This window comes from Solanum lycopersicum, chromosome 9 (genome assembly GCF_036512215.1).
Source record: "Solanum lycopersicum chromosome 9, SLM_r2.1".
In the NCBI taxonomy this organism is placed as follows: domain Eukaryota; kingdom Viridiplantae; phylum Streptophyta; class Magnoliopsida; order Solanales; family Solanaceae; genus Solanum; species Solanum lycopersicum.
The window spans coordinates 45,758,281-45,830,369 of record NC_090808.1 but is presented as its reverse complement, the minus strand read 5'-3'; the positions used below and the strand labels follow the sequence as shown (position 1 = coordinate 45,830,369).

The 72,089-nt window shown below is 33.6% G+C and overlaps 1 protein-coding gene across 1 annotated transcript in view; it reads left to right on the top strand.

Moving 5' to 3' along the window:
• LOC138338531 (intracellular protein transport protein USO1-like) overlaps positions 1-670 on the top strand; it is a 4,080-nt gene extending 3,410 nt beyond the window's left edge. The window contains exons 5-6 of the mRNA XM_069289502.1: positions 351-442; positions 485-670. Of these exons, the coding sequence (XP_069145603.1) occupies positions 351-442; positions 485-670 (278 nt within the window). The remainder of the gene's footprint in view (positions 1-350; positions 443-484) is intronic.
• The last annotated feature ends 71,419 nt before the right edge of the window (positions 671-72,089 follow it).

The window sequence follows — 72,089 nt, the reverse complement described above, 5'->3', positions numbered from 1 at the left end:
TCGTTTCTCATTGAAGATCTTAATTGTGTATGAGTGTAAGATGACTAATATCCTCAGATTAACTAACCATTTTGTTAGTAGAAGTGTACTTAAAAGTGTTGCCCAAGTGGCTATGAGTTAAAAATGATATTGCACACATTGAATGTTATTCGAGTTCTTTGGTTATTGATTTTCAATGATGCCAAAAGGGGGAAATTATATAATGTGGATAGACATATACATAGTTTGTCATCATCAAAAAGGGAGAAATTCTTGGGGAATGAGAAAACATGGAGTTTGTAGTTTTGATGGATGACAAAGAATTGATGTTTTTGGAAATCTGTTAACTAGAGTGTTTGATGCATTTGAAGTACCATTGGGAGAAGGCAGGATTTTAACTTGTGCAGATATGTTCACTCAAACCATTCTTGCTGATTGTGGCATTCCCATGGAGTCGGAGCAGGTTGCAACTGCGTCTCCACGTACATCTGGACATGTTGCTTAGTTACTCAAGGAACTTAAAGTAGCTGAAGAAAAGTATGCCACTCTTGAGTCAGAAAACCAGAAGTTACGTGCTGAACTTGACACTTCAAATACTGAAATTCACAGGTTGAAGGATCAGTTAGTGCAGCAGTTACGTGCTAAACTTGACACTTCAAATGCTGAAATTCACAGGTTGAAGGATCAGTAAGTGCAGCAACAACTTGCTAACAATGCAAGAGTTGACAGAGTTCTGGATATGCTGGCTTCTGGTTCAACTAAGCCTGGTCAACCTTCACATTGAAAAAGCATCTTATTTGAACCTGGTTCTCTTAGTTGTTTAAACTTATTATGCTCAACTGGCTGGGCTTATATTGTTGCTATGGATGTTGATTGGGTTTGTTTAGCCGCTGTTGGATTCTTTTTGATTTGTCAAAAGGGGAAAGAGTATTTGCGCATGCATCACACAGAAAGATTTGTTTGTCTTCATCAAAAAGGGGGAATAGGATAGAATATGATAGAATCGATAATTCATGTTTTGATGATAGACAAGAAGCACAAATAATCAGTAGCAAATGTACGCAGCAAAAGAAGCCAAGCTCGAGTTCAAGATCGAGTAAAATGGGTCAGCCAAGTAATCAACAAAATAGAGTTATTTGTCAAAGCCAAAAATAATATATTAAAGGTATAAATTGATACAAATAAGGAAAACCTTAAATATATTATTAAGGAAGGAAGTTGTATATAATAAGGATTGTACTTTAAAAGGGAATCCTTGTTTAACAATAACTTCCTTACCTTATCTTATAAGGACTGAAGGCAAAAGGAACTCTATAAGAAGAAGAAGACGCTGATGAAAAATTCCATGACTTCACGCAGAGAATAAGAGAAAATTATTCATCAAACTGAGGTCTTCAAGATTGATAGGATTGCTACGGTCAAAACATTCTTGAGTGAGAAGGTTTTTATCGTGTAGAACTATTTGTCTTGTTTTTGTTCTTAATTGTAGTTTACAGTTTATTGTACAAAGGGTGGGTTTGGCTCTTTGTAGGGTTGAGTGTTAGTAAGAGTTGTAACAAAAGGTGGGTTTGGCCTTTTGGAGAGATCAATTGGAGTCAATCGAGGGAGTAGTAGAGATAAGACTTTTGATTATTGAGTTGTAATCACAAAATCTTATAGTTGAATTAATAAAACGAGGTTTTTCCTTCCTTGAGTGAGGAAGGTTTTTAATTCAATAAGTGTTTGTGTCTTTACTCTGTCTTTACTTAAAAGCAACTTACACGAACCTGGTTCGTGTTCTGGGTAAGGTTTCTTCAGGGTCCAAATATGCCCTTATGGGCGTTAGTTGTCATGTTGGACATATCCAACTCATTTTTCATTTCTTTAAATGTCACATGGAATTTTCATGTCATTTTGACCTTACCACATGTCATTTATATGAAAATGGAAAGATATTCGGACTCATAAACACCTAATTCGACCCATAAATGAACCCCCTTTTAAATAAATTATCCGACCGATTTTCAACAATTTTGTTTAATTTTTATTTTTTTCGATAAATTCTGAAAATGTGTAATTGATTAATAAAAAAATAGAAAGAATATGAAAAAGATATAAAATTAACGCCAAAAATTCACAAAATTTTATTTTTTTTGATAAATTCCAAAATGAGTAATTCATTAATAAAAAATATAAAAAAATATAAAATTAACGTCGAAAATTAAAAAATAAATACAGTAACCTCAAATTCAACATTTTTTTTAATTTTTAATTTTTTCGGCATCCCAAAAATGAATTTATTAACAAAAAAATATGAAAAATATATAAAAATTACGCAAAAAAACATTTACAAATAAAAAAATAGGAAAATATGAAAAAAATAAAAAATAAAAAATAATTGAAATTATTTAATTTAAGGTTACTATATTCATTTGTGAATTTTGACGTAAATTTTTTTTTTTATTTTCATATTTCCCCTTTTTATAAAAAAAATTACTCATTTTTCCGGATTTGTCGAAAAAAATAAAAAAGTTTAATAAATTGTAGAATAAAATGTTCTATTTTTATTTTTGAACTTTTGGCTTTAAGTTATATTTTTTTCATATTTTCATATTTTTTATTAATCAATTACTCTTTTTTGAGATTCCGAAAAATAAATATTTTTTTAAAAATATTGAAATGTTAGATTTAAGGGTACTATAATTATTTGTGAACTTTTGGTATTAATTTTCTATTTTTTTCATATTCTTCTTATTTTTTATTATCGATTACTCATTTTCAGAATTTGTCGAAAAAATAAAAATTACACAAAATTGTTGAAAATCGGTTGGATCATTTATTTAAAAGGAGTTGATTTATGGGTCATATTAGGTGTTATGAGTATGAATATCTTTCCATTTTCATATAAATATCATGTGGTAAGGTCAAAATGACATGACAATTCCATGTGACATTTACAGAAATGAAAAATGAGTTAGATATGTCCAACATGACAACTAAAGCCCATAAGGGCATATTTGGATCAAAAGTTGGACGGCGAGGGCATGAGTGAACCAAAATTTAAATGGTGGGTATATCTAGACCTTTTCGAATAGTTTAGGAATATATTTGATCCTTTTCCCTTTATTTTACTGTGTATACATCGTTTTTAGTATTGAATTATGCATCTAACATATAAAAAATCTTTAATTTTTGATTCAGAAGATCCAAACTGCAAAGAATTGAGTTTTAAAAGGTTGCATGACCCGATAGTCATGAATAATCAAAGTACTAGCAAGAGAAAATCAGTACAGAAACTACATGGATCTTCTACTTCAAAGTTTCCAAAAACCCTAAAGAAAAGGGGTAGAAAGGTTCCCCCTCCCATTATCAACCAACACTACCCATGGTATGCAATTTTTATCATATATCTATCCCTTTTTAAAAAAAATTGATGATTCTTATTTTTGATTAAGTGTCCTCTTGAAATATCCAGTTGTTTCCAGGAAATATTTATTTTTGTGAATTTATTTATTAACTGTTATTGTATCAAAAGCGAAGAGAACTATATCTAAGTGAAGTACTCAAATCACATTTACGTTGTCATAAAATATTGATTCTTTAATAAATAATTAGATTTGTATTTTTTGTCACTATATATAAGGAATAATAAAATTGGTGTAACTTTTATGTTTTGTTGTTATTTAATATCAAATAACATAAACATTGTCACACCTCTTTTTTCGCGCGGAAGCGAAACGGTGCTGATTAAGGGATTATTTTAATTTTTCAGAATCACCACTTGGGATTGAGATGTGGTGTTCCTAGTCCCTAATCAAAAGGTAATGACTCGTTATTTGGTCTATAAACTAGAAATTCGGATAAAGAACTATGTTGATCGAGGGAAGATATTAGGAATCCCTCGAGTCTCGTCGTTCTAGCACAGTTGCTTTTAATGGCTTATATTTGACTTAAAATATTTTTTGGATATATTATTTTTAGGACATGACTTGTTCGCATTTATATTTTTCTTGTTGAACTTTTATTTGGTTTTGACCTAGATGTATAACCGCATTCTTGATTTTGACATTTAGAAACATAATTATCTTTTCTGCATCACACTTAATAACTGTATTTTTTAAGTCACTACTTTAAATTAATAAAAACTAATTATATTAGTGGACAAGGTGCGTCACCGCATCCTTGACTTAATTTTAATGTCAAGGTAAAGATGTGTAACCACATTCTCAATCGAACGTATAACTCATCTAGTCATTAAAAAAATTATTATTTTTTCTTTATACATAAAAATCAAATAAAGTAAATAAATCTAAATTTTGAGGATACAATATCTAATTCTTACATCATTTCTATATCCTTTTATTTTATATTAATAATATTAATTTTTTTAAGTCCAACTTTCTCTACTTTATCATTATTACCTAAATCAAGACAAAAACAATAGCTATAACCTTTTCTTTTTTAAGAGACCATAGCTGACAAATAAAAATAAATAAATAAATAATAATCGATCTAAGCTATCTTCATTCATGAAATGAAGATATAGTAACCAACAAATTAATCATTTTAATCAAATTAATGAATAAAATAAAATATAAGAAAACTTGTCACAAAATTACATCAAGTTCAATAACTAAATTAAAGAGATAAGAAAAATTGAATACCGCAAAATCTTGATCAAACCTCGATTAGAATACCTACCAAGTTTTTGTAGGTGGTTCGTGATGATGTACGTATTGTGTTTGAATAAAATAGTAATAAAAAAATATGTGAATGTATTGATGGATTTTTGAAAGAAAAACAAAGTAAAATAAAATGTGAATATGTTTTCTTTTTCTCGTGTGTTTGTGTGTTGTTGGATGCTGATTGTTTTTCCTTCTCCTTCTTTTTTGTCTTCTGTTTTTTTTGTTTCTTTTTTTTTGGTTTCTCCTTCTTCTTGTTTTTCCTGTTGCTGTGTGTTGTTGTATATGTAGTACTTAGTAGTATGTGTGTCGTGTTGTGGAGGTGGGGTTAGTAGAGGTTAAGGTGGGGTAGTGGGGTAAGTGGATAGAGATTAGGGGGTAATGGGTAGTGGGGTAAATTCTTTTTTATTTTTTTATAATATAATATAATATAATATTTAAATACTTATAAACTAATAAAATTAAGTAGATAATAATAAATTATAATTAAGAAATACAAGAAATATTTAAGGAATAAAAATAGTGTAAAATTTTATATTAGGTCAAAAATTACGTGTCTACAAACATTACTATATCCAAGATACTTGTTTAATTCTCATTTTGGCCTGTAGTTTGATTTTGGTACCTGTCATCGTAGTCAATGATAATTCTCTATATGATACTTAAAAGAATAAAAATGGTTATGAGAATTTATATTTGTAACACATTCTAATTGTCACTGTATATGTAGTATAATTGATTTTGTGTACCATTCTTATGTCTTCTTGTTATTTAATATCCATTAAGCAAAACATCATTATATTTTTTGTAATAGTGTAGCATTTGTTTCTGCATGTATGAATGTATCATGTACTTTTTAATGATTGATAAAAATCTTTATGTAATTGAAGAATATGATTTATGTAATTAAACATATTCCAAAGAACTCTTTAAAGTTTGGTCCTACCTACAGCTTCAACTTTGGTGAAGATTTAGTCTTGTAAATAAAGAATCAAGGTATGAAATTATTCAAGGAGACCATATTTACCCCATACCTGAATATTCTCAAATCAACTAAGTGTTTTATCTGCTAGAGATTGAGCATGAAAATCTAGATAAAGAAATTTACATTCGTCATGCCAAAGGGAATGTCTTGAAATTTAGTATCCTAGAGTTTGCAATTATTACTATTTGAGATTGTTATGCGGAATTTGAGATAATACGAGAAAATATAAACGCGAAAAATAAGACAACAAATTTACGTGGTTCACCAATAAATTGGCTACGTCCATGGGAAAAGGGGGAGCAGTTTTATTATGGAGAGGCAAAAACAGAATGACAGAATAGGGTTTGCCATAGCGTCTATATATAGTGCTAAGCTACGCCCTAACAGGCTTGGGCCCAAAATACATAATTGACAGATAATTAAGGGCCCAATTCAAGGCATTCAACAAATCTCCACCTTGACTTGAATTCTCCAAACAGATTCTTCAGACGCACTATAATAGTGCCAGGCCTCCCCCTCTTCCTCAGAATTGCCCCGCAAGGCAATTAACAGCTTCTGATTTTGAGCAAGTCCAAACAGTGTTGAAACTTGCTCTGTGGAACCGGCTTTGTGAACATATCAGCAGGATTATCAGCAGTTCCTACTTTCTTCACCTTGATTCTCTTCTCACTTCTCAGAAAATGATACCTCACGTCAATATGCTTGGTTCTCTCATGATGGACTTGATCCTTGGCTAAACAAATTGCGCTCAAACTGTCACAATACACCGTAGCCTGATCATGATGCAGACCAAGATCACTAACCAGCCCTTTCAGCCAAATCCTTTTTTTTGCAGCCTCTGTCAAGGCCATGTACTCCGCTTCCGTAGTAGACAAAGTCACTGTAGGTTGCAAAGTTGCCTTCCAACTGACGACAGATCCTCCAAGGGTAAACACATAGCCAGTCATCGATCTTCTTGTGTCAACATCTCCAGCATAGTCAGAATCAGAATAGCCAGTAACCAAGCACTGAGTATCACCTCCATAAATGAGACCAACGTCAGATGTACCTCTAAGGTACCAGAAAATTCTATTCACAGCCTGCCAATGTTCTTTCCCTGGTTGTCCCATGAATCTGCTCACTACACTGACTGCATGTGTTAAATCTGGCCTTGTACAGACCATAGCATACATCAAACTTCCTACGGCACTGGCATAAGGGACTCGTGACATATACTCCTTCTCTTCTTCTGACTGTGGAGCGAACATGGAAGTAAGATGGATATTGGCAGCACCGGGGGTATCAATAGGCTTAGATGAAGACATGCCAAACCTCGACAAGACCTTCTGAATGTAGCTTCTCTGTGACAAGAAAAGTTTCCTTCTCTCTCTGTCTCTAATGATCTCCATCCCTAGAATCTTCCGAGCGGCTCCCAGATCCTTCATCTCAAACTCAGCACTAAGTAAACCCTTCAGCTTCTGAATGTCATAATTCTTCTTTGCAGCTATCAACATATCATCTACATAAAGCAACAGATAGATGAATGAATCATCCTTGAGCCTATTGTAGTAGACACAACAATTATATGAGCTCCGAGTATAGCACAACTTCACCATATAGCTGTCAAACCTTTTGTACCACTGCCTTGGGGACTGCTTAAGTCCATATAAGGACTTCTTCAACTTGCAGACGTGATTTTCCTTCCCTGGAACTTGAAAACCATCCGGCTGAGTCATGTATATCTCTTCCTCCAACTCTCCATGTAGAAACGTTGTCTTCACATCAAGTTGTTCAAGCTCCAAATTCTGATGTGTAACTATCGCTAGTAACACTCGGATCGAAGTATGTCTGACCACTGGTGAGAAGATCTCATTGTAGTTCACTCCCTCTCTTTGGTTGAAACCTCTGGCAACAACCCTGGCTTTATACTTGACTCCTTCTGCTGGTGATATCCCTTCCTTCTTCTTGAAAACCCATTTGCAAGTAATAATCTTTCTCCCCGAAGGCTGTATGACCAGATCCCATGTCTGATTCTTGTGTAGGGACTCCATCTCATCTCCCATAGCAGCAAACCATTTTTCAGAATCAGGACTTAAAATGGCTTCTTTGTAAGTAGACGGCTCAGATGTATCTACCTCTTCAGCAACCTGCAGTTCATAACCCACCATGTCCTCAAAACCATACCTCGTAGGTGGCCGAACTCCAACCCTCCTTGGCCGATCTTGAGCTATACTCTGATGGATATCTGATGGCATAGATTCTGGAATATCAGTTTCTGTCTGTGACTCTTGATCCTTCTTTTCAGGTTCTTTCAAATCGCTCTCGCTCTGAATGACTTGAAACTCCACCTGTTTATCAAGACTCCCAGTTTCTGACGTAGTTGTAGGCTTCACAATGGTTCTAAGCAGAGAACTTTCATCAAAGACAACGTTCCTGCTCATAATAACCCTCTTTTCTGCTGGAGACCAGATTCTGAAACCTTTCACTCCATCTCCGTAGCCCACAAATACTCCCTTTTTAGCTCTTGGTTCTAACTTACCTTCACTGACGTGATAGAAAGCCGTACAACCAAAAGCTTTCAGATTTGAATAATCAGCAGCTTTTCCTGACCACATCTCCATAGTTGTCTTGCACTGTATGCCTGTATGTGGTCCGCGGTTAACCAAGTAGCAAGTTGTACTAACCGCTTCTGCCCAGAATCTTCTATCTAGCCCAGCATTAGAGAGCATGCACCTTGCTCTCTCTAGAAGTGTTTGATTCATCCGCTCAGCTACACCATTCTGCTGTGGTGTATTTCTGACTGTACAATGTCGAGCAATCCCTTCACCCTTACAGAATTGATCAAATTCAGACCAGCAGAATTCCAGCCCATTATCAATTCGCAACCTCTTGATCTTCTTCCCTGTTTGATTTTCCATCAAAATTTTCCACTCCTTGAACTTTTGGAAAGCTTCACTTTTATGCTTCATCATGTACACCCAAGTCATCCTTGAGTAGTCATCAATAATGGACACAAAAAATCTGCAGCCTCCCAAAGACTCAACACGGCATGGACCCCAGCAATCAGAATGGATATAATCACGTGTGCCTTTTGTTCTGTGAATGGACTTTGGAAACTTGTTGGGATGTAGTTTTCCAAAGACACAATGTTCACAAAACTCTATGCTCTTAACCTTATGACCAGCAAGAAGATCCTCCTTTGACAGAATTTGCATCCCTCTTTCACCCATATGGCCAAGTCTCATGTGTCATAACTTAGTCATATCCTTCTGGTGATCTTCTAACGATGCAACATGGGCTGAACCTGTAACCGTGGAACCTTGTAGAAAATACAAAGTACCACGCATGACACCTTTCAGAATCAGATTTGAACCCTTCCAGACCCGCAAGACTCCATCTTTTCTTGACCAGTTGAATCACTTGTTGTCCAATAGACTGAGAGATATCAGATTTTTCATCATCAATGGAACGTGCCTGACCTCGTTCAATGTGCAGAAGCTACCATCATGTGTCCTTATCTTGATCGAGTCTGTCCGAACCACCTTGCAGACAGAACTGTTGGCCATCGAGATGTTGTCTCCGTCTACCTGGTCATAAGTCGTGAACCACTCTCTCCTAGGACAGATGTGATAGGATGCCCCAGAATCGAGAACCCACACATCTGAATGATGAGTGTGCTCATCCGCAACTAGGGTAATGTCTTCTTTAGAATTGGTGTCTTCTTCAGCAACAGCAGCAGAAACTGATTGTTTTTCTGATTGCTTCTTCTTCTTCGGACAATCAAATTTCCAATGTCCCTTCTCCTTGCAGTAATTACAAACATCATCCGGCTTTGCACCCTTCGACATCGGCTTATTTTTCTTTCCGCAGTTTTTCCTTCCATTTCCGCTACTGGTGAACAGACCGGAAGGTTGTATGTCCGTACTTGTGCCGTTAGCCTTATGTCGTAATTCCCTGCTATGAAGAGCCGATCTGAAATGGAAGAGATACTAACAGAATCAGGGCAGCATCTTCATCCTCGATCTTCACATCGATATTACGCAATTCTAATAACAAAGTATTCAATTGCTCTAAATGTTCCCTGAGTTGTGTACCTTCAGCCATTCGTAAACCGAATAGACGTTGTTTCAGAAGCAGCTTGTTGGTTAGAGATTTTGTCATGTACAAACTCTCCAGCTTCAACCACAGAGCAGCAGCAGTCTCTTCATCCGAGACCTCCGTGATGATGTCATCCATGAGACACAGCATGATCGTCGAGTGCGCCTTTTCCTCCAAAATCGCCATCTTAGGAGTAACGACGGCGTTCTTGTCTTTTGACAACGGTGCCCAGAAGCCTTGCTGTTTCAACAAAACCCGCATCTTGATCTGCCATAAACTGAAACTGTTCCTCCCTGTGAATTTGTCAATTTTTACGTTCAAAGCAGACATCTCGAATTCTCCAATAACACCGATTAACCGAGAGGCTCTGATACCAATTTGTTGTGCGGAATTTGAGATAATACGAGAAAATATAAATGCGAAAAACAAGACAACAGATTTACGTGGTTCACCAATAAATTGGCTACGTCCACGGGAAGGGGGAGCAGTTTTATTATGGAGAGGCAAAAACAGAATGACAGAATAGGGTTTGCCATAGCGTCTATATATAGTGCTAAGCTACGCCCTAACAGGCTTGGGCCCAAAATACATAATTGACAGATAATTAAGGGCCCAATTCAAGGCATTCAACAGAGATGTAAGGGAAATGTCAAAAATTTAGCTAATCCAATTTCAAAAATCAGTAGGCTAATGCAAAGATATTTTCTTGGCCCAATTTATAATGTAAATAAAGGACGCATGGTAGATCGTTTTATGTAAGGTGGTTGGGACAACAATGATGAAACCCTTCAGACGTCTATCATCTTTTTCGTTCATACATTTGTATATTCCCAACTTGGTGATGTATCCAGTCCTAGTTAAAAAATTTCTTCATGGTAGAAGTTGGTTATTATAAGCAGTACCCGTGGGACAAGTTGCCTTTGCTAAGTTAACGAAATCTTTTAGAGAAGAGTACAAACTTAGTAAAAAATGTATCATTTGAATGGACTCCGTTCATACTTAATGTCTAGATTTATGAATGTGCATCTGTAATAAATAGTGAGATTGTCGTCAAAGAAGGAAACAATATACCAAGGATGTGCATTTGGAAAGTTGTGTCTCCAAAGCCCAAATTTGAGATGTTTATCGAATCAATCTTCACTGAGTAATTACTACAATACAACATTTTTATTTCATTTCTTTAAGTTTGTGCTACATTATTACTTTGATTATCATGATATTTACTATTTGTTTGTATAGATTGACTATTCTAACATTCAGCCAACTCCCGAGGAAATCACATCAATTGATTTACCAGATAAAATCATGTACCTCCAACTCAACCAGATTCATCAATTCCAGATAATGAGGATGTACAATCGTAGGAGGTTCTTGGTTTTGAATACTTCTCATCAAAACCTCCGGAGCAACTGTTAAGAAAATCAATACGAGTTCCTAGCACATGATCTACCCCACCTCGCAAGAGAATAAAGGTTGTACATCCACATAAGTATAATTTGACTTAAGTCACACAACCACATAGCAACCAAATCAGACATTTCAAACTCCAAAGTCACGATCGAAACAAGCTGATAATGTATTTTGTGTTTCACATAATACATTCTCCGGAGGAACAACTTTGGACAATGCAGGAATTGAGGATCTGAAGATTTACATAAGCGTTATGTAAGTATACACTAGATTTAAATATTTATTTGTAATTATTAACACAATTTTATATGCTTAATTTGAATCTACGTTGACAACAAATTTGGAGATCTTGATAATAAAATTGAACCTCTTTAGGCATTAATAAAAATAAATCATTCTAAATTGTTGGAAGTTGTTGGGGCGAAAGATTAAAAAGAAAAAAACAGAAAAGGTTGTATTTTGATTTTTTTTTAATCCCTTCTCAATTTTATGTTTTATTGATTATTTGTAAGAATAAATATACTCGAGGCGTTTCATCGCCACACATGATGGATGCTTTTGTGAAGAAAGGTTATGTTAATCCACAACCTAATTCTAATAACTTTAACTAACAAACTATTTCGTCCATGCAACTGGGTTTTGTAACTGTTGATGATGTTGATGAACATGCTGTGGAGGTTGGAAAGAGGTTTCTGAAGAAAATGTTCCAAAGGTATGTAGGTATTTGATACTTAAATTAGTATCGCATGCATTATTATGTGTTTCATCCCTTAAATAGTTTAACAATGTATCATGTTTAATGTGATACTTTAATTTATGAAACATACTTTACTATTTGTGTAATACTGATTGTACTTTATACATTAATAATGTATATGATATATATCATGCACTTTAATAGTTTACGGTAACAAATACTTTGATTTAATTACAAACATAAAATGATGATACATTCATTAAGAAATAGGCAAGGAAAGAGTTCAATGTATTTCTATCCACAACACACCATAACGATCCTTCGATGAATGTGATTATTCATGATAAGAAAGTGGTAAGTAAAAAGTGTTTCAATTATTATAAATCAATTATTTTAGTGAAAAAATATAATATTATATGATATTCTCTTTATAGGATCATGGTGCCGATACAATTCAACAAGAAGTCAAAAAACATGCTTCAAATCCAGTAGTTGTTGATACATTGGTATGGTTGTAATTTCTTTACTGGAAAATGCTAACAGTTGCATGATGTGACATAACTTGTTTATGTTAATTGTAATATTTTTATAAATTACCTGACATCATATAGGATTTTACCACATCGGCCTCCATTTTTTTTGAAATCGAAGTATCCATAGATGTGCTTGTATATGGACTTCCAAACCATTCAATTAATGTAAAACCACTAGGTATAGTCATTCCACTACAACTAATCAAAAGTGATGATTTTCTATCCGACTGCCAACTACTCACCCAGCTAACAGTCATGAGATGCACCCAATATTGATACAAAAACTGTAGCTCAGTGTAACAGAAGGTCTTCAAAGGTTTTGTTTTCTCCCTATGTGAATTCTTTTAGATCAAGTGATAGGAAAGGGAGAAAATAGACGATGACATCCACCCATACACTGTATTTGAGGATTGTCGCATCACATATCAACTCTCGTCAGGTTTAATGCAAGAGTTGTTAGAGTGAATACAAAAGGGGACTATTCAAAAAACATGCAAATAAGTAAGTTTTTCTTATTAATGATCTTTATAATTTGATTAAATTATTTTCATTTTGAATTTAATAATTCTCATAGAAAACCATTTGAGGATAAATATAGAGGCAAATCTGCTCTATTTTGTTTTTTTAACCATATGGTTTTATTATCGCATTTCTTGTTGACAAGAGCTGATTTTATACTATGTCACGTCCAATCAAATATTAAGTTGATCAGGTACAATATGTATTCAGATTATGTATATGGTACAAACGTAAAATGTGTCATTTAAAATAGATTTCGGATTACTAATTCATTTTTCTTTTTCTTCAATGTATTGCTTTTGTTTCAGATTGTGCTGATTAGATATTGTCTTTTTTTTCTTTGTTTTACAGCACATAGATGGAATTTTTTACTATCTACTCAAGAAGTCAAAATTAAAAAGCATGGATCTGTACATATACACTACGGTCAACTGTTTGTTCAAGTCATATTCCAACATTGTATACAAAAGATATTATTGTGCTCCTACATATGAGACTCTTACTACACAAGAACATATTGATCGTGGTGTTACTGTATCTGCTTATTAAAGGTCTATCAAAGACATCATAAATGAATTTTTGATATTCGTTGTTTTACTATGACATCTAGTAGATGAGTTTATATTTCGATTAATTGTGCGAGGAATTTTTATTGGGTGTTTGTTGTTGTTGTTTTAAAAAAAAGTTTAATACGAGTGTATGAATCATCTGTGGGATCAAGGAAAATTTTTTTATTCCAAAGAGATAAAGTAGTTGTCTGTAATGTTATCAAACTATCTTCATTATAGTGGATTCTTTGATAAAACAGAGAGAATTGATTGGGCATCATTGGAGGCGTAAAAAGACAAGAAAATAGGTGAACTGTTCAATCTACAATAGTCGTTTCAGGTGGAATATGCTCAAGACATATGTAACAACAAAGCGATATCCTATTAGTATTGTAAAACAATTCATTACTTACATATTAAATTCACTTTTTTAATTTATCTACTTTTTGTTTGCAGTGACTATGGAATGTATGTAGCTGCTTTTGCTGAATACTTGAGCAACGAAATCAAGATTTCATCAATTAGTTTTTGGAGTTACTATCTTCGCAATAGATATGCAACACTATTATGGAAGTATGGTATGGATAAGGTCAAGGTAGGATATATTTGCGATAATGATATATGACCCTACAAAGACAAAGAGTGGCTACACTACACCAGCAGAAAGTGGATTGATTAATGTAGAATAATTAGGATTTTATTGTGTTGAAGATATGTTAATTAGTATTTGGTAATATTCCTTGTCATTTCAACACAATTTTTCTAAGTAATTATTTATTTGAAGAATGTTTTTGTCAAGAAGTGTATTTCAATTTTGTTTTTTGTTTCAATATGTATACTTTTATATATAGTAACTTGTTACAAATTGTGTTTTATAAGTATGGTATACACCAATCTACTAATACAATATAACTATCAGATACAGAATATCTGATATTACATACTCTACACTTGGTAAACAACAATTGATTTTTAATTTATTTAATATATATTAACATGTGGTATCCTTGAAGTAAATCGCAACATCTGATACTATATTATTATCAGATACGTAATATACATAAATTATTATGCATATGATGCACATTTACTATAAAATAACCAATTTGTGTATATGTAACAATTGGTACAAAATAATTAAGTTTCAATATACTTAATATCATAAAAAAAATAACAATATTTTACTATCAGATACAAAATATAGTTGAACTATAATGTAATGATACTAAATCACTTATCAAATAACTAAATTATTATATATGTAACACCCCATAAACTTTTTCAAACTAAGACTCGAATGTTCATTGTAGTGAGTGGATTTTTCCAAGGAATTAAAAAAAATTTAAGTATTAAGGTCAATTCACTATATTTAGCACCAAGAGTTCCAAAATGAACTAAATTTGAAATAGCAGATCTGAAATTTGGATAGTTAAGTTAATTATGAGTTTTGGATCAACTTCAAATGATCATAACTCTTAGTACAAGATGATTTAATTGTTCTGCAAGATACTATAGGAAATATCTTTTCAACGCTGTTGAGTTTGCTATGTTTTGAGTTCGGATGTGAAGTTAGGTTGTCCAGTTAAGGAAAGTTAGCTGAAAATAGTGAGGGGTATTTTGGTCCTTTGTTTACCTAATCAGATTTAATTCATTTGTAGTTATATTTTAGGTGTATAATCCTTTTAGGTCCAGTTTTATAATCCTAATATACACCTAGGATTTTAGTTGAAAGTTCAAGAAGATACAAGAAGATAAAAGAGGAGAAAAGAGGAAAGGATGAAGGTGTTCGTCGATGTTATTGAGCTTAGTTGCGAATTTTCGCCATGGGTTTAATACCTAAGATGTATGTAAGCTTCCATTGTGTTGATTCTTTTCACCCACATTTCAATCATTTTATTTTCAGCGCAATTTAATTCTTAAATTTGATATTTTAAAGTTCTTAGTGATTTCTTGATAAGTGTTCTAGAAGTTTCATTAAGTTTTGATGTAAAATTCTATTGTGTTCAACTTTAAACGACCATATCTCTTAGAATATAAAGAGTTACATCATCCATAACCTATCCAATTAAAGCTAATTGAATGTACTTTCCAACGCCACAAATTTCACGTCAATCTAACTCTTGAGTAAAAATTTATGACTATTTTAGTAACTTATGCAGTGCTGTTACAAATTAGCTAACGAAAAAATATTAAAAGAAGTTTTTTTACCTCGAAGAAAGCCTTAGACTATTTTTTTGACTAATAGAAGTTTCAAAATAATCAAATTTTCATCTTTACTAATGAAAATCATAATCTTTGGCCATAGAGATTTCAAGAAACTAATTCTAGAATCTCAAGAAAGGTTTTCTTGATCATTTACCTTCAAGCTAGGGTCCAAGGTTTCTATTCAAGTTGTTATCCAAAATTCTTCAAGAACCATGTTCTTCCTATCTAAAATCATTCCTAACATGATCATAATTTTGGATTCATAAATCAAATTCAAGGTAGAGTTAAGAGTAAAGTTTTGAGAATTATTTAGAACATTCTAAGAAAGTCCTTTTGGATCCTTTTGTAGAGCCTTCTATAACTTTTAGTAAGATGTTTCAAGACTCGAGCAAGTGAGCATGAGAATGCGGAGAATGTATTAATGACACTATTAAATACATCTTTTATATCATGAACCATAACTCTTGAATACATAACTCACACTCAAAAGAGAGTTAAGAGTAGAGTTCAAGAAAGCTATTGAGTTCAATTGTTAATCCTTTGAGGTAAACTATCGATTTGAACTACGATTTGAGCAAGTAAGTATGAGAACGAGAAGGGTCCTATAGATGAGTTCGTTATTGATATTTTACCCTTGAGTTTAGTTGTTCATGCTCAGAACTTTCACTTGAATTTCATAAATTGAGTATCATTGAGAGAAGTGGTATCTCAAAGTTCTAAGTCTTGAGTATCGAGTTCCTTACTCCTTTTGAGATTATATTCCTAATCATTGGACTATTACATGTTACCCATGAAGTCCTTGAGTTGAGAGTTCATGCCCATAATTTTGCATGAACCCTATAAGTTTAACAATCTTGAGATAAGAGGTTTATTTGAGTCCTTGAGTTGAGTAGTTCATGCTCATAATTCCGCATGAACCTCCAAGTTGAACATCATGAAATCATCCATAAACATAAGATCATGAACCTTGAATCCATACTTCAATTCAAGGAAAGTTAAGAGTAAAGTCTAGAAGTTAAGAAGTAAGTCAAAACAAAGTTTATAAAGTTCGCAAAAGTCTTTTCCAAATGTTTTAACTTTGTTTTAGACTTAAAGTTCAAGTTGAATAAAGAGTAAAGAGTAAAGTTGAAGTCCAGTTCTTTAAAAGTATATGGCGACTAAGTATTTCCAAGGAGATGTAAAATGTTTTCACATTTAAATAAGAACAAAAACTAAGATTTCCAAAGAGCCTTTGGGCTAGTAGCCTTCTAAATGAAGTAAGAAGAGAAACTTTGATTTCCAAGATATCCTTTGAGTTAGTTTTTAGCACTAATTTCAAATCACAAAAGAATTATAATTTTTAAAACGTAAGAGCTAGTATATTTTAGGAGTAGCCTTGGACACCAAATTGGGGGCGAACATGAGTTCAGATTACTCACGTCTCCATAAAACCGTGTAGCCCCCGTGGGTAGAAAAATGTCATACTTTTTAGATGAATCTTTTTTTAGTAGACTATTGGATCCACTAAGTTAAGTTAGGTACTATATTGATGGCAAGGCATAGGATGGTCCTTGGCATCGTGAGGTAAAGTGTTGTATCATCACTATATCTCTTAAGTGATGGTTGTCGTTTAGAAAAACTCCTACATAAGTTATTGTATTTTTATATACATCACTTAATTGTATTTTCATATACATTTCAGAGTTATGTTGTATTCTTATTATATATAGAGAGTTGACATTATGTTTTTAAACAACTTTTATTTATATTGCACTTGTTTTAAATTGTTTTATATTGAAATGAGTACAATTACATATCAGGAATTGATTATTTCGAGTTGAGTACCTTAAGTTGAGTATCTTGAGTTTATTTGTGCGTCATTGAGTCGAGTATCATATATTTGAAGTTAAGTTATTAATCTTTGAGTTAAGTTATCTAATCTTTGAGTTGAATATCTTATCTTTGAGTACTTCTGAGTTGAGTAAGTTTGAGTAGTTTTGAGTATCCTTGAGATTCGTTGAGTTGAGTAAGTTTAAAAAGAGGTAAGTATGTTTCCTTTTTATCAAGTTCAAGCCTATGTTTTCTGATTTAGATTTCCTTCGTCCCGGAGGAGCACCGAAGAACTTTCTTTCATCCCAGCGCCCTTACATGCTCGTATATTCTACTTACTATGTCATTTGGCCTGCATCTTTGATGATGCACACACAGGTATTCAGGATCTTCAACAGGAGCTTCGTTGATACATCAGAGAGTTCGAGTTAGATATGGTGAGCCTCCTTGATTTCAGAGGATTTCATTTACTTTTTAGTTTAGTTAGGATGTCATGAGTCTTGTACCGACTTCCATTATTATCAGTTAGAGGCTTCATAGATAGTCATCATAGTTGAGAAGTCTATATTAATCATTAATTTTACTAAATGTTTTAAAGACTAAAATTGCATTTTTATGGCGAGTTGTATATATTGAATCATACAGTGTTTTCTTTGGAGTTACAGTTGTATTTATGTTTTATGAGCTTTTATTTAAGTTTTAAGCTTTTGCATGCTTAAGTTAGTCTTCCGCTTGTAGTCAGCCTAGATGAGGGTTCGCTTGGGGGACCAATAATAGTTCTTGAGTACCGGCCACACTCAGGATGTAGACTCAGATCGTGACACATGATACAAAACAATAAAATTCAATACATTTAGTATCATTCAATATTTTATCTCTCGAAACATTTATATAAAGTTAAAATCACTCAAAATGATAATATCTTATTAGTAGATTCAAAATATCCAGAAAAATTAGTACACACGAAGCATAAAATTCTTAAAAAGTACTCATCAAGAATTTTTTGGAGAGAAAGTACGTGTTGTTATATTATGACGTTATTGTCCACAACGTCCATAACAATTCATTTTTGTGGTTAGATTTTCATCTGGATTTTTCTTCCTCTTTTTTCTTGGTCTACCAGACATTTTTTTTTTGTATCTTGGTGGCAAGATGAATTCTTCCAAAACACCTTCCGGAGCTGTCAAAATACTTTTGTCTGGCATTGATTCCATCGGAAATGCATAAGTATTTGTTAATGCATCATGTTTATAGTAATCAGAGCAGTAGGGTGTGCATCTATAATATTCTTCTTCTTCAAACGGCCATTGCGTGTGCACAAGTATCTCGTCATGTTGAAAGCTACCACATGAACAAGTTTTTCTCTCAATAGAAATAATGTATCTCATACACCGAAAAGATAAAATCAGAAAAGATGCAACAACCTGCAACTTTTCTACAAATTAGAGATATATCACACATTTTTTCATTTGGTATACACAACAATATAATTAGATGTAAATCTAGATACATAATACTTGTAATAAAATATGTAAATTTTTGCACACTTTGAAGCGTTTACAATCAATATTTCTTCAAATCTCCTCTCTAATCTTTCCTTTGTATAAGAAGCTATTGTCAATTTTTACAATTTCAAGAATCAAATAGAATTCTAGCTTTTCCAAAGAGTCTATAATAGATAATTGTCGTTCATCAACAAGGAAACCATTGATAAATTCATCCATATTTGAAGTCATTATTCTTCCCTTGTTCACTGTTGCATGAGACCTAGACTACCTTTCATACCCAATATCTTGAAGAGACTTCTTAACTCTGCCATTATTTTTTCCAACTTAGTCATAAATTTTTTAAAATCCTCTTTTTTTACAAGTCTTTTCCATTGAATAAAATAGATCACTTAGTATGGATTTGATTCTCCTAAAGTTTGAACAAACATTTTTCCAGAGGTGCCATATGTATGCAAAATGGGGAACATTTGGATAAAGGAAAAAGATATAAATTTCCCCTAAATTTGTCACAAAAGTCAGTTACATGCTTAAACTATTGTGACAATCTCTTGCACACTTTAAATATTTAAAGATAAATTTAATACCACAATGAGACGTGGAACTCCATTCTCACATCATGTAGTGTATTACACTCGTTGTCACATCAATGCCACGTCAAATTTTATAATTTCTTATATTTTTTATGGTTTTTTTCTTTATTAATTAACTTTCTTTTTGTTAACTCTATTTTAAACTAATTAATCTCTAATCAGTAATTAAAATTATCTAGTAGTTATATGTTCTTTACCACTAAATCCCACCAACTTTATCTCAAATCTAATTGGAGAAATCTTTCATTTGAGTTTATACAAGAATATTCTTTGTCTTCTCCAATGAAGAACAACCAACCCATCAACACTATAAGTCCACCTCCACAACGTCATTTGTTCTTCTTTTTCGACGAACCATCAGCCACCAAACAACTACCACAAAATATTCACTTAAAATCCAAATCAATCACCAACAAATACCAAATAAGACCTCCTTACTTTATTCATTTGCAATTTTATTATTTTGAGTTGTTTTACAGGTGTGCTAAAAAGCTCAAAGCTTCAACCATGACTCCCACGAAATTCCAAAAAGCTTCACCCTTTCAGATTTGAATAAATAACATATAATCTGAATAACAAACAACATCACTACTACACTCACGTCATTGTCATTCTTTAAGGTTGTGATGAAAAATAAAAAGGTGTGATGAAAATTAAAGAATGAAGAAGAAGAGAGTAATGGGCGGGGATGAAATATTTTAATTTTTTTCATTCTTTTTCTAAAGGGTATTTGGAGGGAAAGTAAAAATTTGAATTTTGAATTTTTTACAACTTTAATTTTTTTTAACTCTCTAGTTTTTTATTTTTTTGCTACGTTAGTTTTAGCGAGTAAATAAATTAAGTTTAAATAGAGAAGATGTGTAATAGGTTGTCATGATAGTTTAAGAGTGTAACTGACTTTTTCTCACTCTTCTTTATGCTTTCATTTCTGTCAGATACAACACACATTTTTTCTCTCTCACCAAATCCATTTTTAAACTATTGAAACAACCATGTCCATGAAAAATATTTTTCGTGCCAACAATTCCATAAGCTAAAGGCAATATGGAACCTAAAACATAGAAACACAAAACATTATGATTAATTTTATTTAGTTATTTGCAGAATGTTAGAATTTTCTTTATTTTAAAAAATAAATTCATAAACACCATGATATACCTTCCCCATCGAGTGTACTTGTGGATACAAATGTCCCTACGTAAGCTCCGCAAAGTTGTGAAACATCAATAACTACAACAGTCCTACCAAATTCAAACTCTCTCATCATTGGGCTTATTGATATGAATAGATATATAAACTCATTTTTTCAGACTTGTGTATCCTTATATATGAATTTGGATATACAGTTTCAATCATATGTATGTATCTTGATATCTTTCTATATTCATCAGCATGCTTACCCCTAATCATTTTCAATGCATGTTCTTTAATCCACCATGCTTGCTGGTAGGAAATTTCAACACTATAGAATCACCTAATATCACCAATTTATATCATATGGAGTATGTTTTCTTTTATGATTCCTTAATATGGGAGTTTTCACACCAATAACAAACCCAACAATAGCTTGGACCTTATCTAAATATCTTAATACTCAACGGACATGTATGTTCACTATTGAAATATCTCACTTAAAATATGTTTGACCTTCAATTTCTAACAACATTCATTTGATTAACAAACTAATACATATCTGTATATATATTTTGTTATTTGATAAGGATTAATGAACTAATCCATCAATAAAAACAAAAAAGCAACACAACATACATTATTACAAATACTTTTATTTAAATAGTATTGTGCACACATGTTAATATATATCGTAGTTTAATGAGGACAAATTTAATCTATGTTCAGATTCAAATTGGATAAGTAATTCAAAATCACTTTATTACTACACATGCCAAATTTAAATGATATATGTTAATAAATATAAGTATCTGAACATGATACTTTATTGTATACACCGAACACAATATACGTATTAAACATTTTTCATGTACCATTCGTAATTGATACATTAATAACCATAAATAAATCAAAACGAACATGATACCTAACACCTATGACTGCACGTAACTATTTTACTATGTTTTGATTTCTTGTTTATATATTGGGAGTTGACAGATGATCCTATCAGTACATTGTGATTTTGTGTACTGATTAATACTTTTTATTTATTGAGTACATGTCATAAATCTGTGATTTTTATGTGATTGAGACCGGCGTTTTATAAATTCATTACACAATCCAAAAAACAAACAACTTGAAGTATCCATGAGCTAGCTTTTAGAGTTGATTTAGGACAATGTGACATATCTTTACATGGTAACAGAGTCAGACTCCTCCCAACTTGTTGTTCATCGATGTTGGGTCCTGAAGGAATATTGATTGTATCAACGTATTTGAGAAGGTAATTAGCCTCAAGGGCTGTAAGAACGGTGATTTTCCATGTAGGGTAATTTATGTCTGATAATTTTTCGGGAATCAGGGCATGAAGATGCCTGAGAAGGAGTTTAATGCCAGAAGGAAGTGAATCGAGAGGATCCACCTCAGTTGTCATGGAAGCCGCCGCCCAAGAGAAGAGAGGGAACGATCGGTGCGCTAAAGAGAAAAAAAAACTAGAGAAAAGAAGATCTAGGTTTTCTGGCTCTTGATACCATGAAGGAATATTGATTGTATTGAAGTGTTAACCTAATTAGGGAATACATGGGAGATATATATAGGAGATATAGGAAGGAGTACTAATCCTAATAGGACTAGGATTAAGGAGTACTAATCCTAATAGGACTAGGATTAGTACAAAGTAAATACTAATATTATTTAATACTATTTATTTAATACTATTTGTTATTAGGTCCCAATTTAAAAGTGTTTACGCTCTAGTTGAGGTTTGGGCATGGGGGCGTTAAGAAGTCTCACCTCGGTAGAGAAATAAAATTTTGAATATGAAATACCTTTGACATGAATATTCTCATACAATTAAAATATTGAGTCAATATAAATTGCGACATATATTGTTCAATAAAAAATTTTGTTTTGTAAAAATAAGAAAAAAAATCTTGAAGTTGACTTTGTCAAAAATTTATTTGAAATTTCAACACATTATTAGAGATATATTGATAAACGCGTACATACATTAAAGGATAGTTTTGGTTTGAAAAATAAATAACACACATAGAATATAAAAATGATTAATTTTTTTCGTCGAACATGCTTTAAATCTGTTTATTTCACATGTACATGATAATTTCAAGTCAAGATATATAATTTGTTATGATCAAAATTTTACATTATCGGGAAGTAATTTTAGACTTGAACCGACTACTTTAAATATAAAGGAAACTAGAATGCTTAAGTATATTTGCGTCCAAATTGACTACATTAGATAGAATAGAAAAGAGATTGTTTATGAGTATTTTGAGGCCCAAATCAAATATATTGCGTAAGAAAAGAGATTGATGGAATACTTTTGACTCATTTAAATGTTAAAAATAAATAAATTTATAATTATCTTACTTGCAAAAAAATTCTAATAAGTTTTATAAGTGCAAATCGGCCGAAAGATTTATCTCTCTCTATATATACATAGGTTTTTGATGAACTTTCACGGTAAATTTTTATTAATATATTTTATTTTAATTATTATTGAGCTCAATATTCATTATTTTGATCCTTGGGGATATTATTTAAATAGACTTGAGCATTTGAAGTTATTCCCCTTCATCAAACTCAATTTACGGACTCATCACAAGAAGTTACTTGTCCAAGGATTCTTAGATGGTTTGATGTATAGAAAATTATTTTAGTTAAAATTAATGATTTATTTATGCTCCTATTGACTTGGTAAGCCTCATTTTATATTTGTATACTCTTAAATTCTTTTTCATGTTTCAGCAATCGCTAAAATAGTTATAGTAATTGTCAAAAATAGATGCAACTAATGCAATTGTCATACTTACGAAAAAGTATTCATACTGATCAATCAATATATATATTTTTTCATGTAGATTGTTTACCCATGACTAGATCCTTCAATCACTGTGATGGAGATGAAATGTATTGCTGAATTTGTTCCCGTGTAAGAAAAAACATGGGTTTCAAGCTTGAAAAGCTTCGAAAGTATTTGACAAAGAAATAACCGTATTAAAAGAGATTTATCTGGTTGATATTAGTGTTGGTGGTAAATATTTATATATATTACACTGACATAAACTAATCAAGGGAAAAAAAACACAATCATGGGAATATATACCATGCATGAGTTGGATTATGAGAACCTTAAAATTAGGGCTAGGCATAAACACCGAAAAATCAAAATGCCGAATTGAATTGAATTTTTTTGATATTTGAGTTTCAGTTTTTTGGTTTTCAGTAATCCGTATACGTTTTTGTATTTATTGATATTTTAATTTGGTTTTCAATATGTTATTTTGTATGATTCGATATTTCAGTTTATCTAAATATATTATATTATAATATATATTTATATTATATTAATTATTAATGTTAAATAATACATATTATAATTTAAAATACAAAATTATTAAGTAAACTTACCTTTTCTTTGTCCAATATCCACTTTACACTTTACAGAGTACAAGACCGACACCTACAACCAAACTCCAAAGTACCGAATCATCTTCCTTTCAACTCACAACTTCCCAAGGTGAAAGACTAAAAACCAATCCCACATTTCCATATCTACATTGACCCATTATGTTTTTCGGTGTACGCTAACGGACGACCGGCAACTAGAAGTAGCAGTAGGAGCCGCCAGTCAACCAGCAGGCAGCGACACTACAGCTAAGGCTGGCAAACGAACAGGACCGATTTTTACCGAAAACCAGATCGGTATCGAATTTTTCTTATCGGATTTTCTTACCGGTGTCGGATTTTATCGGATCGGATTTATCGAAAAAACCAACATGTTCCGCCCGGTCCATTAATAACCGATTTGGAATCGGTTTGGATCGATTTGGAACCGGGTCTTACAGGTTCATCCGGTACCTTTTTTTAAAAAAAATAATTATTTTAATTATTATATAATATTTGTAATGACCTGTTTAGTCGGTTCGAGCAATAGAACTATTTTTGATAAAAACTGACTGGGTCGACGGATCACGCGACAGACCGTCATGGTCACGACGGACCGTGATGAACTCCGTCGTCCCATCCTTGTGTAATTTCTTCTGTTGCTCTCCTCAATACCCTCGACGGCAGGTAGGACGAACCGTCACAGGCACGACGGTCCGTCGAGAGTCTCCGTTCCAAAACACTTCAACTCTAAAATCTGGGTACTGGGATCGACTCTCTGAACTTTGTGACGGACCTGCAGGTCGGACCGTCGTAGATATGACAGACCGTCACAAGCTTCACTACTGAATTTAACTCTCTGAACTTTGTGACGGACCGGCAGGACGGCCCGTCATGGATACGACGGACCGTCACAAGCGGCGTAACCCCGACTGGGTCAGATTTCTGCTAAAAGTTTTAAAGGGTGTTTTGGACTATTCATGATTATAATTATGGAATTAGTGGGGTAAGTTTAATAATTTATTTACTTGGGGGTTAAAGAAGATAATAAAGGGAATAAATAGTGGGTTACTTTTATCATCTTTTATAATTGATTATATGATAATTAGGGTAAAAGAAAAAGAATCTGGAGAAGAAAAATAAAAAGAACAGAGAGGGAGAACAAGTGAGAAAGAGAGAACAAAGAGGAAAGCAAAGGCATTGGGAAGGTAGCTTGCTTGATCACGATTCTTTGGTGGAGGTAGGTTATGGTTTATTTCTATGTGATAGATAAACTCTAAATAGCAATTGATATGTATTGGGTGGTATTGTAAAGTCTTTTATATGCTTGATTGTGTGTTTGTGTGTGTAATTGTGTAATTGTGGTGGATTAGATTGATGAGACTGTTGATCTTTAATCTTAATCCTCTCTAATAAGATGACGCCTTAACATAAAGAAGGCTTGATGAACTAAAATAATGAGATTAGTGGATCGGAGTGTCACGTTCCGACACGGTAGATTAGTGGATCGGAGTATCACGTTCCGACACGATAATATTAGGGGATCGGAGTGTCACGTTCCGACACGGTAGTATTAGGGGATCGGGTGTCACGTTCTGACATGAGTATTAGGGGATCGGGTGTCACGTTCCGACACGATAGTATTAGGGGATCGGAGTGTCACGTTCCGACACGGTAGTATTAGGGGATTGGGTGTCACGTTCCAACACGATAATGATAAAGAGAATAAATCTTGAATTATGTTAATGTAATCAAACTCAAAGAACCTATTTCCCAAATGAGTATGGTGTGGAGGCTTGAGTCCTCATAGGTGTACTTTGTGTTGTTGTCAATGGTTCTTATACTTGTTGATTGTCTCCTGTTAAGTGTTATGGTTGATTTTATATTACTTCTTCAATATAAATTGTTTTCTATTTTTGAGTTGGTCGATGATACCTACTTAGTACGCGTTCCTTGTACTGTCCCCTACTTGTAATTTTCTTCTTAGTTATTTATGGAGTGCAGCAAGCGCGCCATTGAATTCGACTCGTCCTCAACTCTAGCCAGTCTTCAGCACATCAGATTTCAGGGTGAGCTATTATTCGTAGCTCGTGCCGGATTCTCTCCTTCACGTCATGATGTCTTGAAGTTCGGACATGGACCATCTTTTTTTTACTACTTTTAGCTTCTTAAATACTCTTAGATTTAGAAATTCGAGGATAGATGTTCTTGGTGTGATGACTTCCAGATTTTGGGAATAATAAGTATTTAACTTTAGAAGTTGATTTAATTAATTTCGTTAATGAGTTTTGGATCTTCCGCATTATTTTTGCTATTCATAATTGATATACTGGTAAATGTTGGGGTTTAGAATTGTTGGTTCGCTCACCTAGGAGAGTAAGGGTGGGTGCCACTCGCGGCTCATTTTGGATCGTGACAATATTATATATTTATATTAAAAACTTCAATTCAAAACTTTATAGTTTATATAAGTTTGTAATTGAATTTATATTTTAAAGTTTATATTGAATTTAAAGTTTCAAATTGAATATAAAGTTTTATATTGAACTTAAGTTTGAAATTGAATTTAAAGTTTTTTAAATTTTATATTGAATTTAAAGTTTGAAATTGAATTTAAACTTTAAAGTTTATATTGAATTTAAAGTTTTAATTTAAACTTTTATTAAAATATTCAAAAATTAAATTTATAAAATGACATGAATTAAATAGAAGAGACTATTATAAAAGAAAATCAAGGCGAATAGTTGTATATTTATTCAAATAAATAAATTATATAATACAAATATTAGAAAGAGAATAAGAGTACATAATTTAGGAGGAATTGAATAGTAATTATTATACTAACAATTGCATTTTTTTAAAATTCTTTTTGTAAATTTAGTATCATTTGAAAAGAAAGATTTTTTGGAATTGACATTTGTCGTTCTTCTTCTGTTGCTTCCATGCCATCATCACTATTCTCACCAAATATTTCATCTATTTGGTCTTCTATATGGCTACTTAATAGTGGTAGTCCGGTGTTTCTTCTTTCGGCATTGTCCCAATCTCGAAACAACACCGATATTTCAAAACTGTCATTTGCTAATGAATATCGATGATCTCCAATCATAAATCTCGCCACACTAAAGGCTTGCTCCGAAGCGACCGATGATGCTTGAATTGCTAGCACATCTCGAACAATCCTAGAAAGGGTCGGAAATTGATTTTCACGATTCTTCCACCATATTAATATTCGAGGTTGAAGTTGTCCTTTTTCATGCCTAATCTTTTCCCGTGCCTGTTTGAAATATAAATCAAAATCATTATTAGTAGAAGATTCAAGCTAAAGATATTCATCCATCCAATCATCCGTATCATCACTTTTAGTCTTAGAAGATGAAGGTTCAACTATTGGAATATTTTTTTTCCAAAACTTTATATGCATTATATAAATCTCTAACTTTTGCATAAATGCTACTTTCATTGTTCAACGGTAGGAATTTCATCATCTTTAATTTCTAAATTTACATAAATCTTTTCAACAATTCTTTCAACACCTCTTAATTTATAATTTGAGTTGAAAGTAGTAGCAGTCAAATAGATTTGAGGAATAGGAAAAAAATATGTTTTGAATTTTTTAATCATAAAAGCAAGTGAATCTTTAAATTGTTCTTTTCCTTTATATTTAGCAAATTCAATTGAAATAACAGAAATATTTACTAAAATAGAAGAAATAGTAGGATAATATTGATCAGAACATGCATTTGTTGCTCTATAAAAAACATTTAAAAAATCAATCAGTTCTTTTGTATTTTTCCAATCTTCAAAGCCAATTCTTAAACTCGGATCCGCATTATGAGCATTAAAAACTAATTGTAACGGTTCTTGATAAACATAAGCAACTTGAAGCATTTCAAATAAAGAATTTCATCTAGTGCATATTTTTTTTGGAATTTTTCTATATGCAAGTCCACATTCATTACAACGGTTTTTAAATTCTGTAATTCTAGCTTTTACTTTAGCTTTAAAAATCCAATTACAAGCAAGTCTAATTTTCACAAGAAACTCCAAATTGAGAAATACCATCTTTTACTATTAAATATAAACATGTGCGGCACACTTAATATGAAAACAATCATTATCAATTGGACAAAGTCTAATTTTTAAATAATCAACGACTCTTAAATTATTAGAAGCATTATCTAAAGTGACACTCATATTTTATCACATATTTCATAATATTGTAAAATAGAGCCTACTTTTGATGCTATAAAAGAACCGATTTTAGTTTCTTCAATATATTTATACGCTAATATTCGTTTTTGCATGTTCCATTCATGGTCAATCCAATGGACAGTAAGTGTAAAATAATCGTTACCAGTAGGACCACGTCCCATATCAGAAGTAATAGATAATCTACCATCATAATAAACAAATAAACAACAAAGAAAATGAGAATATTCTTTTTGATATTTAAAAAGATCACTTTTAATTGTATTTCTTGAAATATCTTCATAATCTTGGTTATATAATTCTCGAATATAATGAACAAAATCAGGATGTGAAGGAAATGAAAAAGGTAAAACACAAACAGCAACCATTTTGGCTAATTCTCTACAATCTTTTCTTTACTATACGTGTGGTGTGTGCTTCGACTAGTCGGGTTAGACATATTTAATAAACCTTGAACCATATTAGAACCTCCGACAACCATAGAACTTTCGGGTATGTGTGTTTCATTTCTATCAGCTCTTTCTATATCATCTAGGCGAGCAAATTCTTTATTACACTTTCGTAACTGTGTTCTTAGTCGTCCCATTCCCCCTTGTGTACATGTAGTTACATGTTTCATTACCAATTTACATTTAGTGCACGTAACAATAGTTTATGCCTCATTTTGTATAATAAATTTCCATACTAACGATCTTTTAACACGTACAACGGCGACATTTGAAAAATTAGGTAAAGTGGAGAATTCAGTAATCAGACTAGTCGGGGTAGGGGTCCCTTCATCTCCCTCGTTTATTTCTACTTCTTCTTCTAATTCTTCCTCAAAATTAGTATAATGTCTATTTAAAGACTCATGATCTACTTCATTTTCAGAATTAAATTCAATAGGTCTTGGTAACGTAAAAAAAGTTTCATTAAGACAAGTATAATTATTAGTATCAACTAAGTATCTAGGTGGCAAATTTTTGAACAAGAATTACTTACTCATCCCTTTTTATTTTTTAATTCTGACATTGGTCTTTTACTACTATTACTTTCTGAATTCATGTTAAAATTTAAAATAATTAAATATTATGAGAAAAACAAGCAAAATAATATAATAAACGAGATAAAATAATTAAATTAATAAACAAGTAATAATTAAAGTTAATAGTTGGAACGAATGTACCAAACGTCTACGTAAAAGTAGACGTATAACCAAAGCCGGATTCGATAGATGCCTATTGTAGCTTCCGAAATTCAAATTCCAACACAATATCACAATATAAGAATTAATAATTTATGAGAGATTTAAAATTGAGACTTTGAGAGATTGTATAAGATTGTATAAGTAGTGAATTTGTGATTTAAAATGGAAAAAAGGGTATATTTATAGTGTAAATGGGTTAGAAAGGAGTGGGGGTGATAGTTGACCGTTTTGGGCCCCAGCACAACGGCTAAAAGGGCCCAACAGTCATAAAACGATCACATTAATAAAAAAAATTAAAAAACCGACTAAACAGGTTCTTATCGGATCGGATCGGTCCGGAACCGGTTCTTACTGAACCGGTTCAACCGGATAAAAAACCGGGAAACGGTCCGGTATACCAAAAAACCGGTTCAATCGGTACCGGATTGATCGGTAGGGGAACCGGACGGGAACTGGACCGGGCCGGCCAAAAACTTTCCGTTTACCAACCTTAACTGCAGCAGGCAACAGAAGTAACTAAAATGCACTTCTTTTTGTAAATTTTTAAATTTTAAAAAACCCACTAAGTAGACCCATTAAAATAAATCGAAATAATAAAATCAAATCGAAATAATATAAAACGAATAGAAATAATAAAAAATGAACTGAACTGAATTATTTTGATTTAGTGTTCGATACACGTTGTACAAGAATCAAAAATTGAAAAAATTAAAATCGAATCGAATTACCAAATGTTCATCCCTACTTAAAATAATGACAATAATGAATATTTGGTGGGAAGACCAAGTAAGTTTCTATAATTTATTTTTATATTTGAGTTGCACATTTAACTTAATCATTTTCATGGTTATCGATTATGTTGCATCAGTTATAGTTATTAACAATTTTTTTTTGTGATTACAACAAGTAGATGAAATATTAGGCTTTATGCGCAAAAGACACATAGATTAATCCACACAATATAACCTGAATTATGTAATCCTCGACCTCAATTTCTACAATTTTGTAAAGACTACCTATAATGAGTTGTTCAAGGCTAGTTTAGAAAAGAATGTTATTCCATTGAAATATTATCTTGATACATGCGTGTTTGAAGATTTATAATGTCACGATCCAAAATGACTCGTGAGTGGCACGCACACTTACCTCCTTAGGTGGGCGAACCAACACATCTAAGCCCCAACATATACCAATAGTTCAACTATAATAATATAAATAATGCGGAAGCTCCAAAAGATACTAAGCAACCAATTTAAATAAGTTTCTAAAGTTAAATACTTATAATCCCAAAATCTGATAGTCATCACATCAAGGACATCTATTTTCAAATTATCAAGTCTAATAGTGTTTAAGAAAATCAAATTAAGTAAAAAGATGGTCCATGTACAAAATTCAAAGACATCAAGACATGAATGAGACAATCCAACACGAGCTAGAATTAATAGCTCATCCTGAACTCTGATGTACTGGAGACTGGCTAGAGCTGAGGGCGAGTCAAAGTCGATGGTACACTTGCTGCACTCCACATGATTGATGCTTATGATTGCAACTTTTCAATCTATTGGGTTGATTAGTTCTTTTATTCTTTTTTTATGTGTTGGAATTATTTCATAGATTGTTGAAGCAGCTTGAATGTTTCAACCACTTGCATGCAAATTTGCTCAATAATGAATAGATTTATGAGCGGAAGATAGGCCCGAAAACGATAATGGAGCAACGTGTGATTCATGCTCATTATACTATATTGAGCATCTGATTACCCGCATTCCAATGACCTTGATGAATGATAATATTGTTAGCTGGATGGGGTGGAGATGGGCAGTAGGTGTGATTGATAAAGAGCTGAAGTCATATGGTAGGTTGCTGAAAAATAGTGCGGGTTTAAAATTATTACTTTTGGGTTGGTTTACAATGTTTTTCTTTTATGACTTTTATTTGAATGGTATAATTATGTTGAACTCTTATGTTATTATATTTTCACTTAATTTCTATGTGGTGTTGAACTTTTATATATGTCAAATTGTTGAATCCTTAGCATATAGACAGTTTATCTCTGCAATTTATGTACTTCGTGAGATTAATCTCAGCAAGGCAATGTGAACGCAATGCAAGGACATTAACATCGCAGGTGATAAACTGCAAATCGGTGAAGTCAGGCGGTTTACGAGTCCAATTGCGTGCGAAATATATATTTATTTGAGCAAATTTGACACACTGCGAGCTCAAAATTTATAGCTTAAATATTATAGTTATAAATACACTTAGAGTTTTTTCTTCACAAATATGTATTTATTCGAAATCTATGGTGTACATCTTCAACCTATCATAACTTATCAATTTTATCGGTCAGTAAAAAATAACTATCGACCAATACAAATTCTAGACAACTAAAATGTCTACTTTAATTAAAAGGCGTTTAGTGACGGTGCACAATTACCAATGCACAAATTAATCAAAATAATTACTTTCATATTAGTTTTACTTTTAGTCAATAGCAATAACATATCTAAGATTTTCTCCACTAAAAAAAAGTTTATCCACCAAAAGTAGTTACTAGATCGCTTTGCTTCATATATAAAACTTAATGGTAAACATTTTGCAAGTAAAATAATTATAAGTTTATCAATTTTTACCATTTAAATTAGTCAGAAGTATATATACCTCCTTATCAAGTTTTTTTTTTTCACTATAGAAAAAATCTATTAGTACTAATAGTATGATGAAATTATATTATTGATTTATATTTTGATTCATGGATCCACATAATATTTTTTTCTTTCTTTTCAATTTGTTTCTCTTTCCTATTCTTCTCTTTCCTCTTTCCTCATTTTAAGTTTTTTTCTAAATTTTTTGAAATCAATATAGTTACTTTCATAATCTGTCTATATACATTATTTTATTTTTTAATCTAAATAATCAAAGTTTAAGAGTATTAAAAAGTTCAAGTTAATCTTTTTAATTTTCATTAAAATTAACTACTACAATTATTATTTTTTCTCACTTTTATTTATCATACTTTAAAATTTTATTTTCATATTTTATATATTTTTAACTTCTACTTTTGAAACTCGTTTAAACATAAGAATTATTTCTTAAAAGAATAATAACTTTTCCATTACTATGAAATTTGATAATGAAGATTTGAAATAAAGCCCTTTTAACACGAATTTATATTTCAAATACATGTTAATGTAATATGTTTTTTCAACTCACTTTTATTTTAATATTGTATTTTAGTACATTCAAACATAATATCATTTCGAATATTGAATATTTGCCAAAATAAAACATGACTGTGTTCAACACTAATTCCGTTTATTTCATATGCAGTAAAAATTTATATATATTTGGATTATATAACCAAATGTCAAATAATAATAACCATAATAATGTTTTCTATGTCCATAACCACTTAATTATAAATGTGCAATTTTAATAACAACCTTTTCAATATATTTTTATAAGCCTTATATTTCAATTTTATTGTATTTGTATTGAAGATTCATTTTACTATAGTAGTCTTATTAATTATATTTTAAATTTGATTATTAATATCTATGCAGTTATTTGTTGATTAAAATGATAAGTTTTTTTTTTAAAAAAAATATTAAAATAGATAAGTAAAAAAATAAATTACTTTCATATACACAAATAATTAAATTATTTCAAAATAGATTTAGGAAAAAGAACAGTAACAAGAAAAGGCATGAAAGAGAAATAATTAAAGGCAAATATGAAAAATAGGACAAAAATTTCTAAGTTAAAATACAAATTCGTAAAATAATACTCTCATACAACTTGTACTAGTTGTACCTCATGTATAGTAAATTTTTTACACCTAACATATTTGATTTGAGCCTCAAAATAGTCACAAACAGTCTATCTTCTTTTCTATCTAAAGTAGTCAATTGGGGCTTAAATATGCATACACATCCATTATGGTTTCTTTTTTATCTTAAGAAGTTGATTCAAGCCTAAAATCTTTGGTCATAAAATATTTTAGGAAAAACTATATAATATGGCAAATATCAAATTATATTTAAATTAAATAGTTATAACTAATTCTTTTTATGTTATTAATTATATGTCAATAATTAATTTTTTTTATATATTTAATATAAATAAATATCAAATAGAAAAGTTATTATTATACTCATGATTAATTATGCCATTATCATTACCTTCTCTTTCATCAATATTCCTACATCACAATTTTTTTTTTGTATTCCAAAGTTATGATTACACTCATAATTAATTATGTCTTCATCAATACATTGTCTTTCATCACTATCCCTATATCACAGATTTTTTGTCATCCCCCTCCCCCCTCCCTTCCGAATTCCTTCCAATTCAAGATCTTTTTGTATGTTTATAGGAGCGATTTTTGTGATTTGAATTCATTATATGGTATTTTTTAATTGATTTTTTTCCTTGTTTTTATCAAAAATTTATTTATATACACATATCTTCATATATGTTTATAGGGTTTTGATTGAAATTGTTTTTTCATGAAAATTTATACTGCTTCTATACTTTTCTTTCCATGGCGAAATTGCGTATCTCCTTGCGAAGAGTGTCACCTCTACCGCTGGAGCCATTTCTTTGTCCCGGCGCACCGATCAATGAGAGATCCCTAACGGTCTATGACATGGAGCGTGGAAAATACACGCAGTTTAGTAGAGTCGTTATGTTATCGTTGTTAGCAGAGAGTGTAGAAAGATAATTTTGTTGTTTTTCAAATTTGTAAATAATATAATACTTATACACATAAAAAATTATATTGTAATATTAATGCAAGTATAGTTGAATATATCAATACCATATTTGTGAATACAAGTATATCTGGATATATATCAATACCATATTTGTGATTTGTGAATACAAGTATATCTAGATATATAAGTAATTTATTCAATTTGATTATTCAATACAAGTATAGTTGAATATATCAATACCATATTTTTATGAATAAATCCCTAAGTTATCATCAAGCCTCAAGTATTATAGGAAAAACTTCACAAAAAAGAGATCGGCGTTTTGTTCGCTTTTTCAACTTTTTATAACGTCAAATATTTACACACTTTGATGCAGACACACTCTATTGTTTTTCCATTTTCTTATTTAACAACAATGTGTTCATATGTATAGTATATTGGTGTATTTATTTTTGGTTTAACAATAGTGTATCTATTTTTTATATTGTTGAATTCATACACTAAAATGGTACTACTTTACCTTGTTTGATGTATTAATACATTAAATTTTTGTAAATACTTGTATCCTTGATATATTAATACTTTAAGTTTTATAAATAGAAACACCAATTTAAATTCAAAGTATTCATATGCTAATTGTACAAGTAATACATTTTCCTTATTTAGTTATTACAGTTACAACTGTATTAGCGTATAAATAAAAAAACAAAAAAAACATATGCAAATATATAACGAGAAAAAGACATGAATACTCTTTTATATTCAAAATTTTGTGAGTACCTTTATAATTAGTATTTAGTGACTGTATTGTATTTAGGAATATAAATTCAACTTATTGCATTATGTGAATGAATCAGATATGCATAAAATATGTAATTATTAGTTGGGAATTTAATAATGAAAATTTGAGTGATTTAGGAACATAATTAAAGGTTGTTACTTGATAGTCATGGTAACATATCATACCTTATTTAGTACATTGTAAAATCACTTTATAAATAATAATAATAATAATAATAATAATAATAATAATAAAATTAATACAAACATCCAGCTAGAAGTTGACATAAGGTGTAGTCATCTTTAGTAAATAACATATTTATCTATTGAACATAAATAACCCTATAAGTATAACCACTATTGTAAGTTGCTCTACATTTTATTTTGGAAAAATAACTTAAATACACAACTATAATTTTTATATTCTCTAATTTTCCCTACTTTTTTTAAATATTACATAATTCCCCCTTTTTTTTTTTTATTTTAGTGTAAGTTTTTAGATACATTACATTCTCTCTCTTATAATACAAATTTACCCATTTTAATGCCTATTTTTTCTCCATTAAAACACTCAACCTCTTAAATCAGTTTTTGAATTTTAAATTTTATCCATTTAAACACTCAACCTTTTAATCAGCTTTTTGATTTTGAATTTTTTAATTTAATTAATTTTAATTAAAAGACTAAATTTTGAAATTTTGAATTTCAAAATTCAAAAAATTTGAAATTTAAAAAAGTAAAAATATCAGGAAGCAGGACAACTTCCATTAACTTCTACCGTCTTCTTCTTACTCCATCAAGTTTCAGTTCTTTTTTTTCCTTAATCATCTTCATTCATCTTAACCCATTACATTTTTTTCTTTTCTTCTTTTTATTCTTAATCTGTCATCGTCTATTTCTTCCTAATCTGTAATAGTTTGAACCCAGCATCTATTTTATTATTAATCCATCATCAATTCGTATATTCTTCTCTTTTTTGTTTTTGTTAATTGTTCTATTACATCATAGTAATGGATCCGTTAATTAATAGAAGGATATATGATTCCGACAATGAAAAAATTGGAAAGAAAATAGGAAAAAGTCTTTGCATGATCCTATGAATCTTCAGAAGGATTCAAACAAAGACTCTGGCGAAACATCAAAATCAAAGGTTGTCAAAATACAACAAAAAAAGAAAAAAGAAGCAGCAAACATTGTTGTTAGGCCTACATTGTCTAGGGTTAGTATTTTGCCAAAACCAAATGATACATATATACTAAACACACACTAAAAATAACTGATACATTGGCTAAACCGTATGTATCATGTACAATATGTTATCCTATAATCCTTAAATTTTACATGATATTTAGGTAAATTAAATAGCATATTCATATGAAATGGTATTATTTTTTAAAAGTTATTTACTGTATATTTCAAGAAAAGCATAACAAAAAAAGCATTACACAAGTTAAATTATATAAATTCACATGATACATGATTTATAGTCATTGTAAAGTACACAATAACCTCAATAATATTTTTGTATTTTTTATCTAATGGAGATGTATCATTGTGCAAACCAATGATACACACTAAAAAGTACATGATACATTAGATAAACAATGTGTACCAAAAACACACAATAAAAGTACATGATACACTAGATAAACCATATGTATCATGTACATTATGTTACCTAATAATTCTTAAATTTATATATCTTACTGTAGCATAAGATTTATAAAATTTTATATTTAAAACAAATATTGACACGAGTATATTTATCAACACCAATAATAACAAAGTATTTATAATCAAAAGCACGACTTTAAATTTAATTACCACATGTTTGTAAGTTTATTTATCTAAACACAAAGTGTTCAATTTGCAGTTGTAATGAAAACTGAAATTCATTAAAATGTTTACGTTATAAATTATTCTTGATATCATAGAAACATTACGACTAATTCACTTCTCTTTTGGGTAGAAAGTACAAGTTCTTCTGTTGTTCCCTTCTTGTCCATATTGTCCACAACAGTTTGTGTTCATCGAAATCAGGATAGGATGAACTTCTCCGGTGCCGGCCCTTTCTTTTAGACGTCTCTTCTTGAGTAATCAAAGACCTTATCCGAGATAACATTGAACTTTTGGACACTTGATTAGGTTCTTTGATTTTTGACACAATCTGAAATGATACAGTCGATTACATAGTCAGTTTAGCGCGCATATATGTACATAATGTAGCAAGAAGCTGTCAACGGAGACTGCACAAAAATAGAGACTTAAAAACCTATCATATACTACCTGGCAAACTTACCGGGGAACTCTCAGTAGCAGTTGCATTATCCCCTAGATCTTCAACCACTGGAAAAAGTGAAAATAGTTAAACAGTATGCAAACATACAACTTCACCATCTAACATTTTCATCTGCATTCTTTCTTCTTCTTTTTCTTGGTTGTCCAGATGATATAATCTTTGATATTTAGGTAAATTGAATAGCATATTCAAAATAGATGATATAATCTTTGATTTTCAAATTTTGAAATTAATATTCAATTAAGTGCTGATTTAATGTTGATTAATGAACTGTTACCACAAATTAAGCTGTTTTAGTAACAACATTAACTTTACCACTTTTCTCCCCTATTTTTTCTTAACAGTTTTAAATTACCATGTATCATTTACCATGTATCACTACAGTCTAAAGTATCACGGCTCAAAAAATTTAAGGGACTTTTTGTAATTAGTAAACTTGTCGGGACAGAATGTAATTATTGATTTACACTATGGGATTCCTTAAATTTATACTTTTATTTTTACATGGCCACCATTTAGGTCTTCTATCGGGCCCTAAATGTCTTTATTCGGGCCATAAAATTTTCAATATTTTGAGGTGAAAGATATTTTTGAAATTTGTTTTGTAGATCTAAAAAAAATAAAGAAGTCAGACCTACGCTGAAAGTGTTATGGGATTGAAGGTCGACACGTTCAATAGACAACTTAGATGGTTGCCGTGACAAGATAAAAGATTTTGTAACCAAGTATTTTTTGCTCTAATAACTATTTTAGAATTTTTAAAAAAGAAGAAACTTAAAATGGATGAGTATATATTTAGGCCTAAATTGACTATTTTAGATAGAAAAGAATATAGATTGTTTGTGAGTATTTTGAGGCAAAAATCAAATATGTTAGGTAAGGAAAAAGCTTTATGGGAAGGTGTATATCAAGATTTGTGTGATACAATATGTAATCAAATGTTCTAATAAAATCATAGAGGCCCAACACACGAAAACACGATATGATCATCACAAATTAGTTCAAAATTCTTAAAACTAATTGGGGGATTCTGTCACGACCCAAATCGGGTCGCGACTGGCACCTACACTTACCCTCCTATATGAGCGAATCAACCAATCTAAACCTTAACATTTCGAATATAATATCAACAGAAAGTAATGCGGGAGACTTAAACTCATTAATAAAAACCAATTCAATAACTTCTAAAAACTCAACAACTATTATTATCCCCAAAATCTGGAAGTCATCATCACAAGAACATCTAATTCAAATTACTAAATCTAAGAGTATCTAAGAAGCTAAAATACATAAACAGCTAGTCCATGCCGAAACTTCAAGGCATCAAGACATGAAGAGGAGGATCCAGTCCAAGCTAGAAGCATTAGCTCACCCTGATATCCGGAGTAATGAAGACTGGCCAGAGTTGCGGTTGAGTTGAGGACGATGGTACGTTTGCTGCACTCCACAATTTTCAAAGAAAACAAATACAAGTAGGGGTCAGTACAAACACAAGTACTGAGTAGGTATCATCGGCCAACTCAAAATAGAAAACAGTATATACCAGATAACATCATAAAATCAAATAATATCCTTAGCATGCAGCATTTACAATTACCATAACCCTTGGTTACAACACCAAGCATATCAGTGAGGACTCACGCCTCCTCATCATACTCATTTGGGGATTAAGTTCATTAGATTGAGTATATTAACATCTTTCAAGATTCATTATCTTTATTCCTCTCATGTCGATACGTGACACTCCGCTCCTCATATACTATCCTGGTGTCGGAACGTGACACTCCGATCCTCATTCTATCCTGGTGTCGGAACGTGACACCCGATCCATATTCTATCCTGGTACCAGAACGTGGCACCCGATCCATATACTATCCTGGTGTCGGAACGTGACACTCCGATCCTCATATACTATCCTGGTACCGGAACGTGGCACCCTATCCATATACTATCCTGGTGTCGGAACGTGACACTCGATCCATATACTATCTTGGTGTCGGAACGTGACACTCCGATCCTCATATACTATCCTCGTACCGGAACGTGGCACCCGATCCCCTAATCTCACTACTTTCGTTCATCAAGCCTTATTTTACACTAAGGCATCATCATTAACAAAGTAGATTAGGGTTTCTCAATATTTAGGATTCAATAGCTTCATCATGCTTATTTTATCACAATTACATAATTATATTCATGCAAGCATACAATTAAGCATATAGAAGGGTTTACAATGCTACCCATACATATCATTCGCTACTGAGAGTTTACTACGAATAGTATAAAAACCATAACCTACCTCCACCGAAGATTAGTGATCAAGCTAGCAAATTCCCCAAAGCTTTGTGTTTTCCTCTTCTCGTTCGATCCTCTCTCTCTCTCTTTGTTCTTTCTATTTTCTTTTTCTTATTCAAACCCTCTTTCTTTTACCCTAATTAGCATATAATTAAGTATAAAAGATGGTGAATTAACCCATTAATTAATTCAAGGTTATCTCTTTTAACCCTCAAGTAGTTAAATTATTAACATTAACCCACTAAATTTATAATTATAGCAGGAATAGTCCAAAACATCCCTTAAAACATTTAAAGAAATCCGACCCTGCCCGGGATTACGCAGCCTGTGACGGACCGTCGCGCCTGTGACGGACCGTCGCGCCTGTGACGGACCGTCGCGCCTGCGACGGTCTGTCCTGCTGCTCCGTCATAGAGTTCAGAGACTCAATTCGCTGAAGAGTCTGTGACGGTCCGTTACGCCTGTGATGGTCTGTCCTGCCATTCCGTTACGAAGTTCAGAGAGTCGATTTCAGTACCCATTTTCAGAATTTCTAAGTGTTTTGAAACGAGACCCCCTCGACGGTCCGTTGTGCCCATGAAGGTCCGTCGTGGGATCCGTCGTCTCAGCCAGTTTTCCAGAAATAACATCTGTTGCTCAAAATGACTAAATAGGTCGTTACAATAGATACCAATTTACCCATCGTTCGTCCTCGAACGATCATAAGAAGGAAAACAAGGGCGAAAAGAAGTACCTGAATTTGTAAACATGTGTGGGTATCTTTCTTGCATGTTAGCCTCTTTTTCCCATGTGGCTTCTTCAACGGGTCGATTCTTCCATTGAACTTTGATGGATGCAATCTCCCTTGACCTCAACTTGCGAACTTCTCTATCTAGAATAGCAACATGTTCCTCCTCATAAGACAAATTTTCATCAAGCAGAACTGAATCCCAACGAATGATGTAGTTTCCATCCCCATGGTATCTTTTCAACATAGACACATGATATACCGGATGCACTCCGGACAGCCCTGGAGGCAAGGCTAACTCATAAGCCACCTCCCCTACGCGCTTCAGAACTTCAAAGGGACCAATATACCTTGGGCTTAATTTACCCCTATTTCCAAAACACATCACCCCTTTCATGGGTGAAACCTTCAGCAAGACTTGTTCACCCTCCATAAACTCCAAGTCTCTAACCTTTCGATCTGCATATTCCTTTTGCCTACTTTGCGCCGCTAAAAGCTTTTCCTAAATAGATTTCACCTTCTCTAATGAATCCCTCAAAAGGTCAGTACCCCAAGGTCTAACCTCAAATGCATCAAACCAACCAATGGGAGACCTACATCTTCTCTCATACAGTGCCTCAAATGGGGCCATATCAATACTGAAGTGATAGCTATTGTTGTACGAGAATTCCACTAAGGGTAAGAAGCTATCCCAATGGCCACCAAACTCTATCACGCATGCACGAAGCATATCCTCCAACACTTGAATCGTTCTCTCAGACTGACCATCGGTTTGAGGATGGAACGCAGTACTAAGGTCCAATCTAGTACCCAATTCCGCATGCAATGTTTTCCAAAACTTAGAAGTAAACTGCGTACCTCTATCTGATATAATGGAGAGTGGAACCCCATGCAATCGCACCACTTCCGAGATGTAAAGTTTGGCTAACTTCTTTGCATTGTAAGTCACCTTGACCGGAATGAAATAAGCAGACTTAGTTAACCTATCAACAATCACCCAAATTGAGTCATACTTACCCATTGTCTTTGGAAGACCAACCACGAAATCCATTGCAATCCTTTCCCACTTCCATTCAGGAATGGGCATTCTCTAAAGTGTTCCTCCGGGCCTCTGGTGTTCATACTTTACTTGCTGATAGTTTGGACATTTGGCAATAAAATCAACAATATCACGCTTCATTCTACTCCACCAAAAGTGTTGCTTTAGGTCACGATACATCTTGGTTGCACCAGGATGTATAGAATACTTTGAACTATGAGCCTCTGTCAGAATAGTGTTGATCAAATCATCAACGCGGGGTACACATACCCTTCCCTTGATTCTCAAAACACCTTCCTCATCGATTTGTGCTTCCTTAGCCTCTCCTCAAAATACTTTATCTTGGATTCTACTTAGTTTCTCATCCTCAAACTATTTTCCCTTAATCTTGTCAAGAAAAGAAGATCTTGCCTCCACACAAGCCAACAATCCTCCCTTCTCATTTACTTCTAACCTCATCAAGTCGTTAGCCAGAGTCTGAACCTCTCTAGCCAATGGACGTCTAGAAACTTGCAAGGGAGCTAGACTTCCCATGCTCCCTGCCTTTCTACTTAAGGCGTCTGCCACAACATTAGCCTTTCCCGGATGATACAAGATAATGATATCGTAGTCCTTCAGTAGTTCCATCCATTTCCTCTATCTCAAATTCAAATCTTTTTGAGTAAAGACATACTGTAGGCTATGATGATCCGTGTATACTTCACACTTAACCCCATATAGATAGTGTCTCCATTGCTTTAAGGCAAACACTATCGCATCCAATTCCAAATCATGGGTCGAATAATTACGTTCGTGCACCTTTAATTGCCTTGAAGCATAAGCAATTACGTTCTTCTCTTGCATTAGCACTGCACTCAAACCCGAATAGGATGCATCACAATAGACAATGAAATTCTTACCTTCCACTGGCAAGGTAAGGATTGGTGCGGTAGTCAACAAAGTCTTGAGCATCTGAAAGCTTTCTTCACACTCGTCCGACCATACAAATGGAACATTCTATTTAGTCAAGTTCGTCAATTGGGAAGCAATGGAAGAGAATCCCTTGACAAATCGGCAGTAATAGCTAGCTAAACCAACAAAGCTCCTTGTTTCTGACACATTAGTAGGTCTTACCCAATTCTTCACTGTCTCAATCTTAGAAGGATCCACCATCACCCCATCCTTAGAAACCACATGCCCCAAGAAGGACACTGAATCTAGCCAAAACTCACACTTGGAGAATTTGGCATAGAGTTTCTTCTTCCTCAACATTTCCAGTACCATTCTCAAATGCTCCTCATGTTCTTTCTTGCTCTTTGAGTATATCAGTATATCATCAATAAATACGATCACGAAGAGATCCAAATATGGCTTAAAAATCTCGTTCATCAAGCTCATGAAAGCAGCAGGGGCATTCGTAAGACCAAAAGACATCACTACAAATTCGTAATGCCCATACCTGGTCCGAAAAGTAGTTTTTGGCACATCCGTTGCCCGTATCTTCAATTGATGATAACCAGACCTCAAGTCAATCTTAGCGAAGACACAAGCACCTTGTAACTGATCGAACAAGTCATCAATGCGAAGAATGGGATACTTGTTCTTAATAGTTACCTTGTTCAACTGTTTGTAGTCTATGCACATCCTAAAACTCCCATCCTTTTTCTTCACAAATAATACCGGAGCACCCCAAGGAGATGCACTTGGTCTAATAAAGCCTTTGCTTAGCAACTCTTGAAGTTGTGCCTTTAACTCTCTTAACTCCGCGGGAGCCATTCTATAAGGGGGTATAGAAATGGGGTGAGTACCCGGTTCAAGGTCGATGCAGAAGTCAATATCTCTATCCGGTGGCATACCGGGAAGGTCTGCAGGAAACACATCTAAAAATTCGCAGACTATCGAAACCGAATCAATTGAAGGTACTTGAGTAGTGTCATCCCTGAGATGTGCCAAGAAAGCTAGACAACCCTTACTAACCATTTTCTTAGCACAAAGAAAGGAGACAATACGAACCAGATTGGAAGTGTAGTCGCCCTCCCACACTAACGGATCTGTCCCAGGCTTGGCTAACGTCACTGTTTTAGCATTACAATCCAAGATCGCAAAATTTAGAGAAAGCCAAGTAATACCCATAATTACATCAAAATCAACCATGTCTAAGATAACCAAGTCTACATAAGTATTGTTCCCCACAAAATTCACCAAACAAGACCTATATATCCTTTCAACTATTACAGACTCACCCACCAGAGTAGACACACGAATAGGCATGTCAAGCAATTCACAATGTAAATTAAGACCATTAGCAAATGAGGAAAATACATCTGAAAATGTGGAGCCAGGGTCAAATAATACAGAAGCCATACAATCACAAACCAAAAGATTACCTGTGATAACAACATCTGATGTCTCCGCTTCCGACCGCCCAGGGAAAGCGTAACAATGGGCCCTATCACCATTCTGTCCATTGCCTCTAACAGGTTGCGCTGCAGTAGTTCCCATTTGTCCGTCACCCCGGCCGTTTTGGTGACCACCATTACCTCGGCCACCACGTCCTCCAGAATAACGGCCTCTACCATGACCACCTCTATCTCAAGCTATTGGGGGTCTATAACTCTGTTTTGGACAATACCTCTTAATGTGTCCAGTCTCCCCACATCCATAACATTCTCTAGATTCAAGCATAGGTCTCTCAGAGAAGTGTTGACCGGTCTGAGGTGGACCCCCAACTACAGTCTGTAGTGAAGACAGAATTGGTCAGACTGAGTAACCTCCTGAACCCTGTCCTCTAGAGTAAGAACCATTAAATTCACCTCCCTTTCGAAACCTTTTTGATGTCGTTGCCATGGTGAAGTCATCTGGCTTCACTCCCTCTACCTCTATTACGAATTCTACCACTTCTTGAAAAGATTTTGCTGTAGCCGCTACCTGTAAGGCTGAAATTCGCAACTCTGATCTCAACCCCTTCATAAAACGGTAAATCCGCTCTTGTGGACTGAAACATAGTTGGGTGGCATACCTGGATAATGCACGAAACTTAGCCTCATATGCAGTAACCGACATCCTACCTTGCTCTAGGCTCAAGAATTCATCTCTTTTCCTATCCCTCAAAGTCCAGGGGATATACTTCTCCATAAACAAGCTAGAGAATGATGCCCAAGTCATAGGTGGTGCCTCTGTTGGTTGACACTCAACATGTGACCGCCACCACATTTTGGCGTTCCCTTGAAACTGATAAGTCACAAACTCAACACCAAACCGTTATACTATACCCATCTTGTGTAGTAGCTCATGACAGTCAACCAGAAAATCATAGGCATCCTCAGATTCAGCACCCTTGAAGACTGGAGGTTTCAATTTCAAGAACTTACTGAAAAGTTCATGTTGATCATTTGTCATTATAGGCCCTGTAGTCAGACGAGGAAATGTGCCTATTTCCAATGAGACATCCATGCGGGGAGCCACAGTAGCCGCATGTTGTACCTCCGAAGCCTGAGGTGCTAGTGCAGAAAACACTGGAGGTGTCTGGCCTTGATCAGATAGCCAGCTAAGATAAGCAAGAACCTGATTGATCATCTCTGGGGTAGGTTGGGGTGGAAATTCCTCATTCTGTACTTGTTCATTCTCCCCATCCTCCCCTTCTCTTACTACTTCCTCAGTCGGTGGAGGAGTCACCGCCCTAGTAACAGATGGGATAGGTGCTTCTCCTCTTCTCCTAGAGGACGTCCTCCCATGACCTCTTCCGCGGCCTCTTGCCACTGCTCCTTTTCGAGCTACAGTCTCAGTGGCTGGCTCAGATGCATCTTGTCTTGCTGATGTTGATGTTGGCGCGGTCGTTGCTCTAGTTCTAACCATCTGCAAAATAGAGTGAAGATGGTCAGATACCAATTTGTATCACCTAGATACCAATTGGACCCGAGTAATAGCACGAAAGAAAGAAAGAAAGAATGGAATTTTCCTAGAGTCTTATAGCCTCTCAAAGAAAAGTAAAGGCGTCCCCCTACCGCTCCTTAAGACTCTACTAGACTCGTTCTTGTGTGATGAGACCAACGAACCTAATGCTCTGATACCAAGTTTTCACGACCCAAATCGGGTCGCGACTGGCACACTTACCCTCCTATGTGAGCGAACCAACCAATCTAAGCCTTAACATTTCGAATATAATATCAACAGAAAGTAATGCGAAAGACTTAAACTCATTAATAAAAACCAATTCAATAACTTCTAAAAACTCGACAACTATTATTATCCCCAAAATCTGGAAGTCATCATCACAAGAACATCTACTTCAAATTACTAAATCTAAGAGTATCTAAGAAGCTAAAATACATAAACAGCTAGTCCATGCCGGAACTTCAAGGCATCAAGACATGAAGAGGAGGATCCAGTCCAAGCTAGAAGCATTAGCTCACCCTGATATCCGGAGTAATGAAGACTGGCTAGAGTTGCGGTTGAGTTGAGGACGACGATACGTTTGCTGCACTCCACAATTTACAAAGAAAACAAATACAAGTAGGGGTCAGTACAAACACAAGTACTGAGTAGGTATCATCGGCCAACTCAAAATAGAAAACAGTATTTATCAGATAACATCATAAAATAAACTAATATCCTTAGCATGCAGCATTTACAATTACCATAACCCTTGGTTACAACACCAAGCACATAAATGAGGACTCACGCCTCCTCATCATACTCATTTGGGGATTAGGTTCATTAGATTGAGTATATTAACATCTTTCAAGATTCATTATATTTATTCCTCTCGTGTCGGTACGTGACACTCCGCTCCTCATATATTATCCTGGTGTCGGAACGTGACACTCCGATCCTCATTCTATCCTGGTGTCAGAACGTGACACCCGATCCATATTCTATCCTGGTACCGGAATGTGGCACCCGATCCATATACTATCCTGGTGTCGGAACGTGACACTCCGATCCTCATATACTATCCTGGTACCGGAACGTGGCACCCGATCCATATACTATCCTGGTGTCGGAACGTGACACTCGATCCATATACTATCCTGGTGTCGGAACGTGACACTCCGATCCTCATATACTATCCTGGTACCGGAACGTGGCACCCGATCCCCTAATCTCACTACTTTCGTTCATCAAGCCTTCTTTTACACTAAGGCATCATCATTAACAAAGTAGATTAGGGTTTCTAGAGATTTAGGATTTAATAGCATCATCATGCTTATTTTATCTCAATTACATAATCACATTCATGCAAGCATACAATTAAGCATATAGAAGGGTTTACAATACTACCCATACATATCATTCGCTATTAAGAGTTTACTACGAATAGTATAAAAACCATAACCTACCTCCACCGAAGATTAGTGATCAAGCAAGCAAATTCCCCAAAGCTTTGTGTTTTCCTCTTCTCGTTCGATCCTCTTCTTTGTTCTTTCTATTTTCTTTTTCTTATTCAAATCCTCTTTCTTTTACCCTAATTAGCATATAATTAAGTATAAAAGATGGTGAATTAACCCATTAATTAATTCAAGGTTATCTCTTTTAACCCTCAAGTAGTAAAATTATTAACATTAACCCACTAAATTTATAATTATAGCAGGAATAGTCCAAAACGTCCCTTAAAACATTTAAAGAAATCCGACCCCGCCTGGGATTACACAGCCTGTGACGGGCCGTCGCGCCTGCGACGGTCCGTCCTGCTGCTCCGTCACAGAGTTCAGAGACTCAATTCTCTAAAGAGTCTGTGACGGTCCGTAACGCCTGTGACGGTCCCTCCTGCCATTCCGTTACGAAATTCAGAGAGTCGATTTCAGTACCCATTTTTCAGAATTTCTAAGTGTTTTGAAACGAGACTCCCTCGACGGTCCGTCGTGCCCATGACGGTCCGTCGTGGGATCCGTCGTCTCAGCCAGTTTTCCAGAAATAACATCTGTTGCTCAAAACGACTAAACAGGTCGTTACAGATTCGGAAAACTAACCTTTAATACTGAATACAAAGTACTAAAATGCTAGGTCCAATGTAATCCACACTGAACACAACTCCGACGACTAAAATACTTAGACAATACAAAAATATGGAAAATACTACACGGATGAGAGTTCAGAGGTTAAAAAGTGAGGAAAAGTGTAAGAGTTGGGCGTAGGTGGTGATGGAACTGAATTTGCTGGTAAATGGGGAATTGTGATTGGGGAGATGCTCAAGGGATTGAATATGCTAGAATGTGATGATTCATTTGGCCGTTTTAAATATTAGAATTTTTTATTTCACAAAATGCTCTTTCAATATAATTTAAATGAGTATTTTGAACTATTCATAAATACAATTATAGAATTAATGGGGCAGTTTTAATAAATTATTTAACTGGTTGTTAAATAAAATAATGTTAAAATTAATATTGGGTCATTATTGCTATTTTAATAATTAGTCTTTTTATAATTAGAATAATAAAAAATGTCAGAGTCAACGGAGCAAGATCGCCGCCACAAGAAAAGTACTTTGTGCTTCAGGTAATAATTCTTATAATGCAAAGTGATTGCTAAGTTAGTAGTATAAGTTATTATAATAAGGGAAAAGAGTCTGATATACCCCTCAACTTTGTCATTTAGAGCTGATATACCCCTCGTTATAAAAGTGGCTCATATATATCCCTGCTTGTAAACAAATGGCTCACATATACCCTTTTTCTCTAACAGAAATGAAAAAAATAATAATTTTAATCTAAATTTATATTATTTCTTTCTAAAAAATATAATCCCATATGGGTAAATTTAATCCTCGTCATACATATTTTTTTGACTTTTTTTTGTTTCAATGACTAATTTATATTATTATTTTGATAATCAAATTTGTTTATGTTTCACTAATATTCTTGTAAAACTTATTGTAGATTACCAAATTTTTTTAGAATACGAAATTAAATTACAATACACAAAAAAAACAATTTTTTAAATTTTTTTTCTTTAAACTAAGGAATGAAAGAAAAAAACAAAATAAGAATAAGAAACTCAAATAATTATACTAAAAGAAGTCAAAAAATAATTTTTGTATGAAAAAAATTAAAATATACCTTGAACTTTGATAGAAGAATCATATATACCTCAAAATAATTTTTTAAAAAAAATTAGAAGTAACAAATATAAATTTAAAACTAATTTTTTAACTTCCGTTAAATGAAGGGTATATGTGAGCCATTTTGTAACGGCAGGGGTATATGTGAGCCGTTTGTATAACGGTAAGGCATAGTTGAGTTACTTTTATAACGAGAAATATATCAGTTCTAAATGATAAAGTTGAGGGGTATATCAGACCCTTTTCCCTTATAATAATACATTTAACGAAATGGAATTGAGAGGCGGCCGACCACGATATTGGAAACGTCAAGTAAGGTTTAATTAATATTTAATATCATATAGTTAGATTGAAAATGAGATAGAAGTTTTGCATTAAAGTTGTGATAATTGGGTTGAAAAAATAATTTAAAAAAAAGAAGAAGTGGGAATTGATATAGGATATTCGGGGACAGTTATATACCTCAATCATTGGCTGCTTATTGCCAATTGGTTGAGGCAATGATTCTTAGCTATGCGTGAACAAGAGAAAAGAATAATGTATTTGTTCATTCGTTTTCTTTTTTGAATATTTCTTATTATATATATATAATTATCCTAACTTGGTACATTAATAAATATAAGTTTAAGGATAACAAGATTTAGTTGCTACATTTATGTGGGTCTGCATATTGGTATAATTAATTGCGAATATATTTAGTATGTAAAGTTCGTGATCGGATTAAGGTGCAGGGTTGGTTGTCACTGGTTTAGTAATCACTGGCTTCAAATGTTTAATATTAATATTGTGGTTTCGTATTCTAAGTTATATTTTGACATATTGAGATAGGTAATCGAATATAACGTGTTTTCTATTAATTGAATGTCATTAAGGTAATGCATATCGGAGGAATTAATACCTATCCTTAGATTTAAATTTTAGAAAATTAATTATAGAATTAGGTGAGCTTTTGGGTCTAGGTATTAATGCATTAGGTAGTGAAGTATATCTTGAGGATTCTAGGACTAGTGACTTTATCTTAAGCTTGGAAGGAGTGGATTGATACTGGAATGACAAACCTATAGGGAAAGAAAGTCCTAATGAGTATACTTTGGGTGGAGTAAATTAAAGACTTTAGTAAGAAAGTGCGTATAAAATTTGGGCTAGTTCCTTGAATTTGAATGGTATACTTGAGTTTAAGGTATCAGGTCGACGAAAAGACTGACTTCATGGTAATGAAAAAGGCTTACTGAGAATGATGGTAATATGAGTTAGTGATGGTTTGTGATTGAGATGCAACTATTGAATATAAATTGTTGGTTAAACATATTTTGTATGGTAATAATGACTTGTGAGTATCTAAGGTGGTGACTTTCTACTATTTAATTAGTAATGTGGTTGTATGAAAAGTTTAAGGAGATGTTGGGGCACCGCTTGAATAGAATTTAAAGAAATTAGAGTCATAATGAAAAATAAATAAGGTGGCTAAGGTGGTATCTTCAGAGGGGTTGAGAATTAAATTCAGAGACACGTGGTTTCAACTGTTTTGCTATGTTCATGGTAATAGTGTCATGGGTTAATCAAATTGGTGAAATAGACGTTCAATTTGAGTGTAATAATAAGTGTTTTTGTAGTATGAGAATTCAAGATTTTCATTGAAAGTTTGTGTTCATATAGTGTGTTTTGTCAAGATATGAATTATTAAGATAAGAAATGATTGATTACATCGATAATAAAATTGCAAGATTACAATTGAAAATAAAATGAAGTAATCTCTTCAGGCTGAGGCGCGGATATCTCGCTCTCTTTAAGGAGATTCAAGCCCACTGCAGCAAATGTTTTCGCCGGTCCAGCATTAGTCCTCTTTGACCTGTCCCCTCCAGGATACAACAGCCTTCACAAAGTATAACTCAACAACTCTGGACAAGAGTTGAGTCCAAAGCTCCACAAAAAAAAAACACCTCCCTTCAACTAATAAGAACTCTCTTTTAGACTAACTCTTTCACACTTTGTTTTCTCTTGTGTTTTGTGTGTCTCTAAAACCAAATGAAGACTACCACTATTTATACTACAAGAAGTCTTCCTAGCAATGAATAGGAAGATAATGGAGGTAGTAAATAGTGAAGATAATGGTCTTAGGAGTTTCATAGGTTACAATGGGAGTTACATAGGTTACAAAGGTTACAATGTGAGTTACATAGGTTACATATGTTACAAAGAGTAATGGAGGAATTAAGGCCTTTTTTTGATGTGCTCCAGACCTTTTCTCTTGTTAAGGCCTTCGTAAGAGGATCTGCAAGATTATTACAAGATTTGACATAATCAACATTAATGGTACCATTTGTCAAATACGATCTTACATTACTCTGTTTCCTCCTTATAGGTCTGCATTTACAGTTGTAATAACGGTTTTGAACTCTACCAATTGCAGCGGTGCTATCACAATGAATTAAAATAGGAGGAATTGGTTTTTCAAAATAAGGGATTTGAAACAATAAATCTCTTAACCAATTCGCTTCCTCACTAGCTGAAGCTAAAACAATTAGTTCAGCCTCCATGGTAGAGTTAACAATTATAGTTTGTTTTTTTGATCTCCAACAAACAGCACCACCACCTAAAGTAAAGACATAACCAGTGGTAGAACAGGAATCACCTGACAAAGTGTTCCAGTCTGCATCACAAAAGCCTTCAAGTACAGCAGGATATTTTTATAGAACAAACCACAATTTTTTGTTCCTATCAAATATCTCATAACTCTTGTTATAGCATGTCAATGCTCATTATCTAGCTTGCTTGTAAACCTGACAAGTACTCCTACTGCATATGCAATATCAGGCCTAGTGCAATCAGTCACATATCTCAAACTTCCGATTATACTAGTATATTCCTTTTGATTTATTACATCATTTTCACTTTCAACAGGAAATAAGTGAACACTTGAATCAAAAGGAGTAGCAACATGCTTGCAATCATGAAAGTTATATTTTTTTAAAATTTTCTCAACATAATGTGACTGGTAAAGGAAAATTCCCTCACATGTTCTAGTTATTTTTATTCCAACAATAAAATTTTCCTCACCAAGATCTTTCATATCAAAATGGCTTCTAAGAACATTTTTAGCTTCATCAATAACATTCATGTTAGAGCCAAAGATCAACAAATCATCAACATATAGGCAAATGATCACATGTGAATTATTCCAAGACTTATGATTATGTACTTATCACACTCATTTGTCTTAAAACCATTTTCAATCATGCAGGAATCAAACTTTTCATGCCATTGCTTTGGTGCCTGTTTTAAGCCATATAGGGATTTAGTAAGTTTACATACTTTGCTTTCTTGGCCTTCTTCAACAAAACACTCGGGTTGGTCCATATAAATTTCTTCATTTAGGTCTCCATTTAGAAAAGCAGTTTTTACATCCATTTGATGAATTTGCAAATCAAAAATTGCAGCCATAGCAACTAAAAGTCTAATGGATGTAATTCTTGTTACCGGAGAAAAAGTATCAAAAAAATTCTAGGCCTTCTAGTTGTTTAAAACCTTTTGCAACCAGCCTAGCCTTGTATTTATCAATAGAACCATCCGGTTTCAACTTTTTCCTTAAGACCCATTTGCAACAAATTGTTTTACAACCCGGTGGTAAATCAACTAACTTCCAAGTACTATTAGAAATTAGAGATTCCATTTCATCATTTACAGCCTTTTTCCAAAAATTAGAATCATGTGAAGATAATGCTTCTTTCAAAGTTAGAGGGTCATTTTCAACATTAAACAAATAAAAATCAGGACCAAACTCTTTTTCTACTCTAGCTCTTTTACTTCTTCTTAACTCAAAATCAACAACTTCTTTATTTTTCAAAGTTGAAGTAGAAGAACTAGATAGTGACAAAATATTTTGTTCAATCCTTTGACCCCCACTATTTTTAGTATCAAAAGGAAATTTATTTTCATGAAAAATAGCATCACCAGATTCTAATACAATATTATCTTCAAGATTAAAAAATCTATAGGCTGTACTATTTGAAGCATAACCAAGAAAAGCACAAGTAGTAACTTTCTTACCCAACTTTGTAATCTTGGGATCCATTAGCCTCACAAAGGCTAGACAACCCCAAACTTTTAGATATCCCAAACTTGGATTGTAACCTTTCCACAATTCAAAAGGTGTCAATTTAGACTTTTTATGAGGAACACGATTCAACACATAACAAGAAGTTAAGATAGCTTCACCCCAAAAATTTAAAGGTGCATGTGACTCAATTAGCATGACATTAGTCAATTCAACCAAAGTTCTATTATTCCTTTCTGCTACTCCATTAGACGAAGGAGAGTAAGGAGGAGTAGTTTCATGAATTATTCCCAATGATTTAACAAAAGAATTAAACTCATTTGATTCATATTCACGACCTCTATCACTTCTAATTCTTTTTATTTTTCTTCCAAACTGATTTTCAACCTCATTGAGATAAGTTTTGAAATTTTCAAAAGCATCACTTTTATTTTTCATCAAGTAAACATATGTAAACTTAGAAAAAACATCAATGAAAGTGATAAAATATCTATTACCTCCACGAGTTAGAATTCCACCAAGTTCACAAATATCAGTATGAACTAATTCTAACAAATCAGTTTTTCTTTCAACTTGAAAATGAGGCCTTTTAGTGATATTGACTTTACTACAAGCCTCACACTTTTCAAAATTCTTTTTAAACATTGGGATTAATCCTAAACTACTCATGATTCCAATATAACGATCATTAATATGACACAAACGAGCATGCCAAAAATTAGTAGAAGAAAGCATATAACAGAAGTAGAAGTTTTATTCATTTCAACATTCAACTTAAACATCCCATCACATGCATACACCTTCCCCACAAAAATACCTTTCTTCACTATTACATATTGATAAGATTCAATAATTTGTTTAAAGCCTGCTTTATTAAGAAGAAAACTAGACATCAAATTTTTTCTCATAGAAGGAGTATAAAGTACATCTTTCAATGATAATATCCTTCCAGAAGTAAAACATAATTCAACATCTCCCTTTCCAAGCACTTGAGTAGTGTGAGCATCACCAAGCATGATAGTTTTGGGCTCCTCAAAATGAGTATATTTTTTAAACCAGTCTTTGTCTTAACAGACATGACGGTTTGCACCAGAATCAGCCCACCATCCATCAACATTCTCAACCATGTTTATATCGGTAATCACCGCCACAAAAGGCTCTTCGGTAACGTTTGCCGGAGGGTTAGGACCACGTTTCCGGAATCTGCAAAATCGAGCAATATGCCCACTCTTGCCACAAACAAAGCATGGTCCCTTTTCTTGAACTTGTTGATTTTGTGGTTGGTGATTTTCACCATTATTTTTCTTAGGAGGACTACCATTATTTTTCTTGAATTTTTTCTTCTTAGGCTTTAAAGAAGTATTTTTGTGAGTTTCAGGAGTAGCATTATTCGAAGTAATTAAATTTATCTTCGATGTGATGTTGTTCTCTTCTGTTTGTAAAAGTGCATCTTGTCCTCTTGCTTCTTCTTCCATGCGGATTTTCATTATCAAGCTTTCAAGAGAGGTTTCCTTTTGTTTGTGGCGCATAGTTTTTTGAAATTCCTTCCAAGAAGGTGAAAGTTTATCCACTATGCCACAAACAATAAGGTTATCTACAATTTTAACCTCTTCGGACCTAAGCTCACCGGCAATCATGATGAAGTCTTGAGCTTGATCTACCACTGATTTGTTGTCCACCATTTGGAAACGAAAAAACCTACTAGCTGCATATTTTTTCGCTCCAGCCTATTCGGTATCATACTTACTCTGCAATGCCTTCCAAATTTTCTATGCACTAGAGTAAGTTCTATCATAATAATCATAAAAATTATCAGATAGACAATTAATAAGATAATACCAACACTTATAGGAATCACCATCGTACTTTTCCACTTTTTCTATATGAGAAATAGTTTCATCATCATTCATAGTGGTGATGTCTTCTTTATTTGGATTCTTCTCCGTTAATACATAAGAAACATTGAGAAGACTTAAGTAGAAAAGTACTTTGCCCTTCCATCTTTTGAAATGGTTACCATTGAACTAAAATGGCTTGTTAAGATCTCCCATCTTGACATCCGCAATTTTTTCAATTGTAGCCATCTTGAATCTCCTTCAAACTGTTAGTGAAAAAACTTACAAGATAATAAAATTGCAAGATTACAATTGAAAATAAAATGAAGAAAGTAATCTCTTCAGGCTGAGACGCGGATATCTCGCTCTCTTTATAGAGATTCAAGCCCACTGCAGCAAATGTTTTCACCGGTCCAGCAGTAGTCCTCTTTGACCTGTCCCCTCCACGATACAACAGCCTTCACAAAGTATAACTCAACAACTCTGGACAAGAGTTGAGACCAAAGCTCCACAAAAAAAAAACACCTCCCTTCAACTAATAAGAACTCTCTTTTAGACTAACTCTTTCACTCTTTGTTTTCTCTTGTGTTTTGTGTGTCTCTAAAAACCAAATGAAGACTACCACTATTTATACTACAAGAAGTCTTCCTAGCAATGAATAGGAAGATAATGGAGGTAGTAAATAGTGAAGATAATGGTCTTAGGAGTTTCATAGGTTACAATGGGAGTTACATAGGTTACAAAGGTTACAATGCGAGTTACATAGGTTACATATGTTACAAAGAGTAATGGAGAAATTAAGAATGAAATACGTTGATGGATAACCAATGCTAATGGATGATGTAGAAGTCATCCCTTCAAATGTTCATTATTATAACTCCAAAATAAAGCAATTTAATATTTTAAATATTAATATTAAAATGCTAATAACCTAACAGTAATAGTGTCATGGGTTAATCAAATTGGTGAAATAGGTGTTCAATTTGAGTGTAATAATAAGTGTTTTTATAGTATGAGAATTCAAGATTTTCATTGAAAGTTTGTGTTCATATAGTGTTTTTGTCAAGATATGAATTATTAAGATAAGAAATGATTGATTACATCGATATTGATCATGTGAAAGAACTTATGCATATTTTGAATAGTTTTGATTGTTAAAGGGTCTAAGGAATATTTCCCATTGTTTTGATTTAGAGTGTGAAGTAAAACGTCATAGGTTATTGGTAAAAGGATGAGATCGATAAGTGGGCTAGAGAAACAAGAGTATGATAGATTGAAGGGACGAGATATTTAGAATTTTGCAACATGGGAAGAATTTGAGAAAAGTGAAGGAATAAGACCTCTCATATAAATCCTTGGGGTATAGTTGAAGGTTGTATTGATTTTTGTCTAAGAGTTTAGATATGACAGTGAGATGTGAACTAGTTCGGTATAGACTTTTTAGAAGGTTATCATCGATTTTTATAAATATTGAATTTTAGTTGCATGAAAAACAGTGAGATATGAAAAATTTAGAATTTTACGTGGGTTTAGATTGCTCAAATTATGATAGATGACTTAAGAATGATGTACAAGATGAGATATAATTCTACATGGTTATTAAGAATTTAGATTTTGATTAATACTACTCTATTGATATGACTACACAGAATGCTATGATCCGTTACATAGACGTTTGATGGTGAATAGAAGTTATGAAATTATATTATATAGAATAATTTGACTAATCAATAATTTCCCAAAGTGTTGACATGAGTTATGTGATGGTTTAGAATGGTAGGTTAAGCATGGTATGTGGAAGTGGTGTGAAGTTGACTTTGAGTGTGATTTAATAGTTTTATCTCGATGGAAAGGTACTATCAGATTGTAAATTACTGCTATTAGCCTTGTCTGGGTCTCGTATTTGTCATGAAATGCTTAATAGAAAGAGAGATAGTCATATTTTAACAGTATTTGATAAGAATACTTTGACACTAATGATGGTTTGGAAGTAAGGTAAATAATCAATGTGGTTATGATGTTTTATTATGAAAAGTGTTGACTTTAGTGGATGTCAGGATCGATAAAGCAAATATGCCTACAGTTATAATAGAGACTAAATTGGTGATTATGGGTAGCTAGAAAATTAGAGAGATAGAGTCATCAAATGAAAATGTTTGATATGAACACTATGGAAGAGTATCTAGAGCTATTCTACCTTGGTTATGTACATTCTTGTGTGACGGACTACTTCATTCTGGATGTGGTTTAGAGTATGATTGACTTTCTACGTCTGTATCTATAGGGTTTAACGTGTTAGTCCACACTTTGGAAGAGAGGCAAAGGAGCCCGATCGCCGCTACAAGAAAAGTACTTTGTGCATCATGTAAAAATTCTTGTAATGCAAAGTGATTGGTAAGATGAGTAGTATACATTATTATAATAATACATATTAAAGAAAGGGAGTTGAGGCGACCGGCCACGGGATTGGAAACCTCAAGGTAAGGATTAATTAATATTTAATATCATATAATTAGATTGAAAATTGAATAGAAGTTTTGTATTATAGTTATGATGATTGGGTTGGGAAAATAATTAAAAAAAGAAGAGTGAATTGATATTGATGTTCATGTTCCGGGATTTTGGGGAAGAATTATATACCTCAAGCATTGGCTACTTATTTCCAATTGATTGAAGCAATGATACTTAGCTATGCATGCAACAAGAGAAAATAATAATGTACTGGTTCATTCGTTTTCTTTTTCCGAATAATTCTTATTACATATATAATATTCCTAACTTGGTACATTAACAAATGTAATTAAGTTTAAGGATAATAAGATTTAGTTACTACATTTATGTGGGTCTCCATATTGGTATAATTAATTGTGAATATATTAAGTATGTAAAGATTGTGATTGGAGTATGGTGCAGGGTTGGCTGCCACTAGTTTAGTAATCATTGGCTTCAAACGTTTAATATGAATATTGTGGTATCGTATTATAAGTTATATTTAGACATATTTGGATAGGTAATTAAATATAAGGTGTATTATTTTAATTGAATATCATTAAGGTTATGCATATCAGAGGAATTAATACCTATCCTTAGGTTTGAACTTTAGAAAATTAATTATAGAATTAGGTGAATTTTGGGTCTAGGACATAGGATAATATGAGTGTTAATAGAATCTGAACTTAGAAATTATGCATATATATTTGATAGATTGAAAAAGATTGAAAGCATTGAGGAAAGGGAAAGTATTGGAGAATTAGCTTGCTTGACTTCAGTTCTTCGGTGGAGGTACGTTATCATTTATTCTATTTTATAGATAGACTCTTAATAGTTATTAATATGCATTTAATGATATTCTGAAGTCCTCTATGTACTTGATTGTGTGATTGTGTGGCTTGGTTGTATGGTGTGTGATTGGTCTGAAATCTTGAAACTGTGAAATTTATAATCTTGAACCCTCTTTATTGAAGTGATGCCTTGAATAAAGAAGGCTTGATGAAAAATTATCAATGAACTGAAAATTGGTGATATTAAATGGTAAATTCATGGTATTATTGGATGGGAGTGTCATGTTCGGACATGGTATAATTAAATCAGAGTGTCACGTTTCAACACGGTATAATTAGATCGGAGTGTCATGTTCTGACACGGTATTCTTAGATCGGAGTGTCACGTTCCGACACGATATTTTTGGATCCGAGTGCCACATACCGACACGGTATAATTGGATCGGAGTGCCACGTACTGACATGATATAATTGGATTGGAGTGTCACATTCCGACAATGTAATATTAAAGGAAACATATTGAATTAATGGAATGTACTCAATCTCAAAAATTTCAATTCCCAAAATGATTTTGGTTTGGAGGCATGAGCCCTCATGTGTGATCTTGATATTGTTAACTTATTGCATACTTACTTTAGTGTTGTTGACACTGGTTCATGTTGTTTGTTTTTTATCACCTATTAAGTATCATAGTTTATTTTATACTATTATTCATTGTGTATTAGTTGCTATTTTGGGTTGGACGATGATACCTACTAAGTAAACATTGTATCGTACTAAGCCATACTTGTGTTTTTCTTTGAGTGCAGCGAGTGTACCAACACCTTTGATTTTTCTCAGCTCTAGACATTCTCCAGCATATCAGGTTCCATGATGATCTATTCATTCAAGCTCGTGTTGAATTTTCTCGGTCATGACATGATGTCCTTTGTTTTTAGATACATACCATTTTATTCTTTTATTTTGGGGTATTTGATACTCTTAGACTTAGTATTTGGAGATTAAATATCCTTGATGTGATGACTTTCAAGTTGTGGGAATGACATATAGTAGACTTTAATGGATTTGTGTTTCTTACATCGATAAGATTTAAGCTTACGCATTATGGTTAGAATTTTGTAAATTGAACAAAAAATATAAGTTGGGGTTTGAATTTCTTGGTTCACCCACTTAGGAGGTTAAGGGTGGGTGTCACTCACGACTCAATTTGGGTCGTGACATAGAGTAGAGGGATGAGGACCTAAAATTGAATCTGAAGTAAATGGAAATATGGTTTCGTCGAAGCTAACATGCTTATCTATATAGAAAATGGTGGTCTTTCAAGTATGAGTCATTTTTTATTTTATGAACTACACACACCTGGTTTTCACTAAAAACAGATACATAGGCATCCCTTTTTTGGGTTTGGTGTTTGTAAAAATGGGGTATTTTGTCTTTTTTAAAAATAAATAAGAAATCTTCTTTTTTTTTTGCTTTTATTTCCTCCCTCGATTAGAGTTTGTGATAAAATTTAATTAGATTCTACTCAAAGGGACAAATGATACCTCCGACCAAAGGATATGGTTCCAAAAGGCGAGATTCCCAAATTCATGATAGTTGACACAATACCTAAGGATCTATGGCGATGGTGGACATGCATGGGGAGTTATGAGCAACAGAGAGTAAAAGAACATTTGGGACATCTAATGGAGATTTATGTAAGAAGTTAAGTGATCTAGGCATTGATTCCTATATGGGATCCAAAAAACAACGTGTTTTTGGATTTTTCTGACTTTGAAATGACTACAAGTCTGGAAGAAATTGCCAGCTTCATAGGAAAAGGATCTAGTGTTCGGGGTGTTAATGTCCATATTAAAAGCCTATGATCCCAAAGAATGTTGATGCCAAAAAGTTTCTGGACTTTCTCAAGATCAACCAAATAAATAAGGAGAGTTTGGAAAAAGGGTGGGTCTCATTAGACTTTTTACACAAGAGGTACGACCAAAAGGATGAATCTTAAAACTACTGGAACCAACTTAGCAATCAAGGGGGTGTAGAGGTTTGGAAGGAGAATGGATATTTTGCCATCATGGTTGTGTTTTTGGGGCGCATTCCCCCCCCCCCCACCAAATATGATTAGCATATAGATATTCATTTGGCTGAGGTGGGGAAGGCATTGACCAAAATGGAAAGTCCTACTATTATTCCTATGATCCTGACAGATATATTTTTCTGTGCATTAACTAAATGTATAAATGGGGAAATGTAATTCGAAGGCTACAACATCTTGTTGAAAATATGATTTTTGGAACATATTTATTATTTTGATCGTACGCTCAGTTTCACTCTAGATTGGTGTAATTATATTTCCTTCCATAAGGAAAGGAAAGCGAAAACCAATTTTCAAATGGAATTTTAGTGTACGACTCTCGGTGATCACGTTTGATGAAATAGTATGGAATTGTTATTGTTCTAGGTAAGGATTTCATTTTCATATCTATTGTTATCTCATTTCTTGTGTTGAGTGGACTTAGAAGTGTTCAACCGTGTGCCCTACTTCGAGTTTGCATCAGTTGGCTAGATTTTAAGACATCCCACCAAATCATAATATGAGTAGGTTTGTATTTGATAGTACCCCGCCAAGGTTTTCCTTTGATAGTGGTGCTTGAGTACCTATTGTGGTTTTTTGATCCAGCAACATTTTGTGACACTCCCGAGGATTTAGCAGAAAAAGAAAAGACTAGCACACCATAAGACAGTTGGAAAGCGAGTTGGAGAAGGCAAAAGCACCATAGCCCAACAAGAAGTTCAAGTCCAAATAGGAAAAAATCACCGGTTAGAGTTACAAGATATGGATGGGGAATTGAAGCATACAAAGGAAAAATTAGCTCAATTAGAGAAGGAGCTGGATAGTAGAATTCATTTGGCCTAGTAGATAAAAAGGAGCAAAGCTTTGAGATTTCTCAATTGAAGAGGGACTTAGTGGCATTTGCATAGGTCATGCACTACCAAAAGGGAGATTTTAAGCTGCAAAAGGAGAAACTCGAGAAAGAAAGATCATGTTGTATGGATTTACATGATCAACTTAAAACACAGTTAGAAGAACAAAGAAAACCAGTCATTGTGTTGATAGTGAAATGGGCTATTGTATAATTTTCTATTGTTCGAGTTGGAGCAAAAGCAAATGATCACTGAGAGAGAAACCTTGCTTAATCATTTTCAAGCATCAGAATAACAAAAGGCCCTCTTAAGGAAATGTCTTGGTGATCATGAGGCGTGGTGGAATAACTTCCATGAAAATTTGGGAAGGGCCAGACATCTAGTTCATCAATTGAAGAAACAAACCTCCTATATTATTAAAACTCATTTTCGTATGAATGACACAGAATTTGTTGGGCAACCACATTACATTGTTTCCCATAAGCCGAAGGTGTTGTTGAATCTGTATGAGTCCTTGAAAGAAGATTAAAGAAGAGTTCAACTATTTTTATTTGCTTGTTTATCTTATTTTGTTTAAGACTCAATATGTTAGTTTAAAGTTTTGGTTTTCAAAGAGATCATGTTGATCATAGTTGTGTCTACACTCTTTGGTTTTGTCGTTTTGTTTAAGGACTTTGGAAATGAATGAAAGGGTTTTCTTTTTGCTTTTCTAAATTATTTTGTTGAGTTGTCTAAATTTTTAAACTACATAATGATCTGATTCATGTGGAGACATGATATGTAGGCAACCTTCAAAGTGTTGATAAAAAAGTTTTTTTTAAAAGAAAAAAAAGGGAAGACAATGAACAAAGCTAAGCTAGGATGAGAAATTGGCCTTCTAAATTCATGTTATTAGGTGATTAACAATTGTGTGATTGATGTTGTAATTGTTTAACCCCTAACAAGTTGGACATTTCTCTTTACTTTAGTAAGTTTTTCGGTGATTGATTTGTGGTAAACTAATAGAACACCCTTGCTTGACTAGGTCTATGATAAGAGCGTCAATGACAACCAATATTGAAATTGTGGTAAACCCGGTAGATACTCCAGTTGATTCATCAAAAACAGAGTCAACCACGGGTGAAGAAAATCAGCCTTTGAGACATGTTATGGCACATTTTTGGCATGTCAGGGCCAATGGACAAGAACCACTAATGTCTATTCTTTGTCTTCTTAAGATCACTAGTATCCAATCTTCATCTTCTCATATTTCGATATCAAATCCTTTCTTCTCTCAAAGGTATGGTTTATTTGATAATTATGGGGTTGAACCAGTAATAACACACCCTTAACGCATTCCATTTAAGAATAATCCCAGTGTCACAATAGCTTCACCAATCTATACTCACCTAGAACACACTATGACGCAGAGAGCAGCTCAAGATGGACAATTTACTGCCCATCCAGAGCAGTACTATACTCATGGGATAGCATTTTGGAGCCATAACTCTGTACAATTTGGTTCCCCTCTTGATGTTGAGAGGCCCACTCAAGGCTCAGAACAAGAGGAAATGTTGAAAAAAAATGAAAAGCATCGAGCAACACATGAAAAGTATGGAAGGAATAGGAGGGTACAAAAATGTTGCGTTTAAAGACTTGTGTATGTTCCCAAATGTCCACGTTCCACTTGGATTCAAAATCCCTACGTTTGATAAGTATATGGGCACAATGATCCATAGATCATCTCAAGAGATATTGCAATCAACTTGGAGGTGCATGGGTAAAGAGGAACTACTCGTGGCTTATTTTAGTGAGAGTTGTTGCCTTAAAATGGTTTATATGCCAAGAGATCTCCCACTGGGATAATATGATTCATAGAGGCTTAAGATCATGATTACTTTCACCACCTGACAACCGCAATTTGTAAGATCCTTTCACACAACAATCAAAATTAGAGAAATGGTTGAAAGTGGTCTCAAAATAGGAAGGATTGTGATCCAGACAGTAATCAAAGATATCACACATGACATTTAAGGTGGTTCAAGAGGTTTTGGAAATCTTAAAAGGAAAGAGAAAGTTTTTTTTTGCTAGCATCAGGGTCAAGGGGTGCTCAAAAGAAATTCAAATTGTCTTACTCACCAATTCAATGACAATATAGCTATCCTCAACATTAATACCCTTATGTTCCTCAATATTCAATATCTTTATCTCCATAAAGAGTCTTCCATGCTCATCCATATGGGCATCCTCCCAATCCCCCACATTTTTTGCCTCAACTCAAGGAAACCTTCGTCCACAATGACCACCCAATCAGGTCCTTTACAACCCTCCTCCTACACAAAATTATGCTCAAGAGCAGGGACAGAAAAGGAAATTCACTCCATTGAGAGATTCATATCCCAAATTATTTCAAAAGTTAAGGAAAATAAGAGTGATTGAGTCTATTCAACCACATCATCTGAATCCAACTACTCCAGGTTTCCAGGATAATGGATGATGTGAGTATCATTCAGGGGCACATGACACAACATTGAAAATTGTTGGACCGTAAAGGAGGCAATAGAGAAGCTAATCGACCATGGAGTGGTCATTGTGATGGATAATAAAAAGACATCCAATTTAACTAATAACCCACTTACAACTCAAAAAAATTTAGTCGGTATGATCTGTGATGATCAAGGTTACAAACTCCTTCGGAAAATGGGAAAGTTTTTTCAGAAGATCAGAGAGGATGACATGTCATTAAAGAATTCAAAACCAGTCTCATCTTCGACTGTTAAAGATGTCAATCTTGATGCCAATGTTTTGTGTGTCTTGGGTTTTTTGAAGGGGATTGAAGTTCGAGCAGGTATGAGGAAGTTGTATGTATCAAAAGGCTTTTCATTAACACAACAGGACCAAATTTGCTTGGTAAAGTTGAAAGAATCTACATTTGTTAACCCCGTCTAGCAGCTTCTAGTGAATGATTGGAAGGTTGTTCCTCGGAACTACAACAAAATCATTGTGGTTTACGGTTGAAAGGAAATTGTTGAAGATGATAAAGCTGAAGGGCTGATACTCTTCGGAATATGTTATTCTCGAGAAGAGACTAAGTAAAGGAAGATGGCTCAAAGAGTTTCTAAAAAAACTAAGGTTCCAGACTAATCTATTGTGGAACAATTGAATAAAACCCCTGCACATATTTCACTATTATCTCTACTCTTGCACTATTGTCTCAAGAGATATTGCAATCAATATATTTCAGTATTGTGCATCTAGGCATGTTTCATCGAGTTTTATGTGTTTGTTTTGAATGAAATTCATGTAAGAGGTGCTAAACTCATAGACGATCGTATTTGGGTTGTAAACGTATGGTAAATTATTCCCAAGGACCATCCAAGGGTCCTTGAGGAAGGACCCCAAACCTGTTGACAAGGCTGTCCCAGGCAGACCCCAAACGACGGAGTAGTCGACGACTCTTGGGTCTATCAATTCCCCGTCGATGGGGACTTGGCCTTGGGTGAGATGGAGAGCCTTGAAAGGTGACTGAACCAATCGACAGTTTCTAGCATGGCCCATCTGTGGGCTTACGCCCCGTCGATGGTGTCATAAGTAGACACTGTTTTCCTGCGCAGCTTTGCTGTTAAGTCAAGGGGTGTATTCTAAATTCACCTCACTTCTAAATGGATGTATTGGCAGTCTATTAAGGGTATATTGGCTATTTAAAACAAGTATATAAGTGTTTAACACTTAGAATATTTCATTCATCCAAATCAAAACCCCAAATTCTAGGGTATGATCTTGGGATGTGACACTAGAGTACAAAGAAGCCCTTGATAGCCCTTCACCATGTGCTAACATAGATGATTAGTAGTTTTACCTTTGGCAAGTAGAACAGATTCCAGGGTGTGGGGTCCTTTATGACACCGGATTCCAAACCTATCTTGTGTGGTCTATGTCGGTTAGTGTGTATACTCATCATATGAGATGTGCATTCTAGTATTGGAGAAGTTCTACAACATGTAGGTACTGGAATGGGATGCAATTTATACATGGAACAAGTAGGCTTTAAAGGTTCTAGGGTGATTTTTATAGGTCCTCCAAGACCATTATGTGATGTCCTCTAATTGTTTACTGGTCTCTTAAATAGCTTAATGAAATATTTTGAATTATTTTAAGTATGTTAAATAGAAATTTTCTTATCAAGGGTATCTTTGAGGATGGCTTATGTGTGCTTGAAGAGGGTGTATAGGCGGTCTCTTCATGTCTTACTTTTGTGAGTCTTAGAGTACCCTTAGGTGGAGAGTCTAAATGTTTATATGGATTCTAAGTGACTATGGTTGTGTCTTGTGTATTACATGAATATTCCTTATATGTGAAGATTAACTTGAAGATGGTTCTTACATTTTTTATGAAGTTTCTATTAAAAAGCATGAAAAGTATGTTTAAAAGAAAATGTCCATTTTTTCATAGTTTCTTGCATGTACACCATACTTTGTGAATTCAATGTGCTAATTCAATATGTTTATCTATTTTTACAAGTGTAGGTGGCAAGTGAGGATTCTCATAGAAGTTGAAGTTTAGGAATAACATTCTCTCAAGATTGGTATGTCCTCCTATGTTTGAGGACATGGCTTATATTTTAGTTTCCTTTTCTAAAAGATTTTGTAATAGACTATTAGTTTATTTTTAAGTTGATGTAAGGTTCGTGACCCTATGATATTATATGTGTCCAAGATAGTTTATGACGAGACTTAGATTTCTTATATTTTATAAAGAGTTTGACTATTATGATGAAGAGTTTTAATTTTGTACTACTTTTCATATGTATGTGATAAAAGATTTCAAAGGGATCGTATAAGACCTCTAAGAGGTCGAGTACGTCGTGTCGCGATTTGGGGTGCTCTCCGGTCGTGACAAAGCTTGGTATCAAAGCATAAGGTTATGAAGTAATCTTTAGGATTCAAAGTATTATAAAGCCACGTCTAGTAAAGTCTTGTTCATCGTTGGTGAGCCGCGACACTTTTATGAACGAGAGGCTATAGGACAATAAAAGTTTCCCTTTCTTAATTAATCTTTTGTCGTGCCATAGAGTTGAGGTTATAAGTGTCTATTCCGAATCTCTTCCCAAATGTTTATAAGACATGAATATAATAAGGACGCCCTCAAGAAGAGTTGATGAGGAAGTGGTGAATGAGGGAGTTCCTTCTAAGTGGAACAAGTTCCCTAAGGTGTTCAAGTACCTCAAGTTGAACAAGTTCCTATAGCTAATCAAGGGAATGAGGTTCTGGTGGTTCCCCCGGACATGACTAATGAAGAATTTAAAGGAGTTCGTCTTACCCTAGCCCGAGCCTTTATGACTCAAGAGAATCGAGACGTGGGTCCTAGGATAAATGACCTAGAGAATACTCTGGCCACTATGCTGAGAGACTTTTTGAGAATGAATCCTCCTACCTTTCTTAGATCTAAAGTGGGAGATGATCCCCAAGCCTTCTTGGATGATGTGTATAAGATAGTACATGCTATATGGGTGACTTCTAGGGAGAAGGAGGAGTTGGTTTCCTACCAATTGAAAGGGGTTTCTCAAGTGTGGTATACATAATGGAAAGATAGTAGGCCGATTGAATCGTGTCCTATAGAATAGGAAGAGTTTAAGGAAGCATTCTAAGAGAGATACTTTCCCAGTGAGAATAGTGAGGTTAAGGTCGAGGAGCTCATAAACCTTAGGCAAGGTAACATAAATGTAGAGAAGCATTCCTTGAATTTATCCCATTGTCTAAGTATGCTCAATCTTTTGTGTGTAACTAGAGATGAGATGAGTAGGTTCTTGAACGGTGTATCTAACCTTGTGAAGGAAGAGTGTCGTACAGTATTGCTCCATGTTAATATGACTTAATCTAGGCTTATGGTGTATGCTCAATGATTGAAGAGTCTAAGCTTGGAGGGAAGTAAAGATGCTAAGAGAGGAAGGAACGATGAGCAAGGTCAACCTAGAATTAAGAAGAGGGATCCAAATAGAGATGTTCCTAGTCCACCTAAGGCTAACTATGAGAGAGGTGGTGGTTCCGACATTGATAAAACCTACTTGCTAAAATTGTGGGAAAAACATTTTGGGAAGTGTCTAAACGGTACTAGTGGGTGTTTTGGTTGTGGTAAGAATGACCACAAGATGAGTTATTTTCCTACCTTTGTGGCTAGAGGAAGAGAGGCCATGCAAGCTCTTCTAGTGGGTTGGTTGGATGTTGGTGAAGCAAAAAAATTCTTCTATTGCCTCCAAGATAACAAGGAAGCAAATCGGGATGAAGGTGCCGGTAAGTTATAGTTTTCTATTTTGTCAGTTGTTGGGTTCCTTCTAATTGGGGGAGTATGGTGAATAGTTGGGTTGATGAATCTTTCCTCCTCTCTTCAATTCTAATCAAGCTAGAGTGTTTGAATTTTCTAGTTGAATGTTGCATGTGTTTAGGAGTCTAAGTGAAAATGAGTTTCATTGATCTCCTTGCATTATGAATATTTTCATGAGGTTATGTTTATGGTAAATTGAGTTCAAATGGTCTTGTCTTTCATACTGTTGTTCCTCTATAATGATTTGCCTAGATGTTGCATGGGTGAACTATTAAGCATGATTTACAATGAACTTTCTAAGAATGATGCATAAATGTGTTTTATGAGATTTTGACATAATATTCTTAGAGATAATGATATGAGTATGATGATATGTGGAGAAGAAAGTTACTCCTATGTGAAATGAAAAGGTAGAGTTTTATTGCATCATAAGTCATAGATGATGTTCCTAGTTTCTTATTGTGTTTTGAGTCTCTGGATTATGTGGGGTTGATCTTCCACTTATATATGTGTATTGTATGATGTAGTATGGTTATGATCTTCTAGTCTCGAGTTTTTATTCCTTGAAAGTATAGAAAATGTTTTAGTGTCATTCGAGGACGAATTTTGTGCAAGTGGGGAAGAATGTAATAAACCTAAAATCGAAGTAGGTTAAACTAGAGGCTAATATGTTCATTATGAGTTAATAAGGTGTAAAAATAATGGTTAATATCTTTATAAGTCAGTTTGAAAAGTTTGGAAGTGAACATCAAAGGACGACCAAGACGTCCGGTAACTAGGCTTGTGTGTGTGCTAGTGTGGCTTGCCAGGTTTTATGTGTTGTTTGGTTGATAGGAGAGGACTCTAACACCTAGATTAAAATGTTTAGGGTTGAAATTTCCAGTAACGACTCTCCAAGGATAACCCCAAGGGTCTTTGAGGAGGACCTAAGCCTTGGCAAGAAACTTCTAAAAATAGTCCAAACCATGGCCACCAAACAATGCCCCTTAGTTTGATTGACGCCCCATAGATTTGGGCGTGGTTCCACACTTTGTGATGGAAGCTTATCCCCCATTTCGACCGTCTCTCACCAAAATCACACCCAGCAAGACGGGTTGTGATTCAAAAGACGGCCAGTAGATATAAATGTCGTTTGACACCTATAATTTTCTGCAAGTGTCTCGGCCAAGTTGGGGGTAGTTTGGAAATTCACCTAGCATCCTAATTAAGTAATGGACGGTTATTTTAGGTGTTTTTATGTATTTTAATTTAGTTTATACATCTAAAACTTAAAATAGACTTCACTTTTCCAAATCAAAACCCAAGATTAAAAATAAGTTCTATCTAGACTCCATTGAAGCTTGAAAAAAGGTTGAAGCTACCATTGAAGTTCTTCATTTATTTCTCCATCAATTTCGTGGGAATTATTCATAAAAGGCATGATATTTCATTCTTGATTCTTCTTCCATTCAAGGAGCCAATTCCAAAGGCTTTTCAAAGATTTTCCAAAACCTTAAAGTCCTATTCTGAATTCTAAGCATGGGTTCTTGCATGAAAAGGTTTTAAGTGATGTTTTATGGATTGATAAACGTTATTTGAATATTTTAAGATCAAAAAATATATGAACCCATGTATTTCTTGAATTCCTAAGTTTGACTCTAAAGTGGGTGAATTGATCATGGCTTAATCTTATTTAATTCATGTGTAGATTGTATTGGGCTATTGAATTATGTATTGATTAATGTTAGAATTTTTCATAGTTGCCTTGTAATGTTGATATCTTTATTGATTATTGATGGATCATGGACATGGATGAATTGTTGGCTTAGTCTTATGTATATTGTTATTGTAAATACCTCTTATTATGTGAATTATTGGAAAGGCTAAGTAATGGTGATTATGGCTATTGGAAGGTGTTGAGTTGCCTAATTCCTCTGTTTAGCATAGAATTGATATTTAATTGTCATTTTTTGGTATGGTTCACTTATGGTTGCGGTGTTTAATTGTTATATATGTTATGAACATGGCCTTGTCGGCATTATTAAGTGAACTATAGTATGATCATGATATGGTATATGTAAAGATATAACATGAGGATACTCGTGTGATGATCTTGTATGGATACTATGATTGAATGTATTGCCTCTCTAGTTGATGATGTGTGATGTGAAGGACCAGGGAGAGACTTTAGAGAATTATGTGGTGTCCTGTGTGGTAAACTAGGTGTCCCTACTTTCTACTTGAAAAGGTGTTGATTGAACGAAAGAATGAAAGTCTAGGATCAGTAGACCTAAGTTGGTGCCCTTCCTTGAATTATTATAGGATGTATTCTAGAGTATGTCTTGAACCGGTAGACCTAATCATGCTGACCCTTCTTAACGAGTCTATAACCCTTAGTGAAATGTGAAACTTTGAATAATGTAAAGAAGGTTAATGATTACGCTAGGATCGGTAGGCCTAAGGAGCCCTTTCACGAATAGTCAAATGAGCTATCCTAATAGACCATGGTTGGCAGCCCTAGTGGACCCATCTTTGGAAGAAAAACTATTATTAGTTGGTAGAACGTAGTAATGGTACCCTCTCTAATACATCTAGGGAATGAATTACTCCATAAGAACAAAGGGAAAGCACCTAGAGCATATGCTTGTAATAGTAGCTCTACTTGTGAATGAGACTAGAGTACAAAGAAGACCTTGATAGTCCTTATCCAAGTGCCAACATGGGGGTGATTATTAGTTCTACATGTAACATCTCACAACTCATAATAGCCAGGAATAAGCTAAGAAACTAAAAACAATCACTTTTGGACACAAAATGGAAAATCTGGAAAATTGACTAAGTTGAAATAGTGAATTTTTGTCATTTTCAAACGGTCATAACTTCTAGCTCAGAAGGAGTTAGAGTCAGTTCATTATATGGTTGGAAATATATTTCTAAGAGCTTTGCACAATTTCAATATCGTATAAGTTAGATATGCTCTTTAGAAGTTGGTTGTTGAAGTAAGGAAAGTCTAATACTGGATTTTAGTAAGGGCAAACTTGTCTTATTACCCATCTATTTCCTAATTCAATTTAAGGGCTTATTTGGGGTTAAAATAAGTTGAAATTCAGAATAGAAAGGTTATTTTACCCTTAGGTCTAAGAGAGGAGAAAATAGAAGAAAGAAAAAGGGAGATATTCGTAGGGGGGTGATCCCTAATAAGGTATGTGAGATATTTCTGTTGGTTTAGTTCACCCACACACCATTTTGTTTCATTTTAAAAAATCTATGAGTTGATTTCATGTTAAACGTTGAAGTTCTCGAAGAAAAATATTGAATCTTGTTGATTGAACTGTTGGTAGCTTCCTATTGTGGGTTGATTCTTATATCTCCAGGTTGTTTTTGAGTTGATTTCAGTGGGTATTTAGGATATTAATATTCCTATGTTTTTGGTGAAAGAACTAAGGAGGTTTGGAGGGTTTAGAGATTGAAAAACTAGATGAATAGTCCGTAAGAGGCACCTAGGGAGTCCAGGCGCGTCGTGTCTGTAGTGCACCAGAGATAAGGACACTGAGGCCTAGCACGGCACATCACCAATACGCCTATAAATGTCCTCGGTCAGTTGAGGCTACAACGCCCCGAATGAGCTCAAATCGGTGTTTTTTGCCCAGTTTTCGTAGTTTAGCCCTTATAAGTTCTTCTAAGGTATGTTAGCACCTCCCAATGATTCTAATTATTCCAAATAATTTCTAAACACCTAGAAATCATCAAAGAACTCAATTCATAACCTTGAATCCATAATCCAATTCAAGGAAAGTTAAGATCAAAGTCTAAGAAGTTAAGAGTTAAGATTAGAAGGTTAAGAAGTAAGTCAAAGTGAAGCTTCTGAAAGTCTCCAAGATCTTATTTAAACGTTTTAACATTGTTTTAAGACTCAAGTTTCAAGTCAAATAAAGGATAAAGAGTTGAACCTTGCAATATAAGGGAATTAAGTATTCCCTAAGTTGAGTTCATTTCTCAAAAGTTATAAAGGAACTAAGTATTCCCTAGAAAGTTTATAAATATTTATACATTTAAGTTAAAAGGAAACTAAGATTTCCAAAAAGAGTTTTGTGCAAGAAAATAAAAAATTGATTCTAAGAGAGCTTTTTAAAGCTAAAGTGTGGAGCAAATTATCTCGACCCAAAGAAAGAAAGTTATTTTAAAAGAATGAGCTAAAGTACATTTTGGGAGTAGTATTGAGCACCGATGTGGGAATGAGAGGTCATATTAACTCAAGTATCCATGTAAACCATGATGCCATCATGGGTATTAATGTGTCATACTTTTTAGATGATCATGTAAGTTAAGCTAATGGATCCACTAAGTTAAGGAGTTCTATGTGACAGCAAAGTAAGGACAGTTGTATCAGTGTGGGCTAGACATAATTTTACCACTTAGTCTCATAGTGGTTGGTTGTTGCTTAGAGAATCTCCCACAGAAACTATATTACTTTCATTCAAAAATATGAGTTTGTTATTGCATTATCTTTAACGAACTAAGTTGTTTACACTGTTTTACAAGTTATATATATATATATATATATATATATATATATATATAAATAAAATATTGCATGTTCTTTATTACTTTATATTGAGTTAGTATTTCATGAATTGAGCAGAGCCAAGGTAAGCTCTTAAAATTCTCTCAAGACTTAAGTTATTGTTAGCATTCCAAGTCGCATACTCATACATTCAATATACTGATGCTAGTTGGCTTGCATCGTCTTATGATGCTGATAGCGGGTAAGTAGGATCAATATCTAGCACATCGTCAATACAATTTGAGCATCCAGAGACATTGGTGAGTCTCCCTACATTCTGGAGGATGCTTTTATATGATTTTAATATTTTTCATTATTAGAATGTTGAGGGGTTTTTCCCAACATTTATCTTAGTATTATAGTGGCTTCATAGACTTAAAAGCAGACAAATTTTAGTATCTCATCATCTTGCATCTTGATATTCTATTTTGATACTTAAGTGTCTTTTTTGCCTATGACATTAATCTGAGTTATTTATGATAAATATTACTTGTTTTACTTTTGAGTTAAGTCTTCCGCTAATTTAGATAAGCCTGGACAAGGGTTCGCTCAAGGCCCACAATGGGAATTGGTTCTCGGTCACGTCTAGAGTGTAGGCTCGGACATGATAAACTTTATATTAGAGCAGAGAGTTCAAGAGTCGTAGAGATTCTAAGAAGTCTTGTTTTTAGAGTCTTAGTCATCGGTGTGAAGCGCGCCATATCTCTTATTAGGAGGCTACAACATTTAGAAATTCATTTATTTCATATGTATCGAGATATTGTTCATATGCAATACACACTAGTATTTTTTTCTTGTGCAATAC